This window comes from Piliocolobus tephrosceles, unplaced genomic scaffold (assembly GCF_002776525.5).
Source record: "Piliocolobus tephrosceles isolate RC106 unplaced genomic scaffold, ASM277652v3 unscaffolded_20, whole genome shotgun sequence".
NCBI classification, from domain to species: domain Eukaryota; kingdom Metazoa; phylum Chordata; class Mammalia; order Primates; family Cercopithecidae; genus Piliocolobus; species Piliocolobus tephrosceles.
The window spans coordinates 3,744,165-3,805,379 of record NW_022302087.1 but is presented as its reverse complement, the minus strand read 5'-3'; the positions used below and the strand labels follow the sequence as shown (position 1 = coordinate 3,805,379).

General features: G+C 38.4%; 1 protein-coding gene and 1 long non-coding RNA gene across 2 annotated transcripts; one reads left to right on the top strand and one right to left on the bottom strand.

Moving 5' to 3' along the window:
- The first annotated feature begins 18,110 nt into the window (after positions 1–18,110).
- Positions 18,111–19,403, top strand: LOC113225250 (coiled-coil domain-containing protein 54). Its single transcript, XM_026456813.1, has one exon. The coding sequence runs from the start codon at positions 18,356–18,358 to the stop codon at positions 19,340–19,342; it is 987 nt and encodes a 328-aa protein (XP_026312598.1). The 5' UTR covers positions 18,111–18,355; the 3' UTR covers positions 19,343–19,403.
- Positions 19,404–21,519: 2,116 nt separating this feature from the next.
- Positions 21,520–23,209, bottom strand: LOC111542098. Its single transcript, XR_002731446.1, has 2 exons — positions 22,972–23,209; positions 21,520–21,750 (listed from the first exon to the last, which is right to left on the bottom strand). It is a non-coding gene; the product is annotated as an uncharacterized LOC111542098 (long non-coding RNA).
- Between the last annotated feature and the right edge of the window lie 38,006 nt (positions 23,210–61,215).

The window sequence follows — 61,215 nt, the reverse complement described above, 5'->3', positions numbered from 1 at the left end:
TGGTTAACTTAAAATTAAGACATTTAAAACATACATATTGAACTCAAACTATGTACATGGCATTGATTTAGATTCTGTAATGGATACAAGAAGTTTAAGACACAGTCTCTGTTCTCCACAAGTGTATACTTCAGCTGCATACAATATAAACCAAATACGTAAAAGGTAAATAATTCAAGAGTTCTATTTCTACACAAGAGAATAAAACCAAGTTCATCACAGGGTGTTACATGATGATGAATTTGTTAGGATATTATAGAAAAAAAGAGGTTCTGTGGTAAAAAAAAAATAATAATTTGGAGTTTCTAGATTATATATATATTCAAGTAGTTTTCTTTAATGCACAATTTCTCATCACCTTTATTATGGCAATGTACATTGCAATCTTGCAAGAGAGTTTCATTCTTTGTAATGTTTTCCACATTTGTTTTGAAAACTGCTATGGTCTGAATGTCTGTGTTCCCCCTAAAATTCATATGTTGAAATTATAGCCCCCAAAGTGATGGTATTAGGAGGTAGGGCCTTTGGGGAGGTGATTAGGGCTTGAGGCCTCTAATAATGGACTAATGCCCTTACAAAATAGGCCAAGGGAGCTCATTTGCCACTCCCACCATGTGAGGACACAAGACGAAGGGGTTTCTATGAACCACGAAACAGCCCCTTGCCAAATACCCAATCTGCTGGCACCTTAATCTTGAACTTCTTAGCCTCCAGAACTATAATAAATAAATTCCTCTTGCTTATAAGATCCCCAGTCTAAGGCATATTGTTATAGCATCCCCAATAGACTAAGACACAAAAGAACACTGGTTTTATAAGATTTCGTTGCTTCTGTGGAAAAAAGTTGTACACTATGGAAAACTTTTAAAGAACTAGTCAGGAAGTATCATTAAGTAAATAACATGCACACAGCAGCCTCTATATTCCAAATTCATGGGCCGCATTTCCCATGGCAGCCTTGCACAAGAGTTGAGACACAGTTTCACAGTTCCCACCAAAGCACTCCACTAGTCACTCCCTATGAATTCAATATATGTGAAGAAACATTTTTGCCATCCTTGGAATGAGAAAATCAGTTGTATGAGTTTAAGGAGGAAGAAACCACTGTGATCTGAAATGAACCAGCTGCAAGGAGGAGGTAAACGTTGAAATGAGCGTTGAAATGTGAACAAGAAATTCCTTCATTAATTCTAAAACTCTAACTTTTTTTTAAATCTGGATGAAATTATTTGCTTACTCAGGCTTTCCTTAGGTTAGGTATTCAGGAGAAAGGAAGGTTAGGGAACAAAAACGGAAATAGATACATGGCCAACTATAATTAGGTTGGACAGAATTACTAAATATAGTAATTTATACATCAAAGAACTTATGAGAACTACAGAATAAGCACCTTTGGCGTGACCTGAGTTTCTCTGGGCAGGCCTCCCCAGCAGTTGTGTATTGGTAGAATAATATTAAAGGTCACATCTCCTATTTCCTGCCTCTTTTTCTCACCTCTATAGCAGACGTAAATCAGTTTCATGCAAAACAAGCCTCCGCAGCCATGCCCAATTATCTCTAGAGGTCCTGAAAGGGTATCTCGAAGTTTTCACAAACAATCTTATGTTTAACCTGTGGCCTAATTCGCTATAGTCAAACACTGAGAGAAGTCAGGCAAAGTACTGATGTTCATGCCAATAGTCTTGTTTTTTGCTACTTCTCAAACTGCAAACACTGAAGATGCCTATATGGCATGGCCTTCACTGTAATTCTCTTGGAGCTAAAGTCCCTCTGTGTCACAAGAATAAGTTGCAAGAAGAATGACCCTGATATGATTTGGCTGTGTCCCCACCCAAATCTCATCTGAATTGTAGTTCCCATAATTCTGACATGTCTGGGAGAGACCCAGTGAGAGGTAATTGAATCAAGGGGGTGAGTCTTTCCCATGCTGTTCACATGAGAGTGAATAAGTCTCACAAGATCTGATGGTTTTATAAGGGGAGTTCCCTTGCACATGCTCTTTGCCTATTGCCATGTAAGATGTGACTTTGCTCCTCCTTCACCTTCTGCCATGATTGAGAGGCCTCCCCAGCCATGTGGAACTCTGAGTCAATTAAACCTCTTTCCTTATATATTACCCAGTCTCATGTATGTCTTTATTAGCAGCGTGAGAACAGACTAATACGGTCTCTCTCCCTACTTTGTGTCAACATGGCTGGACATGGTGGTTCATCCCTGCGATCCCAGCAATTTAGGAAGCCAAGGCAGGAAGATTGCTTCAGGCCAGAAGTTCATGACTAGCCTGGGCAACATAGGGAGACCTGGTATCTACAAGACTTTAAAAACTAGCTGATCATGGTGGTGCACACCTGTATTCCCAGCTACTCAGGAGACTGAGAGAGGAGAATTGCTTGAGACCAGGAGTTCAAGGCTGTGGTGAACATTGCACTCCAGCCTGGGCAAGAGAGAGAGCCTATCTCAAAGAAAAAAAAAAAAAAAGACAGGATTATCTCTCTGCTTTTTGCTCCTCACCTTCCAAAGTCACTAATGAAAATATTTCCTTCAGCCTCTATTTGGAGAACCTTGCTGGAAGTCAGTTCCCCAGGGGTCTCTCACATTTCTGCACATCTTGTGAGCAGAGGCTCTGGCTAACTTTGTTCTGAATTATTGTTTTAGTGATGTTTGTATGGCCAACAGCTCTACTTTGGAAAATAGAGTGTCTTTCCCTGGAACAGAGGGCGGATTTGCGCAGGCTTCACCTAGCCCTTTTGCATCTCCCTCTGGGAACTGGAGCAAGTGGAATCAATTCAAACATGCTGACTACTATGCCATGAATAATAAAGCCCTTTGTCTCTGACCCAGGAGTCTCATGTCTTCTGCCAGCACCCACAAAACTGTGTCGAGCTAACTTGTTAGGATGTTTCACAGTTATTGGCACACCTTTCATTACAGGATTCAGACAGAAGTTCATGACAAGAATCGCTATCTATTCCCCAACTAGTCAGAGAAGAGTGGGGGTACTAGGGCCTGGCCATTTCTGCTTACTAGTGGGCTCAATCTCATGGACAATCTTTGCTTCAAAGCTCCCTGTTGGATTTTCTGAGACTTTGTCTAATCTGTGGGCATTCCCTGCCCAATACAATTCCTCTATCTTTTATATTTCATAGGTGCTATCTCTAATAAAACTGCTTGTACTCCCAACTCTGTCTCAATATCTGCTTCCCATAGAACCCAACTGACATGCCTAGTCTCCAGCTATAGACTCCAACTGACATGCCATAGTCTCCAGCTATAGACTCCAAAACAAAACTTTCTCCCTTCTCTGAAAGCACCCCATTTGAATAAATTCATATACATTAACACCTCATATGCATAGCCAGTTTCTCCCAACGTGACTAGACATGTTATAATAAATTCCAGTTTAGGCCCAAGTTGGAAATTCCATTGAATAAAAAATGCACAATGTAGCTTTCTGTGCTAAAAATGATTATGTTAGGATACATTAGGTTCATGAAACACTCATTTAAGATAAAGGATTAACATGTATAGTGCATTTATGTAAGATTAGAAAACTACTCTTAAATTAGATGTTTATAGTAAATTAATATGTGCTATATTTTAAGTCTAAGATGTCATTAACTGCAAGCATGCTATTAAGTATTTATTAAAAAAGAAAAGCATCACCAACTAATATATGACATAATACTAAGATGCCATCTATTGTAAGACAAATTTCAATTTCAGGGATACAAAAATGTGCAAAACCATGCATCTTAGAGTTAATGAAATGCAGTATTAGATGACACGGGAGTTTTCCTGGACTCAGATTATTTGTACATTTCTAAAACCTAAGCATTATTAAAGGAAGAATCTCCAACTCCTGAATTATTTTGCTTACCACGTGGCAATTCATAATTAAATAGATAATATTTAATTTAAATTAATAACCAAGTATTGGACAGCAATCAAGTGAATTTGTTAAAAAGCTTCAAGCTTACTAAGCATATAAAAGTAGGTTTACACTGTGAAATTGGAATGTAATTGAGTAACATTAATACAACAGCAGGGTTTTTTAAAAAAATTCAATAATCTAAAAATTAATCAGGCCAGGAGTGTCGACTCATACTGTAATCCCAGCACTTTGGGAGGCTGAGACAGGAGGATTGCATTTAGGCCAGGAGTTCAAAACCAGCCAGGACAACATAATGAGGCTCTCTATTAAAAAAATAAAATAAAAAATAGCCAGGTGTGGGGGCATGCAGCTATAGTCCTAGCTATCCATTAGACTGAGGTGCAAGGATCACTTGAGCCCAGGAGTTCCAGACTGCAGGCTGCAGTGAGCCATGATCTCACACTGCACTCCAGCTTGGGTAACCAAGTGAGATGCTATTTCTAGATAAATAAATATTTTAAAAATAAATAAATAAAAATTAATTAAATCTACCTTCTGACTCATAAGATATGCTTCCTCTAATATTGGAATTAGAATGGAATTAAGATATCATTAAGCCTCATCTCATCATTTTTCTGAAGATCACCATGAAGCACAGGGGGTGGGGTATATTTCCTTCCAGGTAGTTAATGACAAGGCAGAACCAGAGCCTTCTGCTGATGAACCCAGGGCTCTCTCTGCTACTTCATCATGCCAGACTCCAGGCCATCATACTTACACTGAACAAGACTTGAAGGCTGCTCAGAGAGAAAGAATCTCCCTCCCTTAGTACAGAGAAAAATGGTTACTTCACTGCCACAAGTCACGTGGAAGCAAACAAATAGTGTAGACCCAGAACTAAAAGAGAGAGAGAATACACCTTACTTTGATTTATTTCTTTTTCTTCTTCTTAAACCATGACCCTGCTAGGAGATTATTGGCACCTGCCAGTTCTGAGAAAGAGGTGAATGGTTAGAGCTGGGGATTTATAGACTGAGTGTAGGAAGCAGCTTCCTTCTCCCACAGCACATCTCCAGGAAGAACCAACTGTGATGGAGCTATTGTGAAATTGTAGAGATGATGAAGAGTCAGAACCAACTTCAATCTACATCTTCCAACCCTGACACCTAGGGCTTGTGAGCACCTGGAAACAGAAAATGTGGCTATTCTGTAAGAAGAGTAAATGAACTGGCTGGGTGCGGTGGCTCACACCTGTAATCCCAGCACCTTGGGAGGCTGAAGCGGGCAGATCACTTGAGTTCAGAACTTCAAGATCAGCCTGGCCAACATCGTGAAACCCTGTCTTTATTAAAAATACAAAAATTTGCCAGGTGTGGTGATGCATGCCTGTAATCTCAGCTACTCAGGAGGCTGAGGCAGGAGAATCACTTGAACCCAGGAGACGAAATTTACAGCAAGCCGAGATCGTGCCGCTGCACTCCAGCCTGGGAGAGGTGACAGAGTGAGACTCTAGTCTAAAAAAAAAAAAAAGAAAAGAAACTAAAAAAGTTTGGTGAAATCTTGTTTTACGTTCAAGACAAATAAAAAAGAAATTTTCAATGATGAAGACCTCAAAAGCAAATGAGACAAAACCAAAAATAGACAAATGGGACTTAATTAAACTAAAACACTTCTGACAGTAAAAGAAATAATCAAGAGTGAAGAGACAACACACAGAATGGGAGAAAATATTTGCAAACTACACATTTGATAAAGGGCTAATATATTCAAAATCTATCAGAAACTCAAACAACTCAACAACAACAAAAAACAACAAAATAACTCCATTAAAAAGTGGGCAAAGCACATGAACAGACATTCCTCAAAAGAGGATATACAAATGGCCAAAAAGCATATGAAAAAGTGCTCAGCCACATTAATCATCAGAGAAATGCAAATCAAAACCACACTGAGATACCGTCTTACACCAGCACTTGTATCCCCTAAATCTATACAATTTAAAATTAAATTTAAGAGTCAAAAATCACAGATGTTGATAAGAATGTGGAGAAAAGGTAACGCTTATACACTGTTGATGGGAATATAAATTAGCGCAACCTCCATGGAAAACAGCATGGAGATTTCTCAAATAACTAAAAATAGAACTATCATTCAATCCAGCAATCCCCACTACTGGGTTTCTACCCAAAGGAAAAGATCATTATATAAAAAAATACCTATACCCATATGTTTATCACAGCATTCGGTTATTGCGGTTTTCGCCATTGAAAGTAATTAAAAACCGCAATTACTTTTGCACCAACTTAATACTATTCACATTAGCAAAGATGTGCAATCAATCAACCTAAGTGCCCATCAATGGATGACTGAATAAAGAAAGTGTGGTTTTTATACACAATGAAATACTACTCAGCCATAAAAAAGAATAAACTTCTGTCTTCTGCAGCAATGTGGATGGAACTGAAGGCCATCATCTTAAGTGAAGTAACTCAGAAAGTCAAATATTGCATGTTCTCACTTTTGAGTGGGAGCTCAATAACGTGTACACATGGGCGTAGAGAGTGGAGTAACAGACACTGGGGAAGAGGCAGGGTGGGAGGTGGGAGGGGAATAAGGGAGAGAAATTACTTAATGGGTACAACGTACAACACTCTTCGGGCAATGGCTACGTGTTATACTCAAGTAACACAATTGCACTTGTACCCCCTAAATCTAAAAAAATATTTAAAGAAAACTTTAAGGTTGTGTTTAAACATTTCTTCTTCTCTCTTTCCATATTCAGTTTAGACTAGTCTGGCAGCATGAGCCACCTACCAGCCTCTCACTCTCTCTCCTCTGAACTGGGCTCAGTTGATTCCACAGGACAGTGGGGATGTCACCAAGAGATCCAGTTGGCAGCTGGCTTCTGGCTTTCTCTCCTTCTTCGAGCAATAGTAACAATTTTAAAAGGAAATTCCCTCATACAGAAACTATAACTAGATTTTACAGGATCAAAATGGCAATGGTTGAATTAAAAATAAAAAGAGACATTTAGAGAATAAACAGAAGGGGAAAAGATGAGGTCACCAATAACACTTGTTTCTTCTTCCCATCTTTTTAATTCCTCCATCTTGGACAGCAAAATGCTTGGTTGCTAAGTTCACTAATTCATAAAGAATGCTCTTTTTCTGACACAGCACCAAGTACAGCATAGACATTGATTAAACATTGATTGAATGCTTATGATGGGCCAGTACTGAACTATTTCCCAAATACATTTTCTCATTTAGTTTAATCCTCTCAAAACTTTATGAAATACTATGATTCCCCTTTCACAGATAAGAGCATACAAAAGTTTAGAAACTGATCAAAATGCCTCTATCTGCTAATTCTCATAATGCCATTTTTAAAAAGCGGCTCAGTATGGTTTTCCCATGTTCACAGTGAAAAGAAAAAGGAAAAGATGTACAGTCAGGTCAAAATTATAAACTCTGTACCTAAAATCAAAATTTCAAATTGATAGGCTTCTCACCAAATGTAGTTCACTCTAAATAGAATTTACTCGGGGCTACTCCAAAGCCGCAGGCTGAGTAATACCATCCAAATTTGCAATTATAACAAATTAGTCTGTTTTGTTGAGTGTATGAAAAGGTGAGTACATTATGCTATTATTCTGCTCCCAATTTCTACAATAATTGAAATAGTCAGAAGAGTACAGTAGATCAGAGATCAAAATATCACCCTTATGATGGATGGAGCATAGAAGTGTGACAACCGTAATCTTCCTAATATGCAATCTCAGAATTAGATTGAATCTCAAGGTTTCTCCCTGCGCCTCCCCAAACACCACTCCTGATCTTTAGGGGCACAGTCTGCCCTTATTCAGTTGATGGCATGGAGGGCAGAATGAAGAATAAAGAGTGCCCTTGGCAGGTAGGCAAATCCCAAAGACAAAGGAAAGGAGGAAGAAGCTGAGCTATGCACGCCCAGTTCCTCAGTCCAACCTCACAACCAGTAAAGGCACTCCCCTCTGAGGGGGTGGAGAGAGGGCAGAAGTGATATGCTAGTTCTTATCCCTCCTTGTGGAAACTCCAAGTCCCAAAAAACAGGTATCACCATCCTACCCACCCACCCCGCCCCACATATATCCTGTGTGACTAGCCTGTGATCTACTCGATCCTCTTCATTTGGGGCATGTTGGGCCTCAGGCACTTCACAACATGATTATTTTATTCCTAACAGTTAGTAGGAAATAAAACATAAATGACATAGTTCTGCTGTGGGTAAGCTCAAGGTTTTAGGAAGGAAAAACTTTACTGTCACTTGCATTATATATGTAAAATACACAGATATATGTATAGATATACAAATTCTATATCTAAAGAGGAAAAAAAATGCCCAGTGGTGACACAGCATTAAATGAATTAATAGCTAAGGGTTTTATTTACATCTCAGAATTAAGGAAAGCCACAAGCTGATTCACTGCACCACAGTGATGACCCAGCATGTAGGTAGGAAGAGGAAGGAGTAGGCCAAAAAAGGGGTGGGGGAGGTGAAGCAGGTTCTGCGTTTGATAACAACAGTCCCGCTTTTTAAATGCTTCTGAAAGACGAGAGGGAAAAAGTCAAAATTAACAATAACTTTGTTGTCCCACAAAGCCTCTCCATCTTCCCTATCCACTCTAGGAAATTAGGAAAGTGCACGCTGGAGGAGTCCATTGGAAATGTCGGCTCTTCCGCTGCTGCGGGCAGTTTAGGTCTAGCGGTTAACTTCTCAGATTTGGAATCTTCACTACCAAGTTCCATTTCTAAATGCCATTAGAATTTCATAATATAATACTGGATATAACATTTCTGTTATTACTTAGTTCCTTAGCAATAAAATCAAGACATTTAATGTTGCAAATTTGACCCTAAACAACTCTCATAAAAACATTTGCTATGCTTCCAACTGACCGCAGAAATATCTCGCCCAGCCTCCAACATTCATCTCAGGCACTTTGTATCGGGGCGCACACAGAATTCCCTCCCTGAGTTTATGTCGTTTCTCTTGGTTCAATTCCTCACTAGAAATGGAGCACAAAACACTATATATTTATTGACAGCCTGGTGGCTCGTAGCTTGCACCAAGCTAGTTTGTTTAGAAGAACAAACTAAACAGGGTCCTTGACTTCATGGCGTGCACAGCACAAAAGACCTTTCTGACTCTCACCTGTCCAGACCTCAGCTGTTCTCAAGGATTTCATCCCCAAGCCAATACATTTCATTGGGATCTCCCTCCTTTGTTCCTCAGATAATCAACTGCCTGCATTCTCAGCACGTCACACATTCTAAGTTCTTGAATTAAACCACCTAAAGACTCCAGCTCCTTCAAATCAAAAACACTCATAAAAGGATCCTGAAGCCCGAATAATGTTTGGTCCTCCTTCTCTTATTGTCAGGATTTTAACCTGGGTTATAGCTTACAGTGTCCGTAAAGGACTTTGAGGATTGGGGTGGGAGAGGTCTGTGTATCTATCCCCTGATGAACTTATGTGCAAATTTGTGTGTGTATGCTAATATTCTGTATTAGTCCATTCTTGCACTGCTATAAAGAAATGCCTGAGGCTGTGTAATTTAAAAAGAAAAGAGGTTTAGTTGACTCACTGTGCCACAGGCTGTACAGGTAACATGGCTTGGGAGACCTCAGGAAACTTCCAATCATGGCTGAGAGCAAAGGGGAAGCGGGCACATCTTACAGGGCAGGAGCAGAAGAAAGAAAGAGAGGGGAGAGGAGAGGTGCTACACACGTTTAAACAACCAGATCTTGTGACAAATCACTATCTCAAGGACAAGTGGAAAATCCAGCTCCATGATCCAATCAGCTCCCAGTTCCCACCATGTCCCACCTCCAACATTGAGGATTACAAGGCAACATGAGATTTGGGTGGAGACACAAATTCAAACCACCTCAGTGCTGGTTTCTGAAAAAGCACACAAAGCTTTCATTGGATTCTCAAAGGAATGCTGGAACCCAGATCTTCTGCTTTACTAAGGTTTAAGCTATTATATCACTTTATCAATCATTTCAATGAACCTGGACATCCATTTGACTTCAGCTCTACTTTCTGACAACAAAGAACATGATTTCCAGCAATATGTTCTTATTTTTAAGTGTCCTTTAAACATGTAAATGTAAAGTTCAATGGAAGTTACAACAGAAATTTTGCCTATCTTAATACGTAAATTGCTCAAGGGCTCAGACCAGCTTCGTTTCATCTTATACTACATGGTGGAAGAGAAACTTAGGCACTTAAATAGAATGAGTGGTAATTAAGTCTCACAAGTTACAGTGAGAACTGTAGCCATTAGTGCCAAACACTGAAGCTGAAAATTATTGAAATATGTATTTAATAGAACTGTCTTGTCGCTCTACTTTTTTTTTGAGACAAAGTTTTGTTTTGTTGCCCAGGATGGACTGCAGTGGTATAATCTCAGCTCACTGCACCCTCTGCCTCCCAGGTTCAAGCTATTCTTGTGCCCCAGCCTCCTGAATAGCTGGGATTACAGGCACGTGCCACCACGCCCAGCAAATTTTTAGATTTTTAGTAGAGACAGGGTCTCACATATTGGCCAGGCTGATCTTGAACTCCTGACCTTAAGGGATCCACCTGTCTTGTCCTCCCAATCATTCTACTTTTTTGTTATTGTATACTTACATTACTTTAAGACTACAAGAAAGAGATTCAAATTTCCAGAAAGAGATATACCCACCTCCCAGCAACAAATAAAATTCTCAGTCTTACGGTTAAACACCTTTTATATTCAAGTTGGCTTTTGGCAGAATAGAAACAGCTGCAGCAGCAGTACACATTTCTAGGAGGGGAGACTTCAATAAATATTTAAAACAATGAATAAATATTTTCTCCTCAGATTGTCATAGTTATAGTTATAAAAACCTAGGTAGAGAACGAAGGAAAAAAAACCCACTTCATTTTATAACTGTCTTTTGGGCATTTTCTATTTAGTGTGTAATCGTAGTGCACAAGCAGAAGGAATACATCTGGCAAGTTAAATAAGATCTTTGTAATCCAAACCCATGCAGGAAAAAGGATGCCTGTAGCTTTAAACACAGAAAGGAAATGATTCCAAAATCAAACTGCTGAAGAAAAAACACTGCCAAAACAGTGCATAATAAGAAGTTTACAGTTCTTAAATAAGAGGTATAATACAAAATTTAAAATTAGGTATAATAAACATTTTCATGTTAATTCTGTGATCCCCCTTCAATGTCAACATATGGCAATACTGCTGTTCTCATTGTGTAGATGGAATGAAATGGAAAAATAATACACCCAAGATAGAGAGGGCACTAACAACAGAAAACAAAATACAGTCAAGGGATAAACACACATTTACCTCACAGAGATATGGCTGCAAATTCCCTTGGAAACATAAAATGCCATCATAATACATGTCTCTCAAGGTGGGCACTATTAGGAAAAGCCAGTGCAATGTTTCATTTTATTACCTTTAAAATGTTGGAATAAGAAAGAAGATAGCTCCTTGGATTTTGTACTCCAAAGCACTACAAAGCATCAGGACAACTAAAAAGCCAAACGGGAAAACAGAATTTTTCTTAAAATTAAGGCTATACTAACATAGTAACATACCCAGAGACGACACCACGGCAAACTACACAGTATTAATAATTAGAAATGAGAAGACTAACATTCTTCAATTTTTACACTTCATGATTTCTGAATTTGTTCAAACTTAAATCCCCATTTCCAATGTGACCATTATTTATTCTCTAGCTTTTAATTTTTGGTGTCCTAAACGAAGAATACAATTCAGGAATAAGACAGCAAGTTGACACTGTGCTGCTCCCATCACATAATGGTTTCGAAAAAAGATCTGCTAAATGATATAAATTCAGTGAAACAAAGGTGTTTGAATAGACTAACTCACTGAATTTATTCACCAGTTCCATTAAAGGAAAGAGGTGAATGGCTAAGCGAAAACAAATCTCTTTCAGTTTCCCTTCCTTTTTCCAGACATTTATTTTTATGGCTGCATCAATTGTGCACATCGAGACTTATAAAGCACTATAAGAAGAGTGTCAATCATAAGCTAAAGGGAGCAGAGGGTTCAAGGTAGTATTTGAGAAGGGAAACCAAGAGGTGAAGTTGAGAATTACAGAAACTAGGCAACCTCATATAATAAATTACCAGGGAGAGCCAAGCGTAACAGAAAGAACTGGAGGAAGATGACAGGGAAGAGACATCACATAAAATACTAATGTGCCCCCAGGGTTATGAAACTAAATGGTGAAGGGTATGTTTAGATAAGCTAGAGATAGTTCATTGTAAATTTGGAGTTCACAGTATAAGATGACAGAAATAAAGAGGTAAGTGCCTGAGTATCTAAATTGGTGACAAATGCATTCTCGGGCAATCCCACAGAGGTACAGAGAATACACTGATACCCTGTGGTTCTCTAGAGGCCTGAAAGACTTAATATGTTGCACAGGGGGTTCATATGCTATGTGCTTTAGTCACCTCTAGGACCAGAGCCATCAACACCACCCCTGTCACCATGATTGCTGAGCTCGCTCTCTCCATTCCACAGCTGTTTCCAGGTATGGAATTACCTCCATCTCTCTCAATTTACTGCCACTTAACTGCTTCAAGTCTGTGGGGAGCAATTATTAAATCCTATCCCAAAATTGCTAATGATCTCCCAGGAACTGAGAAAAGTTATTCCCATTCTGAGTCAAACAGTGTATCTCTCCTTGATACATAGAAATAGAAATAGGCCCATAGAAATAGGTTCAAGAGAGACCCAATCAATATCTTGACAATCATCCACAGGTGCATTCATTCATCCTTTCATTCAATGAATAACGATTTATTGAGCACTAACTATATGTTAGGCTTTGGGACATTGAGGATATAGAGTTAAAAAGCAAGTCTCCGGTGGTGCACACCTGCAGTCCCAGCTACTTGGGAGGCTGAGGCAGAGAATCGCTTGAGCCCGGGAATTTGAGTCCAGGCAGGGCAACACACCGAGACCCGTCTCTAAAAACAACAACAACAACAAAAAACCCAAGTCTCCCCTCTCAAGGAATTCGGAATCTAGAGGGGAGATAGGCTCTCCAAGAATAGCAATACAATATGGGAATCATTGCTAGGTGGAGACCCAGATCTGTTGAAAGCACTGGGAAGGGCCGGGCGCGGTGGCTCAAGCCTGTAATCCCAGCACTTTGGGAGGCCGAGACGGGCGGATCACGAGGTCAGGAGATCAAGATCATCCTGGCTAACACGGTGAAACCCCGTCTCTACTAAAAAAATACCAAAAAAAAAAAATACGAAAGCACTGGGAAGACTATAAGGAGAATCAGAAACAGCAGGACAAGTGTAGTAGATGAATGAATGACTCCTAAAGGATGAGTAGTAATTTGCCCTGGCGATAAATAGATGAAATATTTTCCAGAAAGACCACACAATTTTAGTTGTAGTGAAAAAGTACATTATCATTGCCAAATATTATTTAAAAGTTATTCCATCATTTCTTCAAAGGTGTTCACCTCATTCTTTTGGCTTGTGATCTCATAGGATTTTAAAGTATCATTATGAACATTTATTGGAACCGCATAGTGGATGCAGCCCTTTCCCTTCCCCCATGTGTCACTCTCACCAGATGGCCTTATCAGTGTCCCTGGGCTCCATCGCTTCCTTCAGCCTCAGACCTTGCCTACATTATAAACACTATGACTTTCCCCTGTTTCCCTGTCCTAGTCCAGTGCAACAGCTCTGATTTCAAGCCCACTCTCTTCTATTTCTCATGGCTAGAAAGAAAGAAGAGTGGAAGACGGCTTTCCCTGTGGGCCCTCGTAACTACTTAGCACGTGTAACAGGAGACTGAATTGCACATTCTTATCCCCTTGAGTCAGCCCACCCTGATCAAATTGGTAAGACTTTCCTGGTTCCTGTTTCCTCAATCTTTTATCCCACCCTGCACATGACAGGTGATAGTCAGGTGGGAGGGTCCAGATTCTTGTGAACCCGGCCCCTAAATTTTGTGGGGGAAGTTAAAGACTCTCAATAAGTTTTTGTGGTCCCGACCCCTAAGGGAACATCAGTAATAGCAGATCACCACATGTGTAACACAAACGTTATACATAATGCTCAGTTGCTAGCAGGATAGCTGTAACTATCCCACTCTCTCCTACTCAAAAAAAAAAAAAACATGTTTTAAAAAGACAGAGTGACTTTTATAGACATCATTTATACACATAATCTAAACTCTGCCATAATTAATATATAGTTAGTGTACGCAAACACACGGCATTCAAAATATTGAATAATATTATGTGTTATTAGAGCCATCTATCCTGTGGTTATTCTACTCCAGTCTGCCTGACGCCAAAGCTGGTGGGAAACCCTGTGCTAGGAGATAACGGGTTGATGTGTCGGCCTTGCTTGCTGCATTTTGGTTGTCTCTAATCAAAATGCTTTCCCTGCATGGTACATTAAGCAGCGAGCACCACACGCTTTGTGTCTTGGTCATATTGAAAGAGGGAGAAAGGCACAGTGAGAGATTGAGAGAGCAGGCAGAGCTAAAGCTGAAAACGGTTAACCATCTCCTTTCATCGGGAAGAAGCAAAGTGAGAGACAGGTGGCAGGAAATGAGGAGGAAAGGCCTAGTAACTATTCGGCATCTTAATTCTCAAAACCAATCACTGAACTAAGTGCTGTTATTATCCCATTTTACAGGCTTGTGGGAGGTTAGAAACTTGCCTAAGAGCACAGTTAGTCATGGGACAGCCTTGAACCTTTCTGGCTCCAAATACCATTCCCGTGAAAGCCGGCCTCCTGGAGAACAGGTAGACTCAGGAAGTCTCCCACGAGGCTTCAGTCCACTGTGCTATTTTATTCCTAAATGCCTCCATACCCCTGGCAGGAACCCGAAGAGCGGAAGTCAGTTTATTTCCCGTTATTCATCACTTTCTGACTGCTCTCATAACTTCGCCCAAATCAATAGGCTTACCTCCTCCTGGTACAACTTTTCACCACCTGGCAAACCCCAGATAGGCCAAGGCTCCCTTTATTGACATTACTAAGGAAGTAGTTAGAAACCCAGACAGGTTTATGTTTGTATCAGCCTATTAGATTTATTTGTTTTCTAAAAATAGTGAGCATACATTAGTATTTTAAGTTGAAAACTTTATTGTTTTTTATTCCCATCATTGTATTACTATGTCTACCACAGTAAGGAAAGTATAGCCTCCCAATACTCACTTTTACCTATACATTAGAGCTTGTTCAACTTCTAAAGTCTTCACAAATTTCTGTATCAAATGCTTTTGGTAAATAGAATAACCAATGAAAGCTTTAATTTTCTCATAATGCTAAATAAACAAAATTTTAATAAAATAAGCCTTCTATAAATATATAGTATGATTTTAAAAATAAAATGTCCATCTTTTTCTGAGTTGTACTAAATATATATTTTAATCATGGCTGTGAGGCAGTAGAGGTAAAACACATGGACTCTGGAGCCAGAATTTAAGCATTTGAAATCTGACTGCCCATTTTTAAGCTCTATTACCTTAGCAAAGTTACTTGACTTCTCTGAACATAGTTATGTAAGCTAATATTTAGAACAGTATCTGGTATGCACCCAACAAGTCTTAGATGTTATTAACCTGGAGGGAGTAATTACGACAAGCAGTCCCTCTAATTTAACTGGGAATTCTTGGAAAGTGAGAATATGTAATACACAAATTGCCTCCAAATGTAATGAAATTTCAATAATACTAAATCTAACAATTAATGAATATGACATAGTACATTTGAGAGATGTTTCATTAAACATTTATTGTTTCAATCTTGCAGCTTTCTTTCAGTATTCTGAGCCATTTTTTTTTCGTTTTCTTCTTCTGGTCTTAAGTATTTTCGTTGGCCCTTAAAAACTGTATAGGCCCTAAGCACTGTCTCTGTAGAACTCGATGGATAAAATAGCTTTAGCCAGAGTAAATGGGACGGCTGTGAACTCCAACCTTTCCAAGCCCACAATGCCATTCCTGTGATAGTCTGCCTCTTGGAGAACATTTTTCTCAGCAAGTGTTTGGAAAGGTTTCTAGACATTTTCAAAAGGTTACTAAACAGCATTTGAAAGATAGGAGAGTAAAGCAAAATCCCAGATATTATTGATGAGCCAAAATTTTAAAACTACTGCTGGCTAAGCTCAGTGTTTGTACCAAATCCTGGGCTGACACTGACCCTCCAATTCGGCACAAATAGAAGAAACAGTGATTTGGTAGAAGGTTGGAACTGGCACGGATCCAAGAGGGAATGTCCTTTTGATTAGAATGGGACTGCTCCTTGAGAGACATGTGAGTATCATGCCATTTTGATTCCAGAATGTTCAGTCTAATGTGTTTAGAGAATAAAATTAAGTTTTTACCTCAGTATATAAAATGGGCCAAATATTATTTAATATTTCAAAAGGCTTGAATTTTAAGTACTGTTACGTAGAAAAACCTATAAGAAGAAACATGATACATGGCTGATGTTATTTTTAAATTCTAAGGCAGTGGCTCTCAAAGTGTGGCATGCTTTGTGTCATGAGGCCACTCTGTATGTGTGACCATGAGGGCAACAATATTTCAAAATAATCCTAGGACACCGTTTGTCTTTTCCACTGTGCTTACATTTGCCTGTTGAAAATTACATTGCAAAAGCAATGGTGGGTAAAACTGTTGATACCTCATCATGAACCACAGCAGGGGTACCACACTGACTAACAGTGACTCAATCAGAAAAGGAAAAAAAAATACAAGAAAAAACAGTTTCACTCAAGAATGTCCTCAATGAAGCAGTAAGACTTTTTAATCTTATTAGATCTCAACCCATCAGTACATCTTTTTTCTATTATGTATGATATAATGGGAAGTAAGCATAAGTGTCCTGCAGCTTACCAAAGTATACTGGTTTTCATGAGAAAAAGTACATAAGTATCTGAGTTGCAAATGTATGCTTTTTTCATGGAACACTATCTTTTCTTGAAAAAACAACTGACAACAAACTACAGTGTTCACAGTTGGGCATTTGGCAAGCATTTTTGCAAAAAATGGATGGAGGGAATCTATCACTTCAAGGAAAACAATAAATCAGCTTAATACATTTCAAGATTTTCAAGCTAAAATTAGAATTTTGAAAATTTGCATTTGCCACCATGAGCTTGGCCTCTTCTCAATACTCAAAGACTTTTCTGGTAAGATTGGTGGACATATTAATGAATATGATATTTTGATACTATATAATACAATGAGTCAACATTTGGAAGACCTACATAATTCAGTGAACCATTGTTTGTCAAATGACCAATACATGATATTATGCATCTATTCAAAATAAAAAATAGACCAGTGACTATTAATATAACAAAGAATGAAAGTTCATTGATTTGGCCTAAAATGACACATTGCAGCCAACTTCTAAAAAAATATCATTTGTCAAATTTCCATAAAGTAACAAAGAATGATATCCTCAATTATCTGAAAAGGCTATGAAAATACTCTCCCCTTTCCATTTATGTATCTCCATTAGGCTATTTTTTCTTCATATGCTTCAATCAAAACAATATGTCACAACAGAGATAATGCAGAAGCAGATATGAGAATCTAGTTATCTTCTATTGATTCAGGTATTGAAAACATTTGCAGATATGTAAAACAATGCCACTCTTCTCATTTTTTTTAGAAAACCAAATTATGTTTTATAAAACATATATCACTTATGTTAACAGGTAACAGGTTTTTTAATTTAAATTAATAAGCACAGATCTAAGACTTTCTTAGTTTTAATGTCTACTATAAAATGTAGGTAGATAAAACCCAAATAAACAAAATCTGTGTGATCCTCAATAATTTTTCATTTTTATTTATTTTTATTTTTTTGAGATGGAGTCTCACACTGTCACCCAGACTAGAGTGCAGTAGTACTATCATGGCACACTATAGCCTCCACCCCTCTGTGCTCAAGTGATCCTCCCACATCAGCCTCCCAAGTAGCTGAGACTACAGGCATGCACCACCATGGCTGGCTAATTTTTTTTATGTTTTGTAGCAACGGGTGTTTTCTATGTTGCTCAGGCTGCTCAAAAATTTTTATGATTGAAAAAGAGCCCTATGACCAAACTTTTGAGAACTGCTGTAGTTAAATGTGTTTTTTCTAAGTCAGCAGTCATTGTGACATCAGCAGCAGGTCAATGATTGCCATATGAAGGATTCCATGCAGTTGAGTATTATTTCACAGAGCTCTCCAGTTGAGCTGCTCTATAAGAAGCTAATCACCTAAGAGATTCTATTGCTGTGGCTGATGATTTCCACGGAGTGTTCTATGATGTTATCAGGAAAGGCATCCAACAAATAGTAAGAGAAAGACCATTTCATTCCTATATTATTTCTTCCTGTGATTCTATGTTTTCCAACACCTTGTCTCTTGTTTCACCATGAAAGATGTACACACTTCACACCAAAAGGGTAAAAGCTGCTGCTAGGCAAATGTGGACTTCAAATGTCTCCAAGGTCAGACAGTCTTTTAAAAATGTTTACCACAAATGTAAGATTCGGCACCAAGATTCAACTAGATATCCAACTGTGACATCTGATGATTGTAATCAAGATGATGTTAGTTATGACGGAAAAATGAATCTTACAGTAGTGCTCCAAGATGTTAAAACTGCTCAAGTTGAACTTTTCAGCCAAATGACTGACATTGTCCATGCGATACCAAAAGTCAATGAAAAGACTGACTTGTATCAAAAACAGATGGAGGTCCTGGAAACTAGAATGAATGTTAATGAAGACAAACAATGCACAACAACTAAAGATATCCTCTCTATGAAAGAAGACATCAAGGCCTTAAAGAAGAAGGTGACAGAACTGGAAAATCAGAATTCCTACTCCAGGATACATTGTCTAGAGATTCCGGAGGGAGAAAGGCGTAAAGAAATCACAGAACTGCTTCACAAACTCATACAACCAGCAACTCTGAAGAACACATTGGCCTCTATAGACATGGAAATCTCTTCAGCAGAACCAGAGAAAGTGCCCAGTTATCCAAAGTCCACTGACCATCTTGAGAAAATAACGATTTCTCCCCAAATTAAAACTCTGAAGAAACGTAACCATCAAAATGCATCAAGGAACTTTAAAACAGCAAAGCCAAATATTTACATTTACCCAGACTTCAGTACATGGATCAAGCTAACTTTTGTTCATGGAGGAAAATGGACATTTTTCCTCAGTGCTACCAAGTTAGAAGAATTCATCCAGTGGCTTCTTTCTAGGCCAGCCATTCTCCCTGAAGAACCCCAGGTCATAACCCAGAGATATCGTCCATTCACTGGGCCTATTTTGAGCTTGACCACAATCTGTCTCTCCATGTTCAACAATATTTACGGCTTTATTCGTTCCTTAAAAGAAGAGGTAACTCGACTATAGAGTTATGTTCTGCTTTGCTTGGCACAAAATAAATGTAACCTGGAGGCTCCAAGCATTTACACATTGGTGTGGTGGCTGTGAATTCTTCGGTAGTTTGCTTACTCTGGGCCCACTATCTGCAGAATTTCTCTGTCTACAGTAAGTTAAGGCACATGATCTAATTGAACTGCTGTAATTTGTTTTCTGTCAATGTTCTTGTTTTCTCAAAGGCAATTCATGAGGACTCATCCTGGGTCCATTTTCATAGCTAATTAGAAACAAAGAATGAAGGAGTCAAGAGCAATGTGAAGTATGTTTGATGGCCTCCAAGTCAGTTCTGTATACACTTTGTCCTCATGGCCTTTGTGGATTAGATTTGTGATAACAGAAACATATTCCACTGACAAGACTTCATTTTGTTTGTTAATGATTTTTGAAATGGAGTCTCACTCTGTCACCCAGCTGGAGTGTAGTGGCGCAATCTCAGCTCACTGCAACCTCCGCCTCCCACGTTCAAGTGATTCTCCTACCTCAGCCTCCCAAGTAGTTGGAATTACAGGTGCCCGCCACCACACCCAGCTAATTTTTGTATTTTTAGTAGAGACAGAGTTTCACCATGTTGACCAGGCTGGTCTCAAACCCCTGACCTCAAGTGAGCCACCCACCTCAACCTCCCAAAGAGCTGGGATCACAGGCATGAGCCACCGAGCCCAGTCAGACTTTAGGTGGTATAGAGTGAAAAAGATATCCATTGTCAAGGCTACTAAAGTTAGCATTAAAAAAGTGAAAGGGAGGCCGGGCGCGGTGGCTCAAGCCTGTAATCCCAGCACTTTGGGAGGCCGAGACGGGCGGATCACGAGGTCAGGAGATCGAGACCATCCTGGCTAACACGGTGAAACCCCGTCTCTATTAAAAACTACAAAAAACTAGCCGGGCGACGTGGTGGCGCCTGTAGTCCCAGCTACCCGGGAGGCTGAGGCAGGAGAATGGCGTGAACCCGGGAGGCGGAGCTTGCAGTGAGCTGAGATCCGGCCACAGCACTCCAGCCTGGGTGACAGAGCGAAAGGCCAAGTTATTGCAAGGAACATATTCAAAAAATTGGCTTTTTCTTTCAACTTCAACTTCTTCTCTATCGAACAATTAGATAAGAGGAGAAAGACAATGTGATACTGGGTAATTTTTACATTTTCATGAAAGGAGAAAAACACCATGTCCTGTAGGTTTGATACAGGGGAAAAGGGAAAATCTAAGAAGGGGTTTGTGAACCGAGTTAAATCGCACCACTATAATACCATAAACTCTTACATGACAAAGTTTTTGTTTGTTTGTTTGTTTGTTTGTTTGTTTAAAGCATATAGCCAAGAAGAGCTTCATTTTTAGATATAACAGGTGGTTGTCATTGTAATTTCTGAATATCATGCAGAATAACTGTAAAACAATGTTTCTTTCACCACTTAACTCAGTGAATGAAATCTACCTTCCTTTGTGGTCATGTTTTAACCACAAATATTCCTGGCAAATGTACTACTACTAATTATTTGCAGTCAATACTTTGAAAGGGGGGGTTGGTAGCTAGCTAAGAACAAATGAAAGAGGACAAAGGACCTAAAGGTGGGTATAGCGAAAATTAAGACACAATTTTGTCTGATGCCAATCTGGGAGTAATTACATACCACAATTTTTTTCGTTGACAAATATATTCTATTTGAGCCTTCTTTACAAATTTATAGATATGTACGTAATAACTTTTAGAATATGTCAATATGCAGGGAGTCAACCTAAATGCCCATCAATTACAGATTAAATAAAGAAAATATGGTACATATACACCATGGAATACTATAGACAGCCATAAAAAAAAAAGGATGAGATCATGTCTTTTTCAGGAACATGGTGGAGCTGAAGGCCACTATCCTTAGCAAACTAATGCAGGAACAGAAAACCAATACCACGTGTTCTCACAAGTGGAAGCTAAAAGATGGGAGCTCGTGGACACAAAGAAGGGAACAACTGACATTGGTGCCTACTTGAAAGTGGAGGTTGGGAGGAGGGAGAGAAGCAGAAAAAAATAACTATTGGGTACTAGGTTTAGTACCTGGGTACTAATGACTTGAGTTTACCTGGAAAACAAACCTGCGCATGTACCCCAAAACTAAAATAAAAGTTAAAAAATAAAATATGTCAATATGCAATATACCTAATAAAAGCAAAGGTGTTTATTAAATGTTTGTTTAAAAATGAGATAACTGTGCTTACAATGTATTGTTCTGTTAAAGGCACGAGCGATCTCTATGCATTTATTTACCATTAGAAATGTCCATAGGGAACAATCAGCACTCTACTTCAGTACATTAGGTGTGATGCTCACATTAGGACAGTATCTAGGGAAGGCAGGCCATGACACAGGCAAATGACATCACAAATAGCTTCTGGAAGAGAAAAAAATGCCCCAGCTGGTACAAGCCTAGGTCATCTGATCCTCTGTATATTAGCACTGACTTTCACTTTTCCCCCTCACATGTCCCTTTGACAGCCCTTGATGTTTCTAGAGAGGCACGCAGTTTACGAGAAGAACACATGCTTGAGGATCAGACGACCAAAGTTCTCAACCTAACTCCTAAATTTTACTCTTACAAATTCTATTATTTAATTTCAACGAGGTTTGTTCCATCAGCTGTGAAAGCATAATCATTATATGAACTTAGTAAATATTTTTTTCAGTGTTCACTAACAATAAGGGATCATGGAGGATACAAGAAAAGGTAGACATTCCCTGTCCTGTAAATATAGAACATTAAATGCCATAAATAAAAAACGTACACAAAGAACTCTGAGGCATGATAAATGGGGATGGGCAGCAAATAGCAATACTGAAAAGTACTGCTGGTATCAGAGAAGAAAGAAACTTGATGAGTCTTGTGGTAAGGAAGTAAGGTGAGGAGGAGGTGGAGAGGGCAATGCAGCTGGCAGAGGGAAAAACAGGAGCAGAGGGCGGGGGGCTAGTAGGGAACATGGGATGTGAAAGCCACCGGGCATTAGATAACATAAAGTACAGATGGGCTATTATTTCAACCCTTTTATGGATCTAATTTTTCTCTTCAGATATTCCTACCATCTTCATTTCAACCTGTTTTCTTTACCTACATAAGAATGTTAGAGGGGAGACAGTGACTCTACATGATTTTCTCAAGGTCTCACACTTTCCCTAGAGAGGATTCTGTTTGTCCTGTTAATGAATTGAGTTCCCTGTGAGCAAAGGGAGGATTTTGCTTCTGAGTCAATTATTTATTGTCACCTAGACAAGATCTCACATGACTTGTTAAAATTATAAATCATCTCATAACTCAGCATGTGAGCAAATAACTTTTCCCCAGTCCTGGCTTTCAAGTTCACCTGCCTCTCACCAGCCCACCTCCATCCCCCCTGGCTTGGAGGAGTGGCGTTTCTTTAACCCACATTCCTTCACTAGTGCCTTGCAGAGTCTTCATCAATTATTCCCCCTTTCCCCTCCATCTTAATCACCACCTATCAGTTCTTTGTACTCCGCTTACAAAAATACTCACCTGGTTCCCTTATCCTTGTGTTACCCTCATCTCCTGCCAATTTCCCAGCATCTTTTTGAATGAGCGGCCCACCCTCCCTGTCCCCACCTTGCCTCTCCTCTTCTCTCCATGGCTCATAGGAGCATGTCTTCCAGAACAGTGCTTTCTCATCTAGTTCTCTTCCCATCACTCTGGCAGAGCCTTCTCAGTTTTCTTAGATGATTCCTCTGCCACTAATCATTCTGTTAAAATATGAATACTTCACTTTCACGACTCCCAAATCAAAGAATTCCTAATCTAGCTTCCCCTGGGACATCCTGCGTTTTGGTTGCAAATAACTATTTATCTTCTCCACTTACGTGTCTACAAAAAAAAAAGTATATAAATATAATTAGATGAATGTCTATAATGTATATCAGTCAAACATGAAAGTCATTGTGCATTCACCAAAACATCTCAAATCATTGTTTTTGCTATTAAACACATCTGTTGGGGAGGAAACACTCAGTGGTGAAAAGAGCAAAGACATTCAAAGAAGAACAGATTTTAGAACGTCTATTTACAAAACATTTATATTATGTATCAGGCACTATGCTAGTTGGGTGTACAATCATGACCCTCATAACTATGTGATTTTGGTAAATTCCTTAAACTTTGTATTCAGTTTTCTGAACTATGAACTGAGAACAATTTATGTCATGAAACTTTTGTGTTAATTAAATGAACTCATGTGTATAATCTGCCAAGAATAATGCTTGATTTCATAGGTGCTTAATATATGGTGGTCATTGCCTTCCCTCCATAGGCTAAATGTTAATGGAGGGTGTGAAGATGAACAGGACATGGGCCCTGCCTCAAGCAGCTCCCATTCAGGACTCTGCCTCCTTTCATCAGCCATAAAGGACTCCAGACAAATAGGGAACAAAGTGACAGGCTAAATACAAATGCTTCAAACCAAATCTTGACTCCCTCATCCAAAGACAGTGTGATAAGAATAAGACGGGGTGTGAAGCTCTCCTCCTGGTCTGGGCACTCAACCAATATTCCATCATCTACAACAGTCGTTCGCCAACCTTTAATTCCACGCTGTATAAATAAGCAACAAAGAAAAGGATCTGGAGGGAAGGGAGGCTGAGTTAGGATAAATAATTTAGTTCAGTGTGTAATACTTGCTTGCATAAACACAGAGACTAACAGCATTCTGTTCATTCAAAAACAATATTCAGCAACATTTATTGAAATTTGACTCTATACCAGGAAATAACTGAGCTAGGTGTGAACAAATAGAGATGCAAAGACATCAGTCCTGTCCTGAAAGAACATACTTTCAAATGGTGTTATTTCCAGTTGCCAATTATTTTGGTCTGTTGCTTAGATTTGGATTGGAAAACTACACACTTCATTTAAAACTTAATTTAGCTTTTTTGTGGGACACAAATCAAGTTTCATTTAGAAAAAGATATCACTTTCCTAAAAGTAGTGTTTTAAGATTAATTCAAGACAGAAAAATATGGTTTTTTTCTAAATGCTTCTACACACCTTCAAAATGCAGACTGTCACCAATATATCAGTGGATTATGCTCTGAAACTTTATTTGTAAATCCTTTAAAACTCAGAATGCATATTACAAAGAAATAGTATTAGAGTTGGATTTTTTGATCAACCTGTAAAAGCTAACTGAACTACAATGTAGCTGAGATAATGGCATTAATAAAACTATAAAGCCAAGTTTTTGTATATTCCCATGCCAAAGTGTATTCAGGAAAATAACTGCAATAGTGGTAGCCCTGACAGCTGGACCAGCAGCCCCATGCTCCATATTCTCTCTTCTATCTGATAGTGGAGTGAAAATTTCATAGATTGACAGCCCTAGTGGAGGACACCATGGAGAACAGGGAACAAAGAACAGCAACTAAGTGGGGGCCAAAACAGGTGCTCCACGGGTGGGAAGCCAAGGTGGAAATTCTTGGGTGAGGAAAGAGACAAAGGCTCCATGTGGCTGCTGAGAACCTAGTCCAGGGAATAAGGACTGAAGTGGGGCCAACGTCATCTTTTACAGTGATGAGGGACTGAAGACTGCATACAAGGGAGACAATTGAAGCATGTAAAGCATAATTTTTGGCACATAGTCAGGCTCAGTAAATGGTGATAACAATACTGGAGATGATGAAATAGAGGCAAAATCTGTGGGGTTTGCTCCTTCATTTGTTTTTTGGAATACAACCTATTTGGAGGCTAATTTTATTTGTCAGGGACATGAAACTCCAATGGCAGTGGCAGATGGAGTTACTGGAGCAGGGTGACGGTTGCGCAGATGGGACATGTAGGTAAAGGAATGTTGCACTAGTGGGGCTCTTGGGACAAAAATAGGATATGTGAGCTTGTCCTCTCATCTTTCTCCTTTTCCATGCCATTCTTTTCACCTAAAGCTTGAGATGCAAGGATGTGGGGTTTGGGGAGACACATCCCAGATAGAGGCAGAGGTGGAACGGGGGAAGAACAAGAAGAAGAAAAACCCTTCAATAGGATTAAGAAACAACTAATGTTCTAGTGCGGCCCTACAGACAATAAGGCCACCCCTCCCACGCAGAGCAAAGGTACTATACCATGCGCTCTGAAGATGCTAACAAAGGCAAAAAAAGGCAGTGCTTCCTTAGGTAATTTAATGACATGACCATCCTTTTTTTTTTTTTTTTACCCTTAGTTACATTTTAGCTGTAAGGAATCTGCACAAGCTTCCAGGAATGGCTCTCAACAGGACTCTTCCAATCTTTGCTTTAGTCAGAGATCCCATCAATTTTTTTCCCACCTATTTTTAGATTCTACCTTTCTCTCCCACTCTCATCTGCTGTCATAGGAAAAGAATGCATGAAAATGTGGCCAGGTGATCATCTGATTCTGAAGATTTATTCCTAATGTCAGTTGCTTCAGAAGGGGTGTTCTCATCAGCCAATATCCTGATGGAAGGTGTGACATGTATTTCAGATATCAGAAAATCTAAATTTGGATACTGCTGTCATTTATAGTGACCCTCAGTCGACTTATATTTACCAAATATATAAAGATAATAATTGCTTGATGTACAAGCTGTAATTGGATCACAGCCATCAGTGAAATGATTATTTGTTGTTATAGCAATATTAATGAAATTATGCCTATGGCAGCCTAATTAGAGGAGCACCATCACGACCCAGCTGGCATTTTCAATATGTTATCTAAGAGGTATGATCAGAAGACAAATCAGAGCTGACTTAATGAAGTTTCTGATCAGAGGCTGCTCTGCAGACAATGAGTTATTGAAGGAGACAAAGAGGAACTCATGACTGGCAAATTTATGCAGGCTGTTATAGAACAACAAAACACAACAGATTTTGCTAGATTCGATCTTGTTGAGAGTGGTAGCAATAGAAACGTTCTTCCTTCTCAACAGCAGGATCCCAAGTCACAAAAATTTAACTATGAAAATAAGCTTAAAGATTACTTAGTTCAGTGATATTCAAGTGAGGGTACCCCCAAGGGTCTTTTAAAAATCTCCCAGCAGATGTTTGCAAAGTAATCCCTCCCAATACCATGATACATCTGTGGGTTGGGGGACATGACATTGTCTATACCCCATTTAATAATCATGACAATAGGACCAGCATAATGTAGGGACTAAGAACAAGCACCTAGATATTGGATAGGACAGAATTCAGGAGGGCTGTTACTCAAGGTGTGTGTGACCTTGCTGAGTTTCTTAAATTCTGAGTCGATTTTCTTATTTCTGAATTGGAGATCATAAAACATAATGTAAAATTATGTGCTATGAAAAAAAAAATGAGGAAAAACACTTAGCTCAGCATCTGGCACATAGTAGGTACTCAATTAATGCTCCATATAATTCTACCACTGCTACTACTAGGGCAGCTGCTGTCCAGTATGTTGAGGCAGAAAAAAGACTTGAGGAACAGAAAACTGGTCCAACTTACTGAGGAGGAACCTGAGATCCGAAGGCAGAAGTGACTTGCGTAAAGTTACCTAGTTTATAGGGATGTGAACCAGATTCCAGGGCTACAGATGGTTGGTGTTGTGATTTTTAGACCATACTGAATCGTTGGATTCTGACAGCTTAAGTAAAAATCAGTGAAAATAACCAGGGAAAGGCAGTGGCCTAGCAGTCAAAGAAAAATTTAGCTGTGCTTCTCTCCCTCTGTGCAGTCTCCTTAATGTTTTATAAAGTATCAAAGTACATTGATCGAGGATAAGAAATCTGCTATTACTGCAATCCAAACAAATCCCTTTCTTCAGATCATACAGGGCATGTTCCATTACCTTTGAAACTTTGACTTTTCTCACCCCATAATTTGCCAGGCTGGTCTTCTATTATTGAGCATTTGATCAGGGATGAGGTGTGAATATTATATGGCAATGTATGTACGTACACACACATTTGTATGTAGATTTAGATATATGCATACACATGTGTATATGTGGTATCAAATATGTGTGTATGATACACACACATCCCAGAGATTTATAATCTTTGATTGCTTTTTTTAACCTATTTCCAGTGCTATTGTTCTAGTTACTATAGCTACAGGTGAAAAAAAATAGTGATAATAAGCACCCACACACACATATTTGTAATAGAAGACTCAGATGGTCCCTGCAAATGTTAATGTACTTTTAGAAAGTTGAAGAGCTGTGAATAATACAGTTTATATGAGTCTTAAAGGACAATGATCACTTACTGTGAAGGCTGTCATTCAAGGGAACAGCAGAGTTTGACAGGAAACATGTATTAATACAATTAATGTAAAACCTAAAAACTAGAGAAGCACTCTCAGCTTGTCTTCCCTTCCCTCTTGCCATCTTCTTTGAAAAAACAGGATTATTTCTCTTTTCTTATCTCTTTTCCTGGGTTTTTGATAAAGTGTTACTATTTCCACCAGTGGACTTCTCCCTCTTTCTCTGTCTGTCTCTCCCTTCTTCCTCCTTCCACCTCCGTTTTTCTCAGGATGGTGCAGCAGCCCATGGGGTCACACATATACTCACTTGCCAGCAAAGGTCACTTTCCCCCATCCAGTTTCAGTGTTTACCTACCCTATTCTTCCTGATTCTACCTCCTGTTATCCCTGCTTCCTGCTCCAACTTCCTCTCATGGTTGCTTACAGCTACATCCGTTTCCCAAATCCCACTTCCTAGGTCCTGATTTCCGTGTCCAACTCAGGCCGGCAATCATGCTTCACCTTCTGACTGTCTTCTTGGTATGGCTGCTTCAATGTACCCATCTGACTCTAGACTGTGTCTCCATTCTGACTCATTCTTCAGAGGATTCTCCCGAGACATTTCTCAAATACGCACTACTTCCTCCATTTATTTGGTCACGCCTTTTTTTTTTTTCAACTTCAATTCTTACTTTTTTCCCATAGAACCAATGGTAATACAGAATAAAATTTTATTCGTAGAATGTATTTTGTGTAATAAAGACAATGGAATGTTCCTTGGTCTGAATTTCAAAAGCAAGTGAATAGAACAAGTTATAATTTAGCTAGGGAAGTAACTTTAGCTATAGTTGCTTTTACTTATTATTTTTCCTATAGCTTCTCAATTGCCAAAAAAAAAAAAAAAGTTCTCCATCCTGAGAAAATATATGCAAAAGGATTTTAATCCAATTTTCTTATCTTTATTTGCTCTTATATTCTGGTCCCTTTGTGGTTTCAAGCAAATTAATTTGTTTTAATTTCTAAGGAGAGATAGGGGATATTTTTTGGTTGTTTTTCAATTCACTGAAATGGGTTTTAGAATAAGCATGTTTTGAAGGAACACTGAGTCTGTCACCTGCAACAATGAAACGTAAGAAAGTCAAGAATGGCATAAACAAATAATTAGACAAAAATTCCAGATTTTTGGACATTTCTGGATCTGAGATGAGATTGCTTGCCTAGCTCCCCTTAACTCTTGGTTTAAAACAAAAACTTCTTAGGTTTTGAACTTCCACAATTACAAAATCAATTTTAAGTATGTATAACTGAGAATACTACGTGACTAGGCAGTCTAAAGAAGACTGAAAAAATTGTAAAGATTCAATTCACTCTGACTCATCTAAATGAGGCAAAGAACTAGGTAGTCTCAAACTCATTTCTCTTTCACTTTATTAAAACAAACTCATCTTACAGACAAATGGAATTTTTAATCAGGAGTGAAATTTCCCCAGCCAAGTATTCCGGTCCCTTATTAACTGCAAGTGCAGAATATTTTGAAGGACAAGAAAGACATGCATGAACATGATGCACTGGGCTGCTCCGGATTCCCCGCCTCAGCTTGTTCTTCTGCAGTCCCTGCAGCGGGTCGGGGTCCCAGTTGGCAAAGCCCTGAAACGCATCTCCATCCCAAACTCCTCAATTCTATGTGTTTCTTTTAAACAGGCTTATTTCCAGGACATATATTGGGAAAGAACATGAAGAGGATATGTCCTCTTTCCCATCTGAAAATTAACCACTTTAATCTGCCAAATCAGCCCCAACTCCATGAAATAAAGCCCAAATTAAGCAAGGAAGCAATAGTTTCCCACTACTATCATCTTGGATTTATCTCCCCATGTTCTTTTTAAAAAATTAATATTATTTTGGCCAGGCACAGTGGCTCACGGCTATAATCCCAGCACTTTGGGAAGCCAAGGCAGGCGGATCACCTGAGTTCAGGAATTCGAGACCAGCCTGACCAACATGGTGAAACCCCATCTCTATTAAAAATACAAAAATTAGCCAGGCATGCTGGCACACACCTGTAATCCCAGCTATTCGGGAGGCTGAGGCAGGAGAATTGCTTGCACCTGGAAGGCAGAGGTTGCAGTAAGCTCACTGCACTCCACTGCAGTAAGATCACTCCACTGCATTCCAGCCTGGGCAATAGAGTGAGTTTCCATCTCAAAATAGATAAATAAATAAATAATATTATTTTAGTTGACAAACCATAATTATATACACCTGGGGTACAATATAGCGTTTTGATACATGTATATGTGTTAGGGTTCTCCAGAGGGACAGAACCAATAGAACATATGTATATATAAAAGGGAATTAATCAGAGAGAATTGACTCACGCTGTTACAAGGTGAAGTCCCTTGATAGGCTGTGTGCAAGTTGGGGAAAGAGAGAAGCTGGTAGTGGCTCAGTCCAAGTCCAAAGGCCTCAAAATTGGGGAAGCTGAGCATGCAGTCTTCAGTCTGCAGCCCAAGGCCCGTGAACCCCAAGGAAACCACTGGTGCAAGTCCCAGAGTCCAAAGGCTGAAGAATCTGAAGTCTGAGGTCCAAGGGTGAGAGGAGCAGAAGCAAGCATACCACACAGGAAGAAGAAACTCAGCAAACAAACTTACCCCACCTTCTCCTGCCTACTTTGTGGGTACCCACCCACACTGAAGATGGGTCTTCATCTCCTTGTTCACCATCTCAAATGTCAGTCTCCTCTGGCAACACCCTCACAGACGTTCAGAAACAATACTTCACCAGACATCCAGGCATTCCTCAATCCAATCAAGTTGACATCTAACACTAACCATCACAGTATACAATGTGGAATATTAAATTAAGCTAATTGACATATCCACCATCTCACCTGCTTATCATTTTTTTGCAGTAAGACATTTGAAGTTTACTTTAAATTATTTTGAATCACATTTTCTCATGGTAGTTTTTTTTTTATTTTTTGCAGAACTTCCATACTATTTTCCATAATGCCTGCCCTAATTTATCTTCCTACCCATAAGCTTCTCTTTTCTCCCCATCCTTGCCAACATTTATATTTTGTCTTTTGGACAACAGCCGTTTTAACAGGTATAAGGTGATATCTCATTTAATTTTGCATTTACCAAGTGGTTAGCAATGTTGAACAGTTTTTCATACACCTGTTTGCCATCTGTATGTCTTCTTTTGTGAAATGCCTATTTAGGTCCTTTGCCATTTATTCAGGTTATCTATTTTCTTGCTATTGAGTTGTTTGAGTTCCTCACATATTTTGGAAATTACCTTTTATCAGATGCTTGGTTTGCAAGTATTTTCTCTATTCCATAGGAATGGGAGATATCTTCACTCTATTATTGTTTCCATTCTCACCATTTTCTTAGATGATTCATTTATTCATTAATTAATGTAACAATAATTGAGAATCTACTATAAACCAGTCACCATGCTAAGTTCTTGGTAATATGTTGGTAAGTAACATAGATATGATTAGCTATCCCGAGCTTCCTAGAGAATGGGGTAGAAGCCCGCAGAATGTCTGTCTCCCTGCAAATTCTTCTTTTTGCTTTTGCAGATGCCACCTGGTGTCTTCAACCTCTTCAGAGCTATTTTTATGGGGTTACTCTTGCCTCCTCTGCCTGGGCCCTGGTAATGGCTTGCCATTGACACTACCAAGTGGTTCAATGCTTTTCTCTCCTTGAGAACTACTGTCTCTCCCTGGGTATCCTGTGGCTCCTATTGTTAAGTGACACTGTTGCTTGGGCTACCCAAAGCTATTTCCAACCCTCTTCTATCATGATGCCTCCAACCACAGGGGCTATAGAGTCAGATATATACTTTCTTAGCTTCCTTTTACCCTCCCAGCCTAGATGTAAGCAGAGATTCACTGGAGGGAATTCAGGGGAAGCTTGCCTCTTTGATTAAAAAGGGACACCTGCAACTGGTAAGCACTTCCAAGTTTCTTCTTCATGCCTCAAAAGCAGAAGTAACAGCTATAATTTCAGCACTTAATTGTGAGCATGAGGAGACAACAGAAGCACAAAGATGCTCACCTTGACCTCACTGAACCACTGAAATGACACCAGCCACCTGTATTTCAGGACTTATGATGATGTGAGAAAAAAAAACTTCTATTATTTAACTCCTATCATAAAACCCAATGTAGCTGGGTTTTTTGTTTCTTGCAGCCAAACGCAATTCTTACCAATGTATTGCCATTGCCATGATCAGAGCCAAAACTGCCTCTGTGTCTTAGGGGTTTAGTGAATCTTTCTATTTTTGTGCTGTCCGGAACATGACCTCACAGTCTTATTCGGTCCTGTTGAATATTTGGAGCCCATCAACTTTTATTTTGATTGTTTGCTTAGAGTCCTAAGCCAAATTGCCTTGTGAAACTGGGTGTGAAAAGTGAGTGCAGCAGTGTGAGAGCAGCAGTATGTATAAATACTACACCAGTAAGTACTACATAAATGGCCACTTTAGCTCTCCCAATCCCCAGGCCAATGCAGTAACATATATGCCAATCCATTTCAAATAGGGTTATGGTAACTTACCTACTGAATACTTGGTTAGTATCTGCGGAAGGCATCCACACATACCCCCCTACATTTTAACTCCCAAGAATGTGGATATTAGTTTCAAGCTCTGGAGGTATATGTGCAAACAATCTCAGATCACTAAGATAATTCATTCTAGGCCGGGCGCGGTGGCTGAAGCCTGTAATCCCAGCACTTTGGGAGGCCGAGACGGGCGGATCACGAGGTCAGGAGATCGAGACCATCCTGGCTAACATGGTGAAACCCCGTCTCTACTAAAAATACAAAAAATTAGCCGGGCGAGGTGGCGGGCGCCTGTAGTCCCAGCTACTAGGGAGGCTGAGGCAGGAGAATGGCACGAACCCGGGAGGCGGAGCTTGCAGTGAGCTGAGATCTGGCCACTGCACTCCAGCCTGGGCGACAGAGCGAGACTCCGTCTCAGAAAAAAAAAAAAAAAGATCATTCATTCTAGAGGAGAATCACATTTAAATGAATATATGTATTCATATATAATATATTCATAAATATATAAATATATATTAATATATAACATATATTCATATAATATATTCATAAAATATATATTTTTTTGAGATGGAGTCTCTGTCACCTAGGCTGGAGTGCAGTGGTGCAATCTCACCTCACTGCAACCTCCACCTCCTGAGTTCAAGCGATTCTCCTGCCTCAGCCCCCTGAATAGCTGGGATTACAGGCATGTACCACCACACCCAGCTAAATTTTTCATTTTTAGTAGAGATAGACTTTCACCATGTTGACCAGGCTGGTCTCAAACTCCTAAGCTCAAGTGATCCACCCACCTCAGCCTCCCAAAGTGCCAGGATTACAGGCATGAGCCACCACCAGGCCTTAAATGAATATTCTAAACTTCACAGTTATTAATCTCTTTATTTCCTTCTGTTACTAAATGAAAGTGTTTTTCTATCATAGGAAAATCTCTTGATATGTGCTATTAATCCCATCTCCTCCCACTTTCTCAGAAACTTTCTCCTCTAGACAACACCCATTGTCCCCTACATAACTTCAACCTCTCTTTCTCTACTAGACACTTTTCATTATCATCTATACATACTATTGTGTCTCCTATCTTAAAACATATATACACAAATTTTACTGAACTACAGATTTCCAATCAAAATCTTATCTACTCTCCCAGTAACAAAATACATAGCTATAGCTTCAATTTCTACTTCCTTCTACTACTGACTTCTCAGCCCACTCCAAACTAGCTTCTGTTCTTACCTCTCAGTTTCTAGCATTAAGTCGCTAATGATGTGCATGTTGCCAAGTCAATGACAATATTCATGTCTTTCCTATTTAACCTCTCAGCATCCTTTGTAACAGATTTCCACTCCTTCCTGCTAGTAATAGTCTCTTTCCTTGCTTTCTATTTTTCCATGTCTGTTTACTTCTGTTGTTTTCCCTGATTATCGTTAGGCCTCTTTGGAGACTTCTCCTCTACCTAGACTTTTCATGTAGACCTTTTATCGTGACTCAGCCTTGGACCTTCTTCTCTCTCATATTTTCAAACATCATCTCTCATATCTTATGAGATAAGGTGATCTTATCTATTCTCACATCTTCAAACATTATCTAAAGTCAGTGGTTTTCAAAATTATATCTCCAGCCTAGACCACTCTTCTGAGTGAGAGACTTATAGGCCCAAATGTTTATAGTATTTCCATTTTGGATACTTGGATGTGTTAGAAGAATTTCAAATACAGCATGCCCCAAAATAAATGTATTATATTTAACCAACTTGCCCCAAAACTGCTTCTCCTCTAGAGTTCCCTATCATAATAAGTGGTACCCACATCCTCCCAGATGCTCCAGTCAGAAGCTTGTGATCCAACCATAACCGATATCTCCCTTCACTATCTACCCCCAAAAAATCAGCCACCAAATCTAGTTTACCCCACCTTCTAAATCTATCTGTTTTCCAGTTAACATCACCATCTTGTCTCAACCAGACTACTTCAATTACTTTCTGGCTAGTTATCTCTAACCCACTTTTCCTTGCCTCAATCCCATTTTTCACATGGCAGTGAGAGTAATTGTTTAAAATGTAAATCTAATCAAATCATGCCTCTGCTAAAACCATGTAGTGGCTCCTCAGTACTAAGTATTAAATCCAAAATCCTTTGTATTTCCTGAGAAAAACAAGCTCTTTCTTGCCTCCAGCCATTACATGTGCCTCTGCCAGGAATGCTGTTTGCTCCACACTGTGCACAGCTAACTCTTACTCATCTTTCAGGTATGAGTTTAATTACTACTTTCGTTTTAAAAAAAAAAATTCTCCTGATTAGATTAGAAATACGTTAGGTTCCCTATTTACTTTCATGCCACCCTGTGATTTTTCAATTATAGAACTTGCCGCCTTAGTAATTAAATCCTACTTGTGTGATTATCCAGTAGGAAGACTCTAACTAAATAATGGAAGCTCCATGAGGGTAGAGACTGGGAATAATTTTCTCACTAAGGTATTCTCAATGGCTAGCAGACAGGAATAGTAAAGCTCAATAAGATTTGTTGGATGTGTAAACTGAATTTTATATACTTCCATCTTTAAGATTTATATTGACTTTCTGTTCTGTTCATAGACATACTTGATTTAACTATGACTACTTATGTTTTAATTGTGATCATTATTTGATTATGACATATTTATACTTTAGAAGTATTTAATTATGAAAAAGAATAAATTTCTAAAATCTAAAAGAAGTTCTGGATTTTTCTAAGAAGTCCATTTTAGGAACAGCATTTCATTTTTCTCGAAGACTACTAGCCAGTCAATTGTCATGTATTTAAAAAAAGAAAAAAAAGATAAAAGATAAAAAATCAAAAATCAACCAATTCAGTACAATTGGTACCCATCAAGGTTGAAAATATAGAATAGCCTCTCTCACTTTCTTGAGGTATTTTCTAAATTGAACGAAATGTTACTAGTAAATCTAGAGCTGTAAGATTAAGTAAGAAAAGAAGTTGAAGAGTGACACTCCAAAAATTTTATCCAGTAATGTTTTAATACAAGGACCTAAAGGCCACTCTGTGCCTCTGAGGTCCATTATGACTATATGTGGGAATAGAATGATTAACATATAATCAGAGACTATGGGAGGAAAACCCTTGAAAGAGAACAAAGACTAATGAAGACTTGAATTCTGAGAAAGCCCAAATTCTCAAGGGTTCTGATCTATTGGCATAAGAATATTATGGCAGACAAAAAGTAAGAGGAAGAAGTAATTAGAGCAGATTTCTTAACCGCAGCACTACTGATATTTTGTGCTGGATAATTTTTTTTGTTACAGGAGGTAATCCTGTGCAATGTAGGATATTTAACAGCATCCCAAATCTCTGCCCAGTACGTGCCAACAGTAAACCCACCCACCAATCCCCAAATAGTAACACTCAAAAGTGTCTCCCATACATTGCCAAATGTACCAGGGTGGGGTGGGAGGGTAAGTGGGCAAAATTGTCCCTGGTCGAGAGCCACTGAATTGGAAAAAGTCAAATGAATTTCTCGATTCAAAAGTGCAAAAGGACACAAGTTTTCAATCATTTACTGATTTCTTGACTCGTATATTTATTCATTCATTCATTTGACCAGACACAATACTAGGCACGATGTTTCAAATATGAGTACAGCACAGTTTGTGTTAGGAGCTGAAAGTCTATAAAGGGCCAAAAAGCCCAAAAGTCTTAGAATGTATTGTAGATTTGCAGTTACGTGAGGTGTAGGTTTTAAATGAGGAATCAAAATTAACCAATAACGGTCCTAACCTCGCTCGAAATTCACAGTACACCTTGCTATGGTGGATATCGTAAATTAGTATTCAGCATCCAATTCATCTTCCTAGAGTGCCTTCCTGACCTGCACCAGTTGGACTGATAAAACTACCTTGCCCAGAATCCCTTGCTGCCAGGTTTCTGTTGCATAAGGTTGAATCCACAAGTGAGGAAAAGTCTATCTTCCTGTTGCTTGCTGCTCAGAGGCACAGTCCTGGAGACTCTGGGTTTTCTCCAGCTGTGTCCCAATGTCTGGTCTTCAGCTCTGTGGGCATCCAGAGGTAGGTACAGTGGGGATCGTAGTGGTTTCCTGGTCCCTGAATGACAGCTATGACACCATGCTTTTGAACTCAAAACCAAACAGGTCAGTAGTGGACTCTTAAGTTGGCCTCCCTGTTTTGACAGAGGCAGCAGCACTGCTATCTCTGGAACTTATCCTGGACACATTCAGCCTTAAACCTCTAGCATTCTGACGAATGTATATAGGCCTGATTCTTTGTATTATAATTCATCATGCTTAAAATAGATAGAATGAGTTCTGTTTTTTTTTCTTCCAAACTGAGCCTTGCAACTGTATACAACAAACTGTAATAGCTCAGCAAATCAACTACACACAGTGTGATCACACACCCCCAGTATGGAAATGGATCATAGTTTCTTCAGTTAAGCACCAGATGAAGAATTTGGCTTTCATTTAGGGGCCATGCTGCATGAAAAATATGTTTGCTTTTGTTTGTGTGTTGTTAAATCAATGCAAGTGAAAATATAAGATTGCACTGTAAGTGCAGTGCCAGAGATAAGCACAGGATGCAATATGGAGGTGGTGCACAGTCAGGGAGGATTTTTTAAAGAAGTGATGTCTGAGCTGAGTCTTGAAGTGTGAGTAGGAGTGAGCCAGGAAAATTGCATTTGAGGATGAGGAAAAGGAAAAATCAGTCTAAGCAGAAGATGTATATTAGGTACAAAAAGTTGAGAAGGCATAGTCTATTTACAAAGGTAAAAATTGTTCAGTATAGCTGGATTATATGATGAGAGGTAGGGAGTATGCAGAGATTATTTGGAAAGCAGAAACAAGACGTAACTTCCACATTTTCTGGAGTCTAAGAAGTCATTGGTTATAAGACACACCATCCATTTTATAAGAGCTTTCAAGGGAAAAATAGAAGCCCTACCCTAAATGTCAGATTTATTTTAAAACTAATTAAAAATATCATTCATTTACCTATCTAAACTTTTTTTTCTCAATACCTAAATCAGAATTTGCATTCAAATCTTCTTGATAAATAGAAAGAGTATAGAGATCCTTCTAAATCACTTTCAGTCATTTGGCAGTTGTATTTAGCTTCTCACCAGTGCCTGTGGTCTTGACTTCTTTTAAGATTGACAGTAAATTTCAAACCATATCAAATTATATTAGAATTTCTTCCTCTGCATTTCCTATTTGGTCAAACTCAGTTTTGTTTTTTTGCCTGATTAAATTACCTATTATAGGTCAAACAGCTTCTCTTAAAAGTTAGCTGGATGGCCGGGCATGGTGGCTCACACCTGTAATCCCAGCACTTTGGGAGGCTGAGGCAGGCAGATTACTTGAGGTCAGGAGTCCCAGACCAGCCTGGTCAACATGGCGAAACCCCGTCTCTACTAAAAATACAAAAATTAGTGGGTGTGGTGGCAGATGCCTGTAATCCCAGCTACTCAGGAGGCTGAGGGATGATAATTGCTTGAGCCTGGGAGGCAGAAATTGCACTGGGCCAAGATCATGCCACTGCACTCCAGCCTGGGCAGGAGTGAGACTCTGTCTCAAACAAACAAACAAACAAAACACAAGTTAGCTGGCAACTTTTAACATTTTGATATTCCATAACTGAATAAAGGACCTACATAATTGCAAATTAACCACACCAACTTCTTCCTCCTTTTAAAAGTCTATGATCTGATGTAAAAGACTTGGCAAGTTCAACACTCTTAAATGCCATTACCTGGTGTATGACAGGCAATCACCTATGTATAGAATTTATTTCCATTTCAGTGCTATATCATAAAGACATCTTTTTGCAAAAATTCTAAGCAAAAAAAAAATGGGGATCCACATTAAATTTAAATTGAACAACTTGTTATCAATGCACAAAGCTCAACTAGAAGTGACAATAGAATGAAAAGATACTCTGATACACATCTTAGTTCACATATACTCAACAAATAACAACTACCACAACTCCACAACACTCTCCTCTGCTTGGGAACTCCGACTGTAAGAGATTTCCTGTCTTCAGAAACGGTAAGACGTAAAGAGGAAAAATAAATAAATAAATAAACCTCGGGCAAATTGGGGTCTGGAAGAAAGTCCAAGGTGGGCCCCTTGCATACAAAAAAAAAAAAAAACTTCCTCTCTTTCCCCTTCAGACCAGGAGATATGGGATGTGGACAAGACTGAGCAGAAAGATTATTTTGGACGAGAGATGGGAGTGGAAAACAAGAAAAAGCAGAAGTCTTTTGTTTTGATATAAGGGGTGATTTTATTGAAGCAAACAAACAAACTTACTACTACCATACCCAAGGGATACTCAGATATGCAAATAATATGTGGTTTCTTTAATCCCTAACACATACCTAATCTTTCTCTTAAACTACCATTCTGCTAAGTAATGGCAGCAATTTAAACTTGTTATTTTATAGTATTTTGATTTTCTGGTTAAATTATCTTCACTCATTTTAAACATTCAATCTTCCAACATTTTGTTTCCCTATCCAACTGGCTTAAAAATCTCCTTCCGATGACTCAGCTTTATGTCTTTCAGATTTCTGCTGTACCCCTTCTTGTCCCTAAAATGTCATTTTGAATATAGAGTATGGGGAGGTGTGTGGCTCATGTAATCTCCAGACAGCAGGGGTTGAAAGGTCCTCCAATCCCTATTGTGTCCTCTGCTATCTCCTATATCTTTTAGCCCCATCTCTGCCCTCTCTAGTGTAATATTTCACACACACACGTACACACACACAGGGCTGGCTCTAAACCTTACAGGGGCAGAGCTTAGGTTGTCAACCCTGCAGCCCTTGTCTCAAGCCACTTTAGCCCCTCCTCCACAGCAACAACCCCACTACACACTGGCAAGCCCTCCAGCCAGCCTCTTGGGGGATTCTAGCTTCCCCATCAAGGATATGAGAAAATATTTAGGTCCTAGCCACAGCTGAGGAATCGAGAGTGGCTTGGGAAATTTCAATTGTGGAATTTCTTCAGGCCACCTTGCTGAGCTTTTGAGTATGTTTTGATGCAGTCACTCCCAGTTTGGTGTGGGGTGGCCTGTGAGGTATCTTCTTCTTGAGTTCCACATGTAGAGAAAGGCAAAAAGCCCCAAGTAGAGGGTGCTTCCTCCATTTCTGTGACACCCTACATCTCTATCGTCCAAGCCAAAGCCTGGAAAGGGATGAGCAGTCTCACTCTTCAAGACACAGGAGGAGTAAGCTGGGAGTGGAGAAATATGATGAGTTCAACTGTAGGTATTCCTATCTTCTGAGTGTGAAATGTCTGTGGTACATCAAAGAGGAGCTGCTCATTGGACACTTTGATATGTGGGTCTGGAGTTTAGACAGGGATTGAGGCTAGTAAAACAGATTTGAGAATATTTGCAATATTAATGATAGTCAAAGACATGAGAGTGGATGAGCTCACTCCCCCAAAAAGGTGTGTAAATTACAAAGAGAAAAGGAATGAAAAAGAGACCTGGTTACATTAAGATTTAAAGAATGCACAGAGAAAAAGGAGCAAAGATTGAAAATAAACATCCATAGAAGTGAAGAGATAGAGAAAAAAAGGAGAATTAATGTCATAGAATTATAAAGTAAGGCACCTACTTTTTATTTATTATTTATTTTATTACTTAATTTTTTTTTTTAATTTAAAAGTTAACATAAGTATACGCTTTACAGTATTCCCCCTTGTGGGGTGTTGGGGACCAGGGACCTGGAGTTGGTTTCATTCAGACTTTTCATCCGCTAACCTGATCTACGTTTTCAAGATCCACTCTTCTGTGGGTACTGAAAACTGAGGGAAGGAGGGACTTCTTCATGAAGTGAATTGGACAGGAGCTGGGTTTCAGTAAAGGCTTGCACAGGGATAGGCAATAACACTCCTGCTGGACAGTCAGCAGGCACAGTCCTAGCATGGCCAAGGGAAGTCCTCACTGGGCTCCAATGGGAAAGGCAACTAGCAGAGTCCCTGGGTGCAAGGACACTGACCTCACTCTCCAAAAGCCCTTGGACACTTGACAATGTCTCTCACAGTGGTCCTCCCCTGAGACAGTCCTCATTCCTGGCTGGATTGGCCCTTTCTGGTCCAGCCATTTTCTTCTCATCCCTATAACCTCTCTGCCCACTTCTTCAGTCTCTCTGCCTCTCCAATATAGATTTAGGAAGATGTTTTTCCTTTGAGGAGTCATGGGAAGAAAGCACTGCTCTCACTTGTGATGTTTCCCCAAGGAACCGTAGGGTTTTTTAGACCAAAACCAGGAAGATATTTTTGGTTTCTCTTTCCACCTTGTCATGTCCTTCCCCTGAGGCGATGAGCTCAAAGAACCTAGTTGCTTGAATTAGGAAGTGGGAGGGGATGTCAAAGGAGATGAAAGGGAAGAAAAATGTTCTATCAGTAGAAAAACATCATTTACTATATAAAATATTACACCGACACCAAAAAAAGCTGGATACTGTTAAAAAGATGAGTTGGATATAATGCAATAAGAACACTATTTGCCTAATGGGATATAGTGACAAAGGCCAATAGACAGTGGTGTAGACTAGGACCTTACTTTCCTTCTGAAGGAGAAGTTAAGATATATAGATAGGGGTAATAAGCATTAAATTAATTCTTACTGAGGTAGATTTTTCCAGGGCCTCAATGACCCCTCTACAACCAAAATAAATTTGTTATTTTGGACTGGACAATGACTCTTTCTGAGCTTCAGGGTACCATTTAGAATTCAGATTTGTATTATGATAATCAAGAGTCAGATCATAGATGGAAAAGTTTTATCAGTCAGTATTGACCAGTTTCATATTGTTAGTTCAAACAAATGTGGCTGTTGATTAGTCCATGGAAACTTTTTCCCATCCTCAGGTTCAGGTGGAATAACTGACCAGGCCACAGGCCCACAATTGAAAAGGGTAAAAGTGGCACCTAACAATGATATGTCCAACTCTGACCTCATCCTTCACCACACCCCAAGGTATTAGACTCCTTATAAAGAGAAATTAGGGAATGATTCAAGTTCTTCTTACATATCACCGTCTATATATTTTTGAAACCTTGCCTTCCTACTTTAATTATAGGTTTTTGGCCAGTGTTACTTTTTATATAGCATTGATTTGTATTTCAAAACAAATATTAGAAATAATCACCTATATCACAGAGAAAATATTCTAAAATGCAGAAATGGGAGGAAAATATAATCTTCTGAGTATAGTCCTCTTAATTAGAAGCAAACGTGGTGTAATGGGTAGGAACATTGACTCTGGAGCCAGGTCTCATGAACTAACATCACAACGTTACTAGCTAGATAACTTTGGGCCTAATATATATCCTCTCTGTGCCTCAATTTTCTCATCTGAAAATTTCAAAAACAATTTTGGCATTATATTATTGTTAAAACACTAAAGTTTTTAGGACACTGCCTGCCACATACTAAACACTCAATAAATGTTAAATATTGACTACTGTTTTACACTTTTCAAAAGTTTCAGTTTGCTACTTAACTTTTTGTCTTATCATTTTCCTCAAGGTCCATCTTTAATGCCAAAGATAATAATTAAGTCATTGATAATGATGATAACGCAAGTGATGAGAATGAGTTCTCAATAAGTCTAAAGGGAAGTTTTTGGTCAAGAGTTTCTTGCAAACCTTGGAAAGATATTATTACAGAATCTGACTCCTACTCTGATGGAGACAAAACTTCAACTCTCAATAGCCAATTTGATTCACATTGTAATTTGCTCAAACAATCTTATTACATAATATAGTTTACTCTCAAAATGTTCATTTCAGTGGCTACAGGAATATATAATTTGTCATAAGACCTATTATTTTCATAACAAGATAGGAAATCAATTAATCCAACTAATTCAGTAAAAAATTCATTACAGTTAAAAAATAGGAATTAGTATTAGTCTGGCATCATCAAACCTTTCTTTAAAAAAAAGAGGTTTTCTGACAATGTCAGAGGGGAGTAAAAATGGACTAGATCATTGAGTCCAAGGTTAGAGATTATGGTCAGCGTGCTACTTTAATGAAATTTCTTATTATAAATGAAAACAGAGTATAGGATTTTTTAACACAGAGGAATAACCACTCTGGCACTTTAGCCCAAAAGGCTAAAGAGAAATATCTTTAATATTAACCTAATATTGTGACCTCATTATACCTTAGTCAGTGTAATCCTTAGCCATTAGCTGATATATAGATTTTTGTACATGAAGGTATTGTTCTCTCTGTGAAAAAAGTGCCTGTAGAAACATTTCAAACATTTCAAATAATTTATTATAAAAGCTTTCTGGTGAAGCTGTGGGGTAGTGGTAAGAATGTGGAGGTAGGGAGAATGCTATTTTTAAGACTCTAAAATGACTTTCTGATGCTGAGTATAAAATAGCCTGATTTGAACTTCGAATTTCCAGAAGGATTTCTTGTTGAAACAGGACGAACTTCTCTCTTAAGGAATTCTATATTTAAATTAAAAGATCAAGGTCATTGCTGGGTGAAGTCAAAGTATGGAGGAAAACAGGAAATAGCTATATTTGTGCAGTGTAAGGAAATATGCAATATATGTATATTTATGCATGTATATATTATGTATGTATATGTATGTGTGATGTATGATATGTATAATTTTGTCTGAAGTATGCATGAATGTGCATATGTATATGTATGGCTGTGTCTATTATGTACGCATATGTATGTGTGGCAGTATGTACATCCTGTGGAGAGCCAGCCAGATCCACCCTTTATGACCCAGGCATACACTTTGCCAGCTTCAAAGGAGACTGGTTGCAGACTAGTCACAGCTCAGGTCTCTCTGCCAATTGCCACCAGGGAAAGGGAGATGACTTGGTCAAGTTTGTACCCCTTGCTGAGAGAAATCCCTAACCTATGACTAATCAGTGTGTAGGTATAAAAACCAGACCTCTTTGCCTCAGTTTGGAACAACTCTAAAGGACAATCCCAGCTCCATAGCCCCCCTGTGATATGAGCTGTCTTTGTTGCATGAACATTGCTTTCCTCACTCCCTCATAGGGGTTGTTCAGGAGAGCATGCCACCATAAACTTCCCAAAGATAAATCTCCATCTCAGAGTCTGTTTTCCAGGGAACCCAAACTAAGACATTAGTATTTATTATTTAGTATTACTTATAACAAAAGGTTCATTAACTAATTCATAAATGTTGAAGAGAGATAAATGTGGGATGGAGTCCTGAATTTAGCTAAACTATTCATTGACACATACAAGTAAAGAACTAAGATGGTGCTTTATGATTTTGTCAGCCTGATAGCTTTTGTGTCTTCTCTGAGGGCAGATTCCCAGACAACCGTCTGAATCATTTTTTGAAAGGCTTTCAATCCAGTTATGTTCATCATGCCTTCTAACCACCTAGACTACTACCATCACTGCCTTTCAAAGACAGTAGTTTTGGGGTTGGATGACCCTTTGAGAGTAGAATTTAAATGAAGACCAGGCAGATAACATTGCAAGGAAGGATATTTAAGATGATAGAACAGCATGCCTTTCCAATATACTGATGAATAATGTGTGGTACTTTAGATGAGCTATAGGTGTCAGAGAAATCCAGCAAGTTGTCATCAGAACATGTCAACCATTGAATCTAAGTTGAGAGCAGGCATCACTTAGAGATCACAGCAGGTAAGCAATTGACATCAAAGACATCCAGAAGCAACACAGTCGTGGAACTGAGGTTCAGAGCTAGGTTCCAACATGGTGCACATGGGAAAGGTCTGGGCTGAAGTTTGGTAGGAATATAAGTATGTAAAAAAGAGTTACCATTTGATTCTCCCCTAAGTTCCTCAATATTTTGGTTTCCCACTATTTCCTCCATGTATTTCCATCATAGTAGTAATCACCTTTTAAAAAATGTTGACAATTTATAATTTTTTGAGAATATTCTTATTGGGAGAAACGAGCTTCCACTGCTGCAGATCCAGCTTCTCAGAGACTAGAACATGGGCATAGGCCAGCAGCTTGGTCTCAAACAAGGCAGAGCCTGGTTGCCAAAACTCAGACATAAAGACAAACAGCAAGATTGAATAGATCCTTAATCAAGTTCTAAGAAGAGGACTGATTGGTTGATTTCAGAGCCTAGGGTGGGGTTGAACCTACAGTTAGGGATCAGGAAATCTCAGTTATGAAGAAAAGAAGCACATGAGGACAGTGAGCCAGGAATAGCACTGCAGTAGGATGGGGGCAAGACCAGAGATAGTAACTGTCAAGTATTAGTGGGTGCTATGGTCTGAATGTTTGAGTTTCCACCCAAATTCATGTGTTGAAAACTAAGCACAAATGTGATGCTATTAGGAGCCTTTGGCAGTGATTAAGAATGGAATTATTGCCTTTATAAAACAAGCCCAGAGAGCTGCCTTTCCTGCTTCTGCCATGTGAAAACACAGTGAAAAGACACTGTGTATGAGCCAGAGTGGGCCCTCACCACACAATGGATCTGCTGGTACCTTGATCTTGAACTTCCCAACCTCTTGAACTGTGAGCAATAAGCTTCCTTGTTTATAAACCATTCAGTCTATGGTAGTTCATTATATCAGCCCAAACAGACTAAGAAAAGGGGAGAGTGGTATTTCATAAAAGAGAAAATCATTATTGTGAAAGAAAGAAAGAAAGAAAAAGAAAGAAAGAAAGAAAGAAAGAAAGAAAGAAAGAAAGAAAGAAAGAAAGAAAGAAAGAAAGAAAGAAAGAAAGAAAGAAACTAACTAACTACAGGTACAGAGGGAAATGAGAATGTATCATTCCACGTAATGCTTATGAAAAATAACATTACTCACAAGCATGCAAAGTAGGCCTGTTCCTTCACATGTAAACCTCTGAAGGCTTTCATTAAAGATTTAGAATATGTTCTCTACACTTATTCATCAACCTACGCAGATTTAGCCCCATTAGCTTTTTCCCCTGTGGTTCTGACAAACCCCAGAATTATATCAAACCTAATCTACATTGCTCTAAATGTATCTTAAGAGATCAACTCAGATAATGATGACAGTATCTTATAGGCATTTTATACCTGATAAAACTTGATTATACATTATCTCACTTGAAGAATGTTATGTACTATTATCATCATTTTATAGATGTGAAAATTGAAGCTATAAGTGATATTTTAAGAGGCATCTTGCCAGGAAGTATCAAAACCAGGACACAAATAGGTCTCTAGACTTCTAGATTAATTCTCAATCACACCATTCTGTAGAAACTCTTAAACCTAGAACACCAAGACGGAGTCAGATATCCTCTTCATAGTTCATAAATAGTTCATTATGAATGATATAGTTCATATCATAGTTCATATTAATGAACTTCATAGTTCATTAAAGGAACCTTCTATGACTACCATTATTGACCTGTGACATGACATTTTCTTCCACTTAGTGGTTTGCTAGACCTAAGCATATGAGGTTACCTTTGGGGGCTCAGGTTCCAACTATAAAAAAAGAGATTTGAATAGACATTTTATAAGATTCTTTCAGGGTGTAAGATCTAACAGGTTTTTATCTCCAGTAAATGATGCACAAATCTTCACCATCTGGTAGCCTGTAGCAGTGTAGAGTGTGTGTGTGTGTGTGCGCACGCGCGTGTGTGTGTATCTGTTGGCACAAAAGATTTTCTCTACTGATTACATCCAAAAGGTTGCTTTTTAGAAGCAGTTTTCATATTTTTACCAGTTTTCATATGAGCTCTGAGAGGTTCAACTATGTTTATATTAAGTTAATCCAACAGGAATTCTCTGCTATTTATGAAGGGATATTTGATGGTTCAAAACTTGCCTACATTTCTTATCTCCACAGATATTTTTCCTTCCTATACATTTTCTCATGTATATTTAGGTGTATACCTAGTTAATTGATGATTTTCTAGTCCTAGTTAATTAAGGTTTAACTTTGATGACTGTTAATAATCAGTTACCACTAATATTGATGCAAACTGTGACACAGAGTTCAAGGAAACTTATGGAGATATATGCAGGTTTGCATTTACAAATCCAATTGTGTTATAAATGTAATTACTCTTAATTACAATGATATATGTTTACACATATAAATATATGAAAAGTAGAACACTTGGTACATATGGGTTTACAGTTTACAGCTTTCTTTCACATACATCCACAGAACATTTTGTGCAATATTTATGTGACCTTTGAGTCATCCTCACTTATTTCTTTGCCTAGGCTATTGAGTGGCTCTGACTGTCATACATTCTTTCCTCTGGTATGTTACAAACACAGCCCACAAACTTTAGAAATATGCCTACCACCCAAAAAAGCCAGCTTGATGTTCAACAAAAATCTAAAAATGGAGACTAAGTGACCTCAGTTATGTGAAGTATCTAAAATTTCAAAGTAATTCAATTCCATATGCAGACTAGATCATTTGTCTTTTTTAAAAAGCAGATGTACAAAGAAATCATTTGATTGAATCTCCTTATCTGTAAATTATCCTTTTCGACAATCATGAAATTTTAGCTTCAGAAGAGATTTCAGAAAACTGCTGAAAATATGGATTAGGAAAAACTAGGTTGTTTCTGCTTAATTGTTACTCTTTGTTTCTTTTGATGAAAGTGTGGTGATCCCAACAAATCAGTTAATACAGAGAAGAATGAAAACTCTTAATGTTAAGCGGATGGTCCTAACTGTATAGGGAACTGTGTTCCTGCTCAGCCAGGAACGGAGATTGACTTTTAGCCTACTAATTACTGAGTATGAGAGATTGGACTGCTCAAGCTGACATCATTTTATTTTCATATACTCTGTTATTCTTGGTGTACACGTTTGTTTTCAATCAATCTTTTTCCTCTTTTGACCTGTTCTTTTCCAGCCACTACCTACCATTATTTTATATTGCCTTTTTCACAGATTCTTTAATCTAATGTTCTTATTTCTGAAGACTTGAATATTTATGAAGGAAGTTTTTACTAAGAATAATATATCAATCCACATTTGAGCTTTTTCTTTTATAAGATGTATTTAACAATTTACTTTGACAGCCTGCTAATGAATTACTGAAGTTCTACTTTAGTTTATCCTAATTATTGTTTCATAATCTGATTTTTATTTTGTTTCTACTTCACTTTCTTTGATTCTTCTATTAACTTTTCATGACAATATACAATAAATTTAGAACACAATAAAACTGAGTGACAACAAGATCAGTACCACATACGTATACTCTGTTCTGAAAAGTCAAATAACCACACAGCTTTATTTAATAGAATAATTACACCATAAAGTAATATTCTGTCAACACAAGGGATAAAAATAGCCCATTTATAAGTCCAAATGATTGTTTTCCTAGGGTCCATTTTGTAAGGTCTTAAAATATAAAAACAAATCTTTTAATATCTTTCTGAAAACCAAAACTAGTATGTAAGTTAATTACTCATTTATATAGGCATTTGAACACATCTAAAAGCTCAACACATAATAAGATAGAAATAAATGGGTTTTATCGTATCACAAAGATAGAATTATTTTACTGCTTTACTTAGTCGCTACTAAAATGAATTTCTCTATTATGTCATAAACTGGGCCAAGACACCATTATGGTATATATGTGTGTGTGTGTATATATATATATATATATATGTGTGTATGTGTATATATATGAATGAGCTGCCATTTTAAATTAATTGTCCTACAAAGAATGCCTCAGAAATTTGTGGGAAATCCTTGAAGAATCAAACCACTTTAAAAATTAAAAAAAAATAATTGAATAGGGGCTTAATTCCTTAAGCAAAATTGAAGTTACAGAAATTGCAGGGATTTTTTTCTGACTAAATTTTTTTCTTTTCTTTTCTTTTCTTTTTTTTTTTTGCACTTTTTTGAGATTGAGTTTCAGTCTCAAAAAAGTGCAATGGCATGATCTCGGTTCACTGCAACCTCCACCTCCCGGGTTCAAGCGATTCTCCTGCCTCAGCCTCCCAAGTAGCTGGGATTACAGGTATGGACCACCATGCCCAGCTAATTTTTTATTTTTAGTAGAGACAGGGTTTCTCCATGTTGGTCAGGCTGGTCTTCAACTCCTGACCTCAGGTGATCCACCTGCCTCAGCCTCCCAAAGTGCTGGGATTACAGGCGTGAGCCACCTTGCCTGGCCTGACCAAAATATTTTAAGAGACTTTTTGATTTGAGAAATCATATTATTAGGAATTGTTGCATTTATTTTAAAACAGTAAATAAAATTGAGATATTTTTTAGAAGAAAATATCCTAACTATATTTCTGAAAAATGAACTGACAGATGCTGCTGGGCACATGAACTTAGGGTTTACATGAATCTAAAAGGCAAATATCTCCAACCATTCTAAACATATGGTTCTGAAAACATTTTATCATAAATTGTGTTTGTCTCTATCAAAGTCCAGCAAACAGAACAAGATATGACTTAAGCCAAATTAAGCCTATAAATAAGATCCCATGGACATGTGAACAGAGGATACTGCTGAAGTAGATGATTCAGTGTAACATCCCATCTCCTCATTTGCTCCTTCTCAACCCTCATGGCATTTAATCTGGTTAGTTGGTAATTCCCCATATATATGTATACATAATCCAATTTCAGACCTCCAAGGCCTAATCCTTGATAATCAGAGAAGATAGACCTAAATTTTACTTCCTAAAATGACTCTGGACAGAATCATGAATTTATAAGCAGCTGTAGCCTATGCATAGAATAGAGATATAATTTATCACCAAACCAAGCTATTTTTAAGAGTGTAAAGGGACTCAGTATAGTTACTGTATTAGTTACCTATTATTTCTGTACACAAATTTAGTGACTTAAAACACCACAAATTTATTATCTTATAGTTCTAGACGTCAGAAGTCCAAAATGAGTTTCACTAGGCCAAAGTTAAGGTGCCTGGAAGACTAGCTTCTTCTGCAGGCTGTAAAGGGAGAAGCTGTTCTCTTGCCTTTTTCAGCTTCTAGAGGCCATCTGCTTATCTAGGCTCATGGCTTCTTCTCATGTCACTCCAACCTCATGCATCTACTATCACATTCCATTATCACATCTCCCTCTACTAAATCTGATCTGCCTGCCTCTTTTCGTAAGTACTCTTGGGATTACATTGGGCCCACCCAGTTAATCCTGGATAATCTCCCCATCTCAAGACCCTAAATTAATCACATCTGTACTTTCCCTTTTACTATGTAAGGTACAAATTTATAGGTTCCAGGGATTAAGATGCAGACATCTTTGAAGGACATTACTCAGTCGATCATAGTTACCATAGGCCAGAAGTATAAACTAGGATTATAAACTGGGACTATCCCAACATGACTGAAACATTAGGTCACCCCTTCAAATGAGAGATCAGAAGAGATATCAGCAAGATGATAAAGATTTCAGCCTTTGTACCCCTACAAAAAAAAAAAAAAAAAAAAAAAAAACATTAGACAGCTATTCATGAAGAAAAATAGCTCTGGGGATGCTCAGGAGTCCAATTAAGAAGCTGCAGCAACACAGTGGAGTAAAATACCTGAGAAAAATGATACAAAATGGGTAGGAAGAACAGTTTCACTTTGCTTGTATCCTCCCATCTCTGTGGAGTAGTGCTCAGCCATGAGCACTGAGAGGGAACTCCCAGGCCATGAGTCCTCCTCCCAGGGAAAGGGAGAGCAAGGTGAACAACCAGTTTCCCTAACCTTTTGGGGCACTGCCTGCAGGACCCACAGTGTTTCACCCCATGCAGCCTTTACCACTGAGGAACTCAGTAACCATCATAGCTGCTGCAGAGTCCCTACAGCTTTCATCACTAAGGATCCACAATATTTGTTGTAATGAATCTCAGTGGCCTGCTTCACAGAAGATCCTGGCAGCTTTTGCCACCAAGGGTTTACAGTTATTTATCTTTGCAGACTCCAGCTGCCTGAGCTGCCACACCACTCACCCTGCCAGAGCTGCCCCACTTCTGTATGCATGCCCACTGCCAACTCCTGCAGCTGCGTGTGTGCATGGTGCCAGCCCCAGTCTCCAAAGCTTCGCAAGAATATGCAGCTGGTCCCCACGGCCACACATGCACTGCAGTTGGCCCAGCCCTTGCCACTGGCAGCAGCTCTCACCATCATGTACTTGCCTGCAGCCAGCCCCTGTCACCAGTGCATGTGCCTTTAGCTGGCCCCTAGAGTTGGCCCCTGCAGCCAAGTACATGCATATCATTGTCCACAGTCCCCACCACTGCCTTCCCTGGTCCCTTGCTGCTGTACCTAGAGGTGCTATTAACCCCAACAGCCTTCACAGCCACTGTGAACCACCCCCACCCATAGCTCTTGCCACCAAGAACCATGCAAGTGCCAATGTTAGAGAGGCCAACTGCTTGTACCATCCAGACACCATGCCCCAAAACCCAGAGCCACTGTTTTCCCCTACACTTGGTGCTATGTGTCTTTAGATCCAGTGCCACTAAACCTAGTGCCAAAGCACATTTCAGTGTTCCCTTCCTCCAACAGGCAAAGGTCTCTCCTTACCAAATCCAGTCCATAAAGCCTGGAAGAGGTAATTGCTTCTTCAAATATGCAGACACCTAAAAACAAATGCTACAAGAATCACAAAGAATCAAGGACACATGACACGACCAAAAGAATACAATACGCTTCCAATAACCAACCCCAAAATATGGAGGTCCAGGAAATGCCTGACAAATAATTCAAAATAATTGTTCTAAAGAAGCTCAATGTGATACAAGAGAACACAGATAAATGATTTTAACAATATCAACAAAACAAATACAGGAACAAAATTAGATGTTCAACAAAGAAATATAAAACACAAGAAAGAACCAAACAAATTTTGGAATTGAAGAATACAATGACTGAACTAAAAATGCAATAGAGAGCTTCCACAGCAGCCTCAATCTAGCAGAAGAAAGAATAAGCAAATTCAAAGACAGGGCACTTAAAATTACTCAGAGGGAAAAAAAGAAAAAAGAATGAAAAGGAATGAAGTAAGCCTATGGGATTTACCTGACACCATCAAGGTAGCTAACATATACATTATGGGAGTTCCAAAAAAAAAAAAAAAAACAGAAAGGAGGAAGGGACAGAAAGCTTATTTAAAGAAAATAATGGCTGAAAACTTCCTAACTCCGAGGAGAGATATAGACATCCAGGAACATGAAGCTCAAAGGATCCCAAACAGATTCAACCCACAAAGGCTTCAATGAGACACATTATAATCAAACCATCAAAAATAAAATATAAATAACTTTGAAAACAAAAGAAAACAGATTTTTTACATACAAGGGAAATCCTATAGGACCATCTGGGAATTTCTCAGCAAAAACCTTGAAAGTCAGGAGACTGGGATAATACAGACAGTGCAGAAGGAAAAAGCCTGACAAGCAAGAACACTCTACCCACAAAGCTGCCCTTCAGAAATGAGGGAGAGATAAACACTTTCCCAGACAAACAAAAGCTGAAGGAGTGCATTGTCACTAGATTTGCCTTATAAGAAATGCTAAAAGGAGTTCCACAAGCTGAAACAAAAGAACTTTAATAATATAGGAAACATGTGAAAACATAAAACTCATCAGTAAAGGTAAATATAGAGTCAAATCCCAATTACTCTAATATTGTAATGCAGGTGTGTAAATCACTTATAAGTATAAAGGTTAAAAGACAAAATATTAAAAATAGCTATAACTACAATAATTTGTTAATGAATATACAATATAAAATTATGTAAATTGTGACATCAAAAACATAAAATGTGGGTAAGTAAATGTGCAAGAGCTCTTGTATATAATTGAAGTTAAGTTGTTATCTCAAAATAGAACAATATAATTATAAGATGTTTTATGTAAGCTTTATGGTAACCACAAAACAAAAACCTATAGTAGATACACAAAAGATAAAGAGAAAGCAATCAAAGCTTACCACTATAGAAAAGTATCAAATCACAAAGGAAGATAGCAGAGATGAGGAAGGGAAAAAGAATATACAAAACACACAGAAAAACAACAGAATGTCATTAGTAAGTCCTTACCTATCAATAATGACTTTAAATGTAATGAGAGTTCAGAGATAGAATAGACAGGACTCAACACCTATTGCCAGCTTCTCCCTACATTCTTGCTCAATGCCATTTCCAAGTCTTCGAATGCTCTCCCTCTTCCATAATACCATCTCTGCCATTTGAAATACTTCCTATTGTTCAAGATCCATTCCTAAAGGCACCTCCAACATGAAAACTACCCAGCTCAGAGTAATTTCTCCATTCTCTGCTTCCTTTTCAGCATGGATTTATGTAATCTCCTACTATACTTACCACAAACTGCTCAATTTAATAAAAATATATTTGTGAATTTGTCTTTTCTCCCATACCAGAAATAAGCTCTTATTATTAAGGCAGATCTAGTGCTATTACTTTTAATGGTGAAACCTGCAATTACTTTTGAACTAACCTAATAATAGGAACCATACTCTAGGCCAAAAGATAGCTGCAAGCATTTAATACCTGCAATGAAAACACGTCTGTAACCATTTTTAGGCCAATATCTGTTAGTGCAGCCTCTCCAAGCCAAATTCCTATCAGCTTATCTTGCCAGCCAGCCAAATGTAGGAGTCACTTGACACACTGGACAACTGAAGAGAACTTTCTACATCCTAAAAAGAAAAACATTTCACTAGAAACTTCCTTCAGACTGGGTTAAATCCAACATTTTGATGTACCTATGTCTATTAACCAAGATGATTTTTATCAATAGGATGCTGCCACCCACATCTGCCTATCCTGGTTATTCATTACAGAAACAAAAAATCACTTTAGATAGTGTTTAATTGTAAACTAAGCACTTTTAGATGTTCATCAACAATTAAAACTCAGTAGCATTGTTTCTGTATTTGTTTAATTAATGGCAGAAGATGATAACACTGAAGTCTTTTTATCAAGGGAAAAATACACACTGCTAGAATCCCATTCAGTCTGTTGTTTCTCTAGAAATTGTACATAATAGTGGGGTGATATTGAAATCCACAAGAAATTATGTTTATTTAGTGGATCCAAACCAAGAAAGGTTATACACTGAAACAACAGCCCTTAGTGCATTCGCTTCGCCAGAAGCCCCCACAGCACAGACTCCCGATACTTTTCAGCATGAGTTTAGTGTAGCAGAAACTGAGAGAGAGAATAGTAGACATTGTAGAATTCCTTGTTAGGCAAAAACCTTGGAAGTCATTCTGATCACTTTTTTTTTTTCTTTCATGATTAGTCCTACGTTCATTCACAACCCAGGGAAGGAAAGGCCAAAAATAGCCACGAAACCATTGTGAAGCAGCTGTCGTTGGTGCATGAAGGCAAGCAGACAGTTGGAAGTACAAGTTTAGATAGTAAACAGAGGCTATATTGAAACAGTAATCATGCTAATTAATCATCATTTTGTTAGCAAATGTGCTGCACTTTGTATTTTCAAAGCATTGTATCATCATTAATTAATCAGCTGTAATCACTATTGCAGTGGCAAATCAAATTATATACAAGACTTGGAAAGAAATTGTTTCATATGGACTTAAAAAGGGCACATCGTTTCTTTCTGTTATTGTTTTTTATTTATTTGTTTGTTTCTCCATCGAACAGGCTGTGCCGTATTCTCTTTCACTTTTCTGCCCTAGCTTATGCTGTTCCTTCCACCTAGATCACAGATAACTTCTGTTCCTCTGTTAGATATCATAAGCAACGCTTTTTCCTAGAGACAGTTCTGCAGTCCTGCTAAGCTATTTTAGGGACTCCTATAGTTCTTTTTCATAGAACATTTTACCCTCTATTAAATTGCCTATTTACTTATCTGTTACCCCCCATGCTAGGCTGCAGGTTCTGTGAGGCAGAGGCCACAGATGACTTGTTCATCATTGCGTCCCTGGCATGGTGCCTGGCACTTGGTAGTCACCCAAAATGTGTTTTTTTTTTAATGGAAAAAAAAAAAGAATCCTCCATGAGAGAGAGGTAATAAAAGGCAGTTATTGTTAACACGAGTTACCAATATAAATTAATCTGCTCAGCATTCTAGATGCTTTATCTCATTTAATGCCCATCGTATTCCTTTGAGGTAGGTACCATATAGGCAATTGAAGTGACAGAGAGTAAATCATTTGCCCATGATCGCACTGAAAGTAAATAATGAAATTGAGGTTGCATCATAGATTTCTCTGATTTCAACCCTACATGTCTATGAAGTGATGAACAAGAAAATAGGAGGCCCTGAAATCCAGAAATTAATCGGATACAATCAGGTTTCAGTGTTATCACAAACTGGACCGATGCTAATGGGTAGGCCATATTGTTCCTCTGTTGAACATTAGCAATCTCACAAAACAACAGCATGAGGCAAGACCACTCTGAGACCATGATAAAGTGAAACAAAATATTAGTAAGTCCACTTCGTTATTTTGTCTAAGCACACATCAAAATAAGGTCACCGTGGAAACCCCACAAAATATCAAACATCACTTTCTCCTGGCTAATATGAGTCCCTGTTGCTTCTTCACTAATTACAGCTTTACCCTTGCTCTAACCTGCTGATATGGTTTGGATCTCTGTCCTCACCCAAATCGCATGTTGAATTGTAATCCCTTGCCATGCTGGAGGTGGGGCATAGTGGGAGGTATGTAGATCCTAGGGGTGGAGGCTTCATGGCTACGTGCTGTCTTCCCGATAGCGAGTTCTCATGAGATCTGCTCATTTAAAAGTGTGTGAAACCTCTCCACCACAACCCTCTCTCACTTGCTCCTGCTTTCACCATGTGACATGCCTGCTCCCCTGTTGCCTTCCGCCATAATTATAAGCTTACCAAGGCCTCCCTAGAAGCCAAGCAGATGCCAGCACCACGCTTCTGGTAAAGCCTGCAGAACCATGAGCCAATTAAACTTCTTTTCTTCATAAATTACCAAGTCTCAGATACTTCTCTTTTTTTGAGACAGAGTCTTGCTCTGTTGCCCAGGCTAGAGTGCAGTGGTGCAATATGGGCTCACTGCAGCCTTTGCCTCCTGGGCTCAAGTGATTCTCCTGCCTCAGCCTCCTGAGTAGCTGGGACTACAGGCATGCGCCACCATGCTGAACTAATTTTTTTGTATGTTTAGTGGAGACTGGGTTTCACCATATTGGCCAGGATGGTCTCAAACTCCTGACCTCAAGTGATCTGCCCACCTCAGCCTCCCAAAGTGCTGGGATTACAGGTGTGAGCCACCACACCCAGCCTTCAGATACTTCTTTACAATTCAAGAATGGTCTGATACACCTGCCTTCTTTATAAATAAGGTTTATTGAGATACCCAGTCATAAGATTTCCTTCACTTCCTGACAGCAGTTATGTGAATAAATTGTTTCCCTAGACTCTTTTCAAAATCACCCATTCAAAGCTCCAATTCTTTAATAAACCTTTCTTAATGTCCTCTTATTGAAACAGTTCCCACGGCATGTCTTTTGGCTTGCTGCAGTGAGAAATAAAGTCAACTTTTTCAGCTACAGGGGGTTTCTGGCTAGAGAGTATTGACAGTGGATTAATACAAAAGCACCTATTAGGCTGGAGAAAGAAAACATGGGAACTTTTAATTATAAATTTTTGTTTTGAAAAATAAGAAAAAAATCTTAACCAATATTTAATACAGTATATATACATGGTTCCCTTTCTTCATCCTTCCCTCTGTGAGATGGCCACATGACAAATTAGGTACACACAATAACTAGAGGGTCACAGAAGGACAAATACTGTACAATTCCACTTACATGTAATATCTAGCAGACAAAATCATAGAAACAGAAAGTTGAATGGTGGTTTCCTGTGACCGAGGGGAGGGAAAAATAAGCAGTTGTTTGATGGGTATAGAGTTTCAGTTTTGCAAGATCAAAACGTCCTAGAGAACTGTTATACAACAAATGTATATATAATTCATACCACTGAACTGTGCACTTTGAATGAGTAAGAGAATATATTTTATATTATGTGTTTTCTGTCATGATTAAAAAAAAAAAAAAAAAAAAAAAACTAGAGGGAAGAGTGAGCATAGTGAGCATTCTACTGGAGGATTTGACATGGCAGCCGTAGTCTTTAGTTCCCTTCCTGGACACTGCAACATACTGCAGGTGACATTGTTTCCAGCAACAAAGTTTGTATCTTACGTAATTAGTCACTGATAATATACCTTAGTAACTAAAACTTGAACCATGTTATGAGGGTACTGGTACTATTTATTAAACCATGGTAACTGAAATTCATTTGACGGACTTTGTCTTTCATTTATGTTTTTCTCGAAGAATGTAATGGTATATGCCATGTTAAAAAAAATAGATGAGAAGGCCAAAATCCCTCACTTCAACAAGTTTACAGTTTAATGGGTGTCAATAAAATACATAAATTCTGTAATCTGATAAACATAATGATAAAAAATAATGTACCAGTTTACAGGTGAGTGAAACTACCCTTGGTCAAAGGATCAAAAAGATAATGAAGCTAATGGCATGGAAGACAAACATTTTCAAAGTTATTCCCGTGGTTTCATGGCTTTCTACTGACGGGATCACATTTTTACTTGTTTTTTCCTATTTCCCAGATGTTAGTTGTTTTGCTGCTTTAAATAGTGTTATGATGAATAACTTTGTAATTACAATAACTCTGAAGTGGAATACCTAGACAAATGGGCATGGAGATTTTTAAAGCTGTTGGTGCATACTGCTGGTCCTAAAATGTTTAATGCCATTAGCTTTTATGATCTTTGTCTTCATTCCTCAATCAAAACTAATTTTACTCACCTATGAGCTTTCATAGCATCTTTGATCCTTATGTTCATCGAGTTATATTATTCTATGCATAAAAATGTGGAAACAATACTTATAAGGTATTAGGCACCTATTTTTCTAGGGAGCCAAAATTGGGAAAATAGCATGCATTGCTTACTGATTGCCAACAATCAGAGCTGTCTCAGAGAACAAGAGTCTCTCCAAAAAATATTTTCTGAGCTTTCTAGGAATTATAATCCATGTGGAAAAATTAACCATATTGGTGAAATATTTAATAGTTTAGGAACATTTTGCACTTTGATAGCTTAAGAAAAAAACCTCTTTGTGACTATTCAAACAAAGAAACCTTTTTAAAAAGTGTAGTCAACTTGTGCTTGTTTCCTTCTACCACCAAACTGAGTTCGGTGCCACTAACAGTAAGGGCTCTAGAGAAGAGTCAGGGGATAGATGGTGTGGGAGTGAACTTTGTTTATGTTTGGCATTGTGTCTACATAAAAATTTCATCATGGCTTTGAAACCATACACAAATAGTGAGTGATTTAAAAATTAGAATTTTGCATATCTCAGGTTTCACATACCAACATGAAGCTAGAATTACTCTGTACTTCTTTCATGCTTATTCTGCTCTATTTCAGGAGAATATAAAGATTATATTTCATTAATATTTTTCTCCAAAAGGTTTCCAAAGCATTAGGTACAAACATCAAATGAATATATGGACATTGCCTCAATTTTCCTACATAGCAGGCTCACATCTTTGGATAAAAAGTAAAGAACTGGAGACTTTCTGTTTCTAGTCTGGTCTGTGAAGAACTTAGAAGTTGTCACACTTCCTAACAGGAAGCAAGAAGCTGAACAACCTGAAAAATCAACAGCGCTTCTTAGATCTGTCAGAGAACTGAGGTCACAGGGCAAACCACTGCCCCAAACTTGAAGAGAACAATAGGCAAATACAGAGAATTGGAATTTACCACAGCAGAAACCCCAGGGGCAGGTTAGAAAACCTCAGCCTAAACTAGAAGCAGGGCAGGAAAACTTGAATGTCTAGAGGCTGAGTGAGAACCAGCAGGAGACCTTAAAATTTTAGGAGGACCCAGGCATAGGGGAGCCCTCACTCTTTCACTCTTTGTAAGTTTTACCTCTGGGAACTCTACCATGACCATGTCTTGATAGTGAATATTGGAGAAAAATCTCCTTATGCTTCTGGCGAGGGAATGAGAAAAGAGTCTATCTGTTCTTTTTAACAAGTCCTGTCCTCAGGACCAGAAGCTAACCTGCTAGAGTTTTATCAGAGCCCAACCTACCTGGGGGAAGGGAAATATCCAGTGCCAGCACTCTGTAGCCATCCTGTCCAGTCTAATAGGGGAAATAGCATTGAGAAGCACTGGCGAAGTACAGGCCCACAGAAACGCTGAGACCTAATCATAGGATACAGAATGCTTTTCTTCCTCCACACCTTACCACTACACCACTAAAGGCCTAGTTATTAGAGTTTCTTTTACGTATACACCATGTATGATTTCAACAAAAAATTATAAGGCATACAATACAGAATATAAAAATTAAAAGGCAAACAGTACAGTTTAGAGAGACAGAATAAGCACTGGAACCAGAGTCAGCTATGGCAGGTATGTTGCAATTATCTGACCAGGAATGTAAAGCAACTATGATTAATATGCTAAGGGCTCTACTGGAAGAAGTACACGACATGCAAGAACAGATAGTGTATGTAAGCAGAGACATGGAAATTCTAAGAAAGAATCAAAAGGCTAGAGGTCAAAAACACTTACAAATGAAGAATGCCTTTGATGGACTCATTAGTAGATTGGACACAACTGAGGAAAGAACCTCTGAGCTTAAAGATATGAATAGACATTTCCAAAACTTAAAAGTGAAGAGAAAAATAAAATTGAAAAAAAAAAAAAAAAAAAAAAAAACCAGAACAAAATATCCAAGAACTCTGGGACAACTAAAAAAGGTATACCATGCACATAATAGGAATGCCAGAAGAAAAAGACATAAAGAAAAGGGAAGAAATAATATTTAAAGAACTAACGACTGAGAATTTCCTCCAAATTAATGTTGGACGGCAAACCACGGATCTAGAAAACGCAAAAATCAGCAAGCAGGATAAACGGAAAAAAGCAAAACAAAAAAACCCCTACACCGAGGCATACAATGTTCAAACTTCAGAAACAACAACAAAAAAAAAATTTGAAAGAAGTCAGAAGAAAATAAAAACCCCCTTACTGACAAAGGAACAAAGATAAGAATTACATCCAACTTCTTCCCAAAAATCATGCAAGCAAGAAGAGAGTGGCGTGAAATAAAGTGTTGAGAGAAAAAAAGAACACCAACCTAGAATTGTGTACTCCATGAAATTATCCTCTAAAAGTGGAAGAGAAATAAAGACTTTCTTAGACAAACAAAAATTGAGGGTATTTGTGGCCAGTAGACTGAGAAATGTTAAAATAACTTGTTCAGAAAGAAGGAAAATGATACAGACCAGAAACTCAGATCTACGTAAAGAAAAGAAGAGCATCAGAGACTGAATGAAGGTGAAATAAAAACGTATTTTTCTTATTCTTAATTGGTCTAACAGATAATAGTTTCTTCAAAATAATAATAGCAACAGTGTATTTGATTATATATGCTTATGTATAAATGAAATGAATAACAGCAATGATACAAAAGGAAAGGAGGAAAGAATTATACATTTGTAAAAGCTCATAGAATGTACAATACCAAGAGCAAACTCTAATATAAACTATGAGCTTTGTGCGTGTGTGGGGACAGGAGGTAAACAGGCATTCTACACTTTCCTCTCAAGTTTGGTATGAACCTAAAACTGCTTTTAAAAATAAAGTTGGCCGGGCATGGTGGCTCACACCTGTAATCCCAGCACTTTGGGAGGCTGAGGCAGGCGGATCACCTGAGGTTGGGCGTTTGAGACCAGCCTGATCAATATAGAGAAACCCCATCTCTCCTAATATGGAGAAACCCCATCTCTCCTAGCTGGGCGTGGTGGCAAGCGCCTGTAATCCCAGCTACTTGGGAGCCTGAGGCAGGAGAATTGCTTGAACTCAGGAGGCAGATGTTGCAGTGAGCCGAGGTGGCACCATTGCACTCCGGCCTGGGCAACAAGAGCAAAACTCTGTCTCAAAAACAAAACAAAACAAAACAAATTAAAAAAAAAATTTTAAATAAATAAATAAATATAAAGTTTAATAATTTTTTAAAGCCCAGCACACTGAGATGTACTATACACCTACACAATGAATAAAATCAGAAAGTGACATCACCATGTGTTGGTGGGATGCAGAGCAACAGGAATTCTCAAATTTTACTGACAGATAGATAAATGGTATCCCTTGCAATAATGCTAAGCAGTTTTTAACAGTTAAACATACATCTACTTGAAATAGCAACTCAACTCCTGTATACTTACCACAGAGAAATGAAAACATATTACTGTAATAAAAGAGTTGTGCAAGAATGTTCATAACAAATTTATTCACAATAGCCAAAGAATGGAAACAATCGAAATGTCCATCAACAGGAGAATGAATAAACAAATTACAGTATATTGATATAAAAGAAGACTACGTAGCAATAAGAATGAACTACTGATACATAGAACAACATGGATGAGTCTTATAGGCAAAATTCTGAGCAAAAGTAGCAAAATGCTGAGAAAAACAATTATCTGATATATATTAATTTCCCTAATTATGTTATTACAAAATTGCACATTAAAACAAGATGCTACTACACACCTATTAGAATGACCAAAACCCAAAACACTAACAACAAATGCAGGCAAGGATGTTAAAGCAACAAGAATTCTCATTCATTGCTGGTGGAACGCAAAATGGCAGTCACTTCAGAAGACAGTTTGGCAGTTTCTTACAAAACTAAACATACTCTTACCATAAAATTGAGCATTTGCACTCCATTGTATTTACCCAAATGAACTAGAAACTTATGTCCACCCTAAAACCTTCACACAGATGTTTTTAGCAGCTTTATTCATAATTATAAAAACTTGGAAGCAGCCAAGATGTCCTTCAGTAGTAGAGAAACTCTGGTGTATTCATACGATGAATATTAGTCAGCACTAAAAAAAAAAAAGTTATCAAGGCATGAAGACACAGAGTAAACAAATGCATATTACTAAGTGAAAGAAGCCAATGATCATACTCCAACTATATGACATTCTGGAAAAGGCAAAACTATTATAGAGACAGTAAAAAAAATTAGTGGCTGCCAGGAGTTAGAGGGCAGAGA

What these genes read in the sequence shown, in the direction of transcription:
- LOC113225250 (XM_026456813.1), top strand. Translation starts at nt 18,356, where the DNA reads ATGTACACACTTCACACCAAAAGGGTAAAAGCTGCTGCTAGGCAAATG.